Raw genomic sequence first — 72,089 nt, 5'->3', positions numbered from 1 at the left:
AAATATTTTTATGATTATTAATATATTTTATTATTATTACTTTTGAATATTTAATTATTTGCATCATTTAATTATATTTAACATTTGTTTAATTGATTAAAATATTTTTAAAAATCATTATTTAAAAACATATAAAGTACTTATAATAATTTATAAGAATTTTATTGACATAATTTTTATATTAGATATTATGCAATTAATTTCAAATTCAATATTTTAGTTAGGTATCTTTTTAAATTTAAAAAATTTAAAGATTAAAAATATATTTTTTAATTAGAAAAGATTAAAATGTATATATTACATTTTGAAGTGTATATATTACATTATATAAAAAGAAAAGTGTGAGTGTAAGATTATAATAATTTAACATATTTTTATACATTTTTAGATTACAAAATGTTTATTATTTCCTTAAAATTGCATGATTTTGTAAATTAAATATTGATAGGTAGGAGATAATTTCCATAGCAAGTCAAATTGTGATATTGCTATCAAGATTTAACTGTGTGATTTTGAGTCAAACTCATTGACCCATGTTAAATATTGATATGTATATTTTAAATCTTAAATAGTGTATAAATTAATGGTTAGAAGATTATTATTAACTTTTTAACTTTAAAAAATAAATTATAGAAAAAAATTTAAAATGAAATTAATCTATGTTTACTAATTTTAATTAAGTAATTTTAAATTTTAAAATAATACTTCAAACAAAGATGTGTTAAACTAGTTGCACGCTTTTGTTCTTGCAACGAATAATAAAATTATTTTTAAAAAAATATATTCTTATATGAACAAATTAGATTATTAGTAATTTTCAATTTAAATAACATAATATTTACTAAAGTCTTTTAAATAGATTAATAAATATTATTTATTTAAATATTATTTATCAAATATGAAAAAATAATAATCATTATAAAAAACTCATCAAAAAATCTATTATGAAAAGTTAATAAGAGAAATAAATAATAATAATATGAAAAAATAATGTCTCTAATAAAGAAAAAACTAAACTATTACAGAAAATTAATTTAAATAATTTAAAAACTAAAACCTAAATTAGTTTTAAAAGTTAAAGTTAAATAAATGGTAATGTGGAGATCACAAGTAATTATTTTTTAAATAAATAGGAATAGAAAAATAATAGTTAAAAGTGAAGATTTAAAATATAATCTTGTGTGAACAAATTAGATTATTAATAATTTTTAATTTAAATAACGTAATCTTTACTAAAATCTTTTAAATAGATTAATAAGTATTATTTATTTAAATTCAATTTATCAAATATGAAAAAAAATCATTTAAAAAACCCCATCAAAAAATCTATTATGAAAAATTAATAAGAGAAATATAAAATATATATATATATATATATATATATATATATATATATGAAAAAATAACGTCTCTAACAAATATTCTATTGACTAAATAAATTATACAAATTAAAAAATAATATTTAAAGAAAAAACTAAACTAATATTTAAAAAAATTAAAATAATTTAAAAAATAAAATCTAAATCAATTTTAAAAAGTAGAAGTTAAATAAATAGAGATCACAACATGAGCTAATGTGGAGATCACAAGTAATTATTTTTTAATATAAATAGAAAAATAAAAACAATAGTTAAAAGTGGAGATAACAACTAATAAATATCAAAACAAGAGTTAAAAGTGGAGTGAGATAAAAATTAGTCGGAAAATAATTAACAAGAAGGATATACAATTTTTTGGCCAAACTTTTCCAGCCAACTAACAACTTTTCCGTCGACAAAGTTCCCACAAATAGGTTAATCAGATAAATTAAATAATTAGTCTTGTAAATCATGCACAAATGACAACTTTTCTTGAAAGATTTATATTTCTAATAATTCTTTCAAAAAAAATTGCACATATCTTTTATATAACTTTAATACTTCAAATTATAGTATACTTAAAATATATCTAATAATCTTATAAATTTTGTCGAACAATGATATGTCTATTTTTTTAATTTAAAGGTGGAGGAGATGGAGAAGAGGAGGGGAGAGGCAAGGGAGAGGAAGATGAAGATGAAGAAGATGAAGAAGGGGAGGAGGACAGGGATGAGGAGGACTAGGAGGAGGAGAAAGAGATAATGAAGATGAGGATGAGGATGAGACGAGGAGGAGAAGACGAAAAAGAAGGATAAGGGGAAGCAAGGGATGGTGGATGAGGACAAGGACAAGGAGCAAAGAAGATGAAGAAAAAGTAGCCTCGATAGTTGATTCTACTTTAGTAAATTAGTTGAGATCATATCAAAACAATCTTAGAAGTCTCTCCAACAAGTTCATCGCAAACGATTGAGACATAATATAGGGTGTTAGGTGAACAAACCACTTTATTCAACATGTGCAAATTCATTGTAGGGCCCATTTGTCGTTGCACCAAAAGCCATGACTGTTAGTGAACATGGAACACCACATAATTAACCACCTGTGGGCAGGGGAGAGCGTCGCATCACCCAACAATCTCCCCCTCGACGCGCATACCAGGTGCTTACGCAGGTCGGGAAGGCACCGGAGAGATTTGAACCCATGACCAAGCCAAAACCAGGCTCTGATACCAATTGTAGGGCCCATTTTCCGTTGCACCAAAAGCCATGACTTTTAGTGAACATGGAACACCACATAATTAACCACCTGTGGGCAGGGGAGTGTGTCGCATCACCCAAGAAGATCAAACTCATAAAACCATTCCTAATCCAAATTAAATGCCCAATATTAAATGTGGGGTCAGTGGGTTAGGTAGCACATGGTTTATGTAATACCACTTAGTGGTTTTGTGGGACTTGCTACTATATAAGCAGCCACAAGGGTAGTTGTTGTAGTAAGAGAGTAAGAGTGACAAGGAGAAGACAAAAGGCAAGAGTCGAGCGGGACAAGGCTTGACAGGTTAGCCAAGGGAGCATTTGTGAAGGTTGGAAGCATGGCATGGGATGTGTGGATTCATGCTTGTTCACATAGTTTGCTCGGTTGTGGCTATGGCCATGAAGGCTTCCATGGTTGTATGGCAATGGTATTTTTGTTGAATAATACATGGTGATGGATGCTTTTGGAGGCTGGGTTTTTTCCCTCAATGAGGGTTTCCCAGGGTATATCTTGTGTCACAATGTTGTGGGTATGTTGTCTATTCTCTTGCATGTGGATTTTAATTTTGTGTTTATTTTAGATCTATTATGGGTTATGTGGAAACGGTTATATTCTTTATTGCCAAGTTTCCTTACAAATGGTATCAGAGCTATGGTTTTATTATTGTAACCCTAGATTTGAACCCGTGACCAAGCCAAAACCAGGCTCTAATACCAATTGTAGGGCCCATTTGTCATTGCACCAAAAGCCATGACTTTTAGTGAACATGGAACACCACATAATTAACCACCTGTGGGCAAGGGAGCATGTCGCATCACCCAACATTCGTGAAATTAAAATGAGAGAAATCATGTAAAAAATACCATATTACACGTGGATTATTGGAGAAATATTTTGATTTACTTTGTGAATTAAAATATAATAAGTATTAGAGAATGAAAATATTTTCACTATTCAAACATGTAGTCCACTATTTTCGAATGATGCAATATATTTTCCTGTTAGTGTAATCTTCACTTAGATAGAGAGAAATAAAGAAAGAGAGAAACGCACATTCCTATTTTTCGTTTAATTGTTTTTGGCTAAAATAATCTAATACTAAATATATTTAACTATTGGCTAAAACATTGCACATCTTTTGGGTTCAACTTCTAATTTATTTTGTCATTGATTGGTTGGGTTTTCAACTTTCTCATTCAACTATTGATATTATATAATGAGATCTTTATTTATAGGTGTGATGTCCCCATTAAAATGGGATTTAATAATAAATAATAAAATATATCAAATATTATTATAACATAATATAATATATATCAAATACAATGTCATATATTATAGTAATATAGATATTTGATCGTATCGTAATATAAATATAAACTTTATATATTATCATAATACGCATATTATTTATATTTAATATATGAATTTTTCAATATGTTATTAAATATATTATAATACATATTAGGATATACACCAAACATCTAAATAAAAATACAAACAAGGTCATCTATTTATTTGCATTACTGAAAAGGTGTGACTCATGGATGTGTAGAGGCTATCGCCTCCTTAGGAAATATAAATATAACTATTGATTCAAATTCAACAAAGGGGGCATTGAACATCAAAAATCAATAGTTTAGAAAGGATAAATATGCACACAATTAATATTCAAAAGGGAATAGGAAAATATTAGCATAGAACATATAGTAAGAAAGAAATCACCTATTTCTAAAGTTGTCCTAAAATACATACATCACTGTTATATTTATGTATCATTTGTAAGATCACTTTGAACCCAAGATGCTCATGTGTAAGAAACCCGTGGTTATTAAGAAAGTAAGTCTCTCACTTTGCAATCTGAGAAAAATCAAAATGATTCAATCTCAATACGAGAAATCTATAAAGAATCCTCAAATGGTATGTCCTTCCATTTTACCAAATAATCCTAATATTATTTTTCCTTAGTACTCCTTCCAACTCTACTGTCCAAAATCCGATCAATCTTATCCATTTGTCTCTTTGAATATTAATGCTTCACATTTGAATCATCCTCAAGCTCATGATACTCATAAAAATTTGCAATCTTGAATATAGGTCACATATCAATATCCTTTAGTAACTCCACTTCAAAAAGCATTTCTAGAATCAAACGTCTTCAATATCGTACAAGATCCAATTTTTCTCATCTTTCACTTACAATGAGTTCCCATTATCAATCTCTCTTTCTTCAAATGAAACATAACTTCATCTCCTACTACAAAATCCTTGTCTCCTAGCTCTATCAACTGTCTCCATATACTTGTGATTGCAATGCTCCAAATGATATTTAACCTCCGCATGCAATGACTTCATAAGATTTGCATATCCTTCTTTTGATGCACTCATTTTCTCCTCGTGACTAAAATCTCTTAACTTTGTTTGGTTCATTCATGTGACCACTTCCAATGGTGTTCTTCTTGTGCTCTTATTCACCGAATTGTTATATTAAAACTCTACCTATGCCAAAACTAAATCTTAGTTACCTAGTTTATCTCCAACCAAACACCTTGGTAAATTATCACAACCTCTATTTTTTCATCAGTCTATGGGTGAAAAGTAGAACTAAACTTCAAATCACTATTTAACTTCTTCCAAAGTGTCCTCTGAAATTAACCAAAAAATTACTATCCCTATCAAAAACTATACCCTTTGGTGACTCGTGCAATCTTACAATTTCTCTAAAGAATAACTCAATAGCATGCATAGCTTTTGATGTTTTCCCACAAGGAATGAAATGTGACATCTTAGAGAATCTATCCACCACCACAAATATACAATTATTTCCTCTTTTTCTCTTCAGATATCCCAAAAAAAATTCCATCCTAATGTACTTCCAAGGTCTACTAGATAACGCCAAAGGTGTATATAATTCAGTATTCTAACTCACTCCCTCAACAACTTGACAAACTCTACAATTATGAACAAATTTCTAAACATCCTTCTAAATTTGTGGCCAAAAGTATCTCAATGATCAAACGCATTGACTTGTCAATACTGAAATGTCCTACAAGCCCTCCACTATGCTTTTCCTTAATCAGATTATCCCTCATTGATCCTCTAGGTATACACAACTAAATTTCTTTAAACAACAAGTCTTCCGGAATAAAATAATCCATCCACTAGCTCCCATCAACTACAACACATTCCTTACAAGCTTCCAAGGTTCGAAAAAAATAGGATTTGTCTCATACAAAGTTTTGAAGTCATCAAACCCAAGCACTTCCACTCTCAACTCTGTCAAAAAAATTCTTCTCCTACTCAATGCATCAACAACCTTGTTTGACTATCCTCATCTATGTTTTGACACAAAAGTAAAATTTTGCAAGTACTTAACCCACTTCATGTGTCTCTAACTCAACTTAGTCTGACTACTCAAATACTGTAAAGATTTATTATTAATGTACAACACAAATTCCTTTGGCATCAAGTAATGTCTCAATTTATTCAAAGATTGAACTATGGCATAGAATTCTTGATCATAAACTAAATGTCATCTCTTGGCCTTATCACTGTAAAAAGAAACAAGTCTACCTTGCCCCAATTGCATTTCCACTTGTATCATAGTCAACTTGAAATGCCTTACTGAAATCCAGTAAAGCCAATACTAGATGTTCACTAACTTTCTACTTTAGCAATTGAAAACTCTTGTCTGCTCCATGTATCTACTTGAGATTTATTTCAATCTCCTCTCATAGTTTTTGTCATAGGGTTACAAATTGAGCTGAAATTCCTAATAAACATTTGGCAGAAACTAGCTAATTCATGAAAAGATCTGACTTTCTCAACATACTCTGGTGTAGACCATTCTAAAATTTCTTTAACTTTGTCGAGATCCATCTTCAATTCTCCATTTGAGATCACAAAACCAAGATATACTATCTCCTCTTTCATGAATGTACACTTCTCGATATTAATCAACTTTTCTTCCTTCAATCTCTACAATACTTGTCTTATATGCAATAAATGTTATCTTTCCTCTTACTAAATATACCCAAGAATTTATTTAATACTTCATCAATCAACATCATGAAAGTATTAGGTGCATTAGTTGAACCAAAGGGCATAACCAACCACTCATACGAACCCTCATTAATCTTGAAAGTAGTCTTCCACTCATCTCCTTCTCTAATTCTAATATGATGATATCCACTCTTCAAACCAATTTTTGTAGAGTACTTTGTTCAACTCAAGCAATCCATTATGTCATACATCCTCGATAAGTGAAATCTATATTTCACTATGATCTTATTAATACACATTCTCCATTCCCATTCTTCTTAGGTCCTAAAATTGCAGGTATTGCACAAGGACTCAAATTTCTCTAATCAAACCTTTCTCCAATAACTCTTGCACTTGTCTATTTACTTCTCCATTCTCTATCGGTGTCATTCTATTTGGTGCCTTATTCAAGAAAATAGCTTTCGAAATTAAATCCATGCAATGACTAATACTCCTAATAGACGGTAATCCATCAATACCTTGTCTGAAATGATCTCCTCAAATTTTTTCAACAAATACTTATCTTCAGCAGTTGTTCATCCACTATTCCCACACCAAGGTTCCTAGGAATCAAAGCATGACGTATACTTTCTTCTTCAAACCATCCAACAATTTTCTTCCTTCGACCAAAAAAAACCTTACATTAGTACAATTCACACTTTTTCAATCCTCCACCAAAGGTAACATGATTTTCTTCATCCCATTAGCCACAATGGTGTATTTATTTAATCTACCATCATGCATCACTTGTCTATCATACTTCCACTATCTACCCAACAATACATGGCAACAATCCACTGGCATAATAACAAAAAGAATTTCATTGTGATAAGATCTAATCTTCAATTTCACAAGATATTATTCAATTACCATAATCGTATGATCATCCTTGAATCAAGCAATCTAATAAGGCTTTAAATGCTTCATTCCTAGCAACAGCAACTTGGTAACCAACTCCTCTTATGCTAAATTATCTGAACTTTCATTGTCAATGATAACTTTGCAACATTTTTCTCCAACTTTACATATGGTCTTAAACATGTTTTTACTCATCACCAATTCTGGATCAGGATCTTCATTACATAGGAATCTTCTAAATCAAGGTTTCCTCATCCTCTAGTTTATTCAAATTAGATTCCTCCTTTATCAATCCATTCATGCTACTGCTATCGAACTTCTTACTTGAATTCACATTAGTACATTCAAATGTTTTCTAACCATCTTCACATTCGAAAAAATTTCCTTTAAACCAATTTATACCTTCTCTCTTGCGACCATTACTTATTGGGGAACTTCCACCTCTTCCTCGGTATGAACTTTCTTCTTTCTACTCAGTTTACCCTTGTTCTAATTGGAGTAAGATCTACCACCCTTTATAAATGCTCTACCTCTGCCTCCTCGAGATCTTCCATCTCTTCTTCTTTGTCTCTACTCATGTCATTTATTCAACTTTTTATTTACTTTTAGAGGAAACTGATAAGCTTCCTCAATACTATCCATCTTGAGCAAACTGAATTCATCTTGAATAGAAGTCCTCAAGTCATTCAAGTACCTTGCAACCCTTTCAACTTCATCATTCATATGTCGAGATCACATATCCAACCTATAGAATGCTTTAATATATTCCTTCATGATAGATTCCTTTTGTCTCAAATTTTGCAATTTTTTCAACAAGCTAGCCTAGAAATCACCCAGTAAGAATTTACCTTTTAAGTTACTCACCATCTTATCCCAAGAATTGATCTTTTCCTTCCCTCTTCTATGCTTGTCTATCAACAAATGTTCCCATAAAGATGCATGTCCTTTCAACTTAGTGCTAGCAATCTTCACTTGTTTGTCTATATTAGTGCTTCATACTCAAAATATTTCTCTATCTCAGTTATCCAATCAAGCAATTCATCAGCATCAAATTTTCCTTCATAACCCGATAAATTTAAATTTGGTTTGGCATTCACTCTAGTTATAGATCTCAAGAGTCTTTCATCACCTTGTTCCAATTTAGGCTCATTTCCATCTACAACTACTACTTTAGCTTCATCGTCACTTACATCTTCAATAGGTCTTCCTCTGCTTTGGGCAGTCTACACAACTTCTAACTTGGCTGAAATTTGTCTCAACATATCCATCATAGCTAGATTTACTTCTCTCCTTACTTGAACCATTTTGCTACCCTCTGTAGTTGTAAGCTAGATCTCAACTCTACCACCCTACAACAAAATCAACCTAGGGTTTCACAACAACAGGTTCGACAATCAGTCCACAAGGAACTCAATACAACAACAAATCTTCTTTCTAACCCACCTTGTGCAAACCGCTGGTTGATGCATGTCATATCCTTAGGTATGTCACCCCACAAACAAGTCCATGACTTTGCCAGCTCAGGAATTTGAATCTACAATCCAAGAATCACAATCAACTCTAAACATTGCTTAGTATAACCACAATTGGAGGGACCTCAATGAGATCAGTCCAATTGTGCAACAAGAGTAAACACAGTGATACAAAACAAGGAGAGAGAGAGAGAGAGAGAGAGAGAGAGAGAGAGAGAGAGAGAGAGAGAGAGAGCAACATTCACTTAAAGTCATATTACAATTTGTTGACAACTTATTGGCCTTCGTACTCACCAAGCTACAAAAGGCTTATTTATTTACAATGTTCACCTAGAGGCCTTCAAAGCAATTCTAATGATATTTATCTTAGATCTAACAACTTTTTCTAAATAACTCTTAGATCATTGCTTCTAAAGATACATCAAGTTACAACATATAGGCATCATGACATGCAATTTAATGCAAATTATGTGTGTGTGTGTGTGTGTGTGTGTGTGTGCACGCGCGCGCGCGTTGTGTGTGAGTGTGAGTGTGTGTGTGTGTGTGTGTGTGTGTGTGTGTGTGTGTGTGTGTGTGAGAGAGAGAGAGAGAGAAGAGAGCAATGTTCACTTAAAGTCATATTACAATTTGTTGACAACTTATTTGCCTTCGTACTCACCAAGCTACAAAAGGCTTGTTTATTTACAATGTTCGACCCAGAGGCCTTCAAAGCAATTCTAATGATATTTATCTTAGATCTAACAACTTTTTCTAAATAACTCTTAGATCACTGCTTCTAAAGATACATCAAGTTACAATATATAGGCATCATGACATGCAATTCAACACAAGAAAGGATTCCCCAAGAACATGAAACTTGTTGCAACAAATAGGGCATGTTTGAAATCATAAGGAACTTGATTCGAAATTTGTGCAAGGCCCAAAAAACTGAGATTTAGGTCCTTACATGATCCAAGAACATAGACATAAGTACCAACAAGCTTTGCAAGCCATAGATTTTCATTGCAAGATCTGAATTCATCAATAGGTCACAAATTGGCAAGAACACACGACTTGAGGAAAAATAACTCATAATATGAGCAACATTTATCCAAATGACCTACAAACCTACATATATGATTCAAGATAGGTCTAGAATAAGATCATATCATTGCACAAGCCAACTTGATCATATGAAGAATCACCAACTTGATCTCTCAAACTGAAAAACAAGAACAATACTAAAAGGAAATATTTTGGTTGATGCAAGATTGCTCTGAACCCACGATGCTCCTACATCACCTTGGGCATATGAAAGTGACAAAAAAGGCACCTAATAATATCTTCATATTCAATTTTTAGTATAGTCATGGCCCACAAAACTTGAATGATAAAAATATTTTCATACCATATGCCTAAGTATATTATGATTATGTTGTTATTTGACTCCAAGATAGATCTGAATCTCCTTATATTTACTTGTGAGATACTAACAAGACAATTGGTTGTGCATATGCACATATTCCCTACTTGGTGATTGCAAGACCTAAATCAGGATTTACCTTGTTAGAAGGTATTTTAACTAGTAAAAGTTATATCTCTAACTAACTTACAATTCTAATTTTAATGAAATTGTGATTGTAGGGGAAACAAATAAGGCCAATCCTAAAAAGGGGACATCACAAGTGGTATTAGAGCATGTTCCTGCCAGCTTGAAGGTCATTATGATGAATTAGTTTTTTCAAAAGATGGATCTGGTCCTAGTTATACATTCCTATCTCTTGTGGATTTGATACTCCAAAAGATAGATCTAATCCTAGTTTGGTGTTCCTACCTTGTCGAGTAGTTACTCTAAGAGATGATTCTAGTCTTGGTTAGATGCTCCTACTTCTTGTGGATTGGTTACTATGAGAATTAGTTTTGTATCTAGATATATACACGTGTCTACTTCATGTATGCTTCGTGTCTTTATGCATTAATGTGTATGCTTTGTGTCTTCATGCATTAGTGGATATACTTCACATATGCTTTGTGTCTTCATGCATCTAAGTGTATACTTCATGTTTCCATTGTACATGTTCATTGTTTGACTCTATATTCTTAGTAATCTAGAATATGAGATAAACTAGAATACAAATCAATTTGAGTATACGAAACTTCTATTTTTTTGATCAAAACTATTTGGATTCAAATTTGAAAGGTGAGATGATATTAGAGTTGCACAGCAAAAGTCACTCACATTAAATTGTCTTTACTTGAGGACAAGAAAATTTGGGAAGGGAAAAATTTTGTGTCAATGTGTTCGTATGTGTGTACATGTTTTTTTGTGTGTGTGGATGCATGTGTGTGTCTTCCTTTGTGTGTGTATGTGAGTGCATGCATGTGTGTGCATCTGTGCACGTGTATGTCTGCACACATGTTCATGGTGTGTGTGTGTGTGTCTGTCTGTCTGTCTGTCTGTCTGTCTGTGTGTGTGTGTGTGTGTGTGTGTGTGTGTGTGTGTGTGTACATGGTGTACATGCATGCTCTTGTGTATGGGTGTGGGTGTGTGTGTGTGTACATGAGGTCTGAGTGTTGTTGTTTATACATGTGGAGGGTGTGGGTGTCTGTGTGTGGCTCTTGCACCTATGTGCACATGCATGTTTGTATGTGTATGTACACATGCTCATGCACGTATGTGTGCATGTGAGAGTGTATGTGTATGCATGCAAATGGGTGTGTGAGTATGTACATGCATGTGTGTGAGTGCATGTATGGGTGTGTGTATTGCACAAAAATCATCGCGATTTGTAAAATCTTCCAGAGCTATCAGATTTCCATAATCCATCAATAAACAAAATTGATTTCTAGGCATGATTGTGTGAATATTTTTGTCATCAACATTTCGGATCATACTGCATGATCCATCATCAGGATGCTTTCGAATCATAATGCATGATCCATCATCAGGATGCTTTCGGATCATACTGCATGATCCATCATCAGGGTGCAAGAGAGTCAAGGAGAACAAAAAATATGGAAGGCAGATCTAGGAAGGGAGAAAAAAAGGTTGAGGTGATGGGAAGGGGCACCTAGAACTAGGACACGGATAACGAAAAACAAAAGAGAAAAAATATAAGATAAGTGAAAAAAAAAAAAAAAAAAAGACAACACTCAAAAAACATAAGGAAGAAACAAAATGTGAAAATTAATAAACAAGGGGGGAAAAAAATCAGAACAAAAAAAAAACAAATATATATATATATATATATATATACATAATGAAATATTATATCAAAAAAATATATAGTATTATATAATATGTGTGTATATATATATACACATATATCCATCTAATAAATAATATATTTAATTTATATACAAGCACATATATATATATATATATATATATATATATATATATATATATATATATATATATATATATATATATATATATATATATATATACACACACACACACACATATATCATATAATAAATAATATATTATTAAATAATATAGAAGCGCATATATATATATATATATATATATATATATATATGAGAAAATAAAAATATAAATATAAACAAAACATAAAAGAAAGAACTAAAAACAAAAATAGGAAATAAAAATAAAACTATACAAAAATAAAGACTAAAGACAAAAAAGAGTAAAAGGAGAAGAGAAATAAGAGAATTTAAAAATTTTAAAAAAAAGGAACTAAATAAAATAAAATCTACTAAATGAAAAAAGAGAAGGAAAAAGGCATAAAAATAAAAAAATTATATATATATAGGAATAAAATAAAAACCTACTAAATAAGAAAAGAAAAAGAATAAAAGGTAAAAAAATATACAGATATAAATAAATACACTAAAAAAAAAAATCACAAAAAAGGTGAAAGGGAGAGGAGAGATTAAAAAACACAGCGAAAAGAGAGGAGAAGAGCAGGAAAAAAGAAAAGGATCAACAAGCAATGAAAAAACAAAAACTCGAACAAGAGAAAGCAGACAAAGAACACAAACAAGAGGGGGGGGGGGGGGGAGAGGGGGGGGGGGGGGGCGGATCAGGATGAAGAGACCAGAGGAGAGGCACAAGGGAAAGAGAGGGAGAGAAGGGGAAGATAGAGAGAGCGAAGAAGGACGGGGGGGAGTGGACGAGGGAAGAAAGACTAGCCACAACCAAGGTGGATGAGAAGGGCGAAAAGAGGAACAGAGAGACGGGAATAGAAAGCAAGGGAGACGAAAGGAGAGAAGGAAGCTCAAGCTAGGAAGAAAGGCCAAGATGCAGAGGGGGAGGGAGGGAAGACAACAAGGGGTGCCACGAGGTGCTCAAGCTCCAACCATCATCTCGGTTAAGGTTGGACGGGTTGTTATTGATTTCAATAGCCTCCTTGAGTTTCCTCTTGAAAACGTCATCTTCCTTGAAAACGTCATCTTCCTTGAACACGATTAGCATGTCCTCTAAGCAGATGTGTTGCTTGGTGGCAGAGGAGTGCTCTACTAGGGCAGATTTGATAACCCGCTCATGCTTAATGTCTGCAACATGTTCTTTGATCCTGGTGTGGAAAGAACGTCCTGTTTCGCCAATGTAAGAAGTGTCGCATGAGCACTGAATCTTATAGACACCAAATTCCAAGAAAACATCCCTAGTGTCTTTGAGAGGGGGGATGAAATTCTTCAAGGTGGTCAATGGTTTGAAAGCCACACAGACACCATGCTTGGAAAGAATCTTGGCAATTTTGTGGGAGACACCGGCCACAAAAGGAAGAGAGATAAACGAAGAAGAATTTTGGGGAGAGGAAGGGAGAAGGGAGGGGGAGCGAGAGAACGACCTAGCAAGGTTGAAAGCCCGAGATATTTGTTTGTGAGAATAACCATTCCATCTAAAGACTTGGCGAATGTGGGAGAGCTCTTGGTCTAAGTTCTCATCATCACAAATCCGAAAGGCTCTCAGGGCAAGGGTTTTGATAATGTCAGCTTTTTGGCCCAGGTTGTGGTGAGAAGCAGCTTGAAGATATCTATCAGTATGAGTGGCTTTGCGAAAAACTTTGCGACCTAAGGTGCCGTTGGGTTGCTTGATGATCAAGATATCGAGAAAAGGTAAAGTCCCATCAAATTCAACCTCTTTGGTGAAAGAAATACAGGACGCCAAGTTGTTGAGATGCGCATGAAACTCTTCAAGTTTTTCGAGGCCGTGGGGCCAACAAACGTTGGTGTCCTCCACATATCGCTTCCACCATTTAGGTTGAAGGAGGAAAGAGCGCAGAGCAATATCTTCGAAATGCTCCATATATAGGTTGGCAACAAGGGGGCAGAGGGGAGAGCCCATGGCCACGCCATCCACTTGTTCATAAATAACTCCTTGAAAGGAGAAGAAAGTGGATCGAAGGCATAACTCCACCAAAGAGGCAATCTCGGAATTAACCTTGCACTTAATAATATCAATAGCATCAAGGATGGGGACTTTGGTGAAGAGGGAAACAATGTCAAAGCTTACTAAATATCCTCATCTTCACATTTGGCATCCTTGAGGAAATCAACAAAGTGGTTAGAGTCCCTGACAAAGGAGACGACATTACCAACATGAGGGGACAAGGGTTTAGCTAAGAAAGAAGCAAGATTGTGGGTAGGGTAACCCATAGTATCCACAATGGACCTTAATGGAATGTTGGCCTTGTGAATCTTTGGGATACCATAGATACGAGGAGTTAACTCTTTGGAGGGTAAAAGATGCCTCTTGGTTGCCTCGTCAAAAGAGGAGTTGGCAATAGCCACTTTGACTTTCTTCAAGATTTTATTGCAAGGGTTGCGCGGAACAATCCTGTAGCTGCTAGAATCCAAGAGGTGGTCATTCATCTTGGTAATGTAGTCAAATTTGTTCAAGATAACAGTGGCATTGCCTTTATCAGCTCGAAAAATGATGAGGTCATGGTTGTGAATAAGTCTCTTAAAGGCGAGAAACTCAGATCGAGGGATATTGCTCGTAGGTGATTTGGCACGCCTTAAAGCAACAACATAATCCTGCCTCACCACCTCAGCAATATCGAAGGGGAAAGAGTGAACAGCATTCTCAATCTCAACAAGAAAATCTTAACAATCTTGTAGAGTTTCAATTATGGTCATGTAAATAAAAATATAAACTCAACAAGATTGGCAAAAGTACACAGCATGAGTGTGTATGTGTTTGTGCATGAGTGTGCGCGCGCTTGCCTCTGTTTGTGTGCCTCTGTGTCTGCATTCCTTTGTGCACGTGCGCACGTGTGTGTGCGTGTGTGTTTGTGCATGTGTGCGCGTGCATGTGTGTCAACAGGCAAGCGACCGTAAGTGTGTGCATGTGTGCATGCAAGTGTTTGTGGGTGTGTGCATGTGTGTGGGTGTGGGTCTCTCTCTCTCTCTCTCTCACTCTCCTAGGGTTGAGTTAGGGCACCCTATCATAATCTTTCCCCCAACCCATATGTGCAATAGCCATGTGAATGGAATAACATAGAATGATGGAAGAAACAACATAATGATTTCACTAGGTCAATCAAACAAGGTATAGGGCCAAGGGGAACAAAGTCTCTCTCATTGGGACTAGGGCAATGACAAAAAGGGCACCTCATCAAGTCTTCCTTATTTAGTCCTCACTATGGTTATGGCCCATAAAAGTTGTAATGTTGCAAATGTTTTCTTACCATATGCCTAAGTATATTATTATCCTTTTGTTCTTTAAGTACAAGATTAATTTGTGTATTATTTTATTTACTTGCTAACAATATAATCAATTGTATTCATGTACTTGTTCCCTATTTGGTGACTGCAAGATCTTAATCAAGATTTACCTTGTTGAAAAGCATTTTTATTGGTAAAGCTATGTCTCTGGCTGACTTACAATTCTAATGTTAATGAAATTGTAATGTTAGGGCAACAATTAGGACAATCCCAAAAGGGGTACATTACACAAAGTTGAGGAAAGCCGAGTGTATTTGCTCAAGTGGTAGTTATTTATGCACAAAACGCAGAGAAGTTCTCTTTTAATAGACAAGCTTTGATTGAGCAGTCCAACAATTAAATTTAACTTAATTGAAGAGAGATTGAAGGAGATTGACCTACGTCTTTTTTCGAAAAGAGTTACCCATGTTTGAGCTCCAATTGCATGTAACATGTTACAATCAGCATTATGGGTACAAATGAAAATGAGTAACAATACCCATCATAGGTACTAATGCTTTTATCTAGAGTCTACAATTCTGGGATTTTGGCAGATTTTGGACACCATAAACCTCACACCTGGTAGTATTATTGAGGCACTCACATTCTAGTATTATTGAGGCTCTCACATTCTTACAAATCTCTGCTGAACGTGGTGTCGCTACCATGTAAAGTCACTAACAAGGCATTTTTAGTTTATCTGTGCAAAAGCATCATAGTTAATGAATAAACTAAGCATGTGATTAAAGAAAGTAAAATGCAGATTTCATCAAATTTATGGTGTTTAATAACAAGAGTATTAAAATCTCTGGTTACCTTTTTTTCCAATTACCATTCTTAGAAAAATGAAAAATAATTCCTGCCACTACCATCTACCACAACAAATCATGTTAAAGTATTATCATTTAATATCCCCAATATTTGTTTTGAACTTGCTTTAAATTTTCAAAAACTCTAAAGAACCTTTATCAGGGGAGAGGAATATGTAGTTGAGCACCATACAAACCCACAGGAGAGTATCATAATATCAAGTTCATTTCAAATGACATATAGTTAGAGTTCATCCTTTTCCCTTCTAATTTCAATCTTGTATGACCGTGCTTTACTACAAATGCATCTTGTTCCTATCCAAATTGCAATGTATAATATGTTGCTTTAAAAATAACTAATTATTAACCTTGCAAATTTAATCATTAGGAGCTTAAAAAAGTTGAGAGGAGTATTCTATTTGGGAATAGAAAGCCAAATTGAATCTGAACTCCTGACCAATTTGACCACATAAGTAAATAGTAAACATCCCAGAGACTTGTGTGGCTCTATTCATATCCAAAATAAGATGGCATTCCTAAATGGATGTCGGATTTGAACATATTTCATGAGAAATACTCCATGAAAGCAACACTGCTTCCATCTACCATCTAGTGAATCACCTGTACAATGTGTAAATAAATGTAAATGAACAAAGCAACTAGACTCTTCTGATTTTCATTTTCTGTCTTATGGCAGAGCTGCTAATATTGTTTTTTGCGGCCTGTTGGCTGGCAGAGCTGCTAATCTTGCTTTTTGCAGGTTGTTGGCCAGCAGCGCTACTTATCTTTGTTTCTGTAGCCCGTTTCCTGGCATCACCAACCGTATTTTCAGGTTTTGTGAACCAGGTTGAATATAGAAATTGCTTATTACGGCCAACGTGATTGCATATCATGTGCAGTTTCTGTCTCTCTTTCATCCATCGGAGCAATATTTTCAAGTGGGATTTGCTGTTGACGCCATTTACCCCTGCTTCCTGAGTAAATAAAACTTTGATTTATAACAATCACAGAAATTATATCACATTTAAATGATTCGCAATCAAATTGGCCAAATTCATCTACACAGCATGAAATGCATAAAAGATACATATTATAAAGTTACTTGACAAAAGCAACACCTGTCTCAAAAACTTCGGGCATTAACACACTCAATTATGATTGGGAAAAAAAAACCTGGACTTCATCAAGAGTGTATATAGAATGGGCAAGCACATACAATGTGATGTAGCTCTAATTTTAGAGGATCCATTTTTGCACAAGAATTTACATACCATATACCAATGATTATAAGGAATCAAATTATATGAGGAAGGGAGCACTGTGAAGGTTTGAGTGAGGTATCGAAAGCTGTTGAAGTGTTATGAATTGAATGAACTGCATTATAGACCATTAAATGCCAGAAAAGGAAGTATTAGTTCTGTTCTCTCCAAGCTACTAAGTTTTTCCAAACAAATGAGTTGGACTGGGCAGAGACAGGATTTCAAGTTTGTAGGCAGGGATTAACATGCTGAATCTTCTTATTCATTGAAAGAACTTGAATTATGTTTATCTAGATTATGATTTTGATCTGAAACTAGTGAGTGCACTCACGGTTAAAAAATGTAAAAATCACTTTGGAAATACTTTTCATTTGTGCTCTGAGATACAGAGATTGCAGAATTAGTAGAATGTTGAACATGCAGAGATGAAAGAGATTAGTCAAAGATGAGATGAATTGATTGCACAGCAGTACAAGAATCCATAGTGTAAACACACAATAAATAGACAGCAGCAGGGATGCTGAAGAATCTGCATGGTCACCATTTGAAAATCAGAAAGAAATCATGGGCTATGAGTACTAAGGCAGAAACATATTCCTAGGCTGGCAGCAGTGCAACAGTTCCAGCGATTTCATGCCTTGTATACAAGGACTTTATAAAACACGGCAGTTCAGCTAAGGACGACTCCATTGATGTCTACCAGCTACACCACTCATCAAACACCACTATACAGAAACAATTAATGAACCGAAAGAACATTTCGGTGCATTCCCAATCAAGAATGAGTATGCAGAGGTAAAGATAATACTACAGTTATAATGAAGACACTAAGAAATGACTTGTAATGAGTAGTGATAGAGACAAGGAGCTTGATGAAGACAAGAATTGATAATTTGGAGAGGCTCGATAAAAAATTATGAGTAAGCAATTTAATTCTGGAAAGCAACGATAACATCACCAAACTTCTGAAGTCAAAGTTCGATATAAATACCTCAATAAACTTCAATTTGAATCAGAATATGGTGCCATCAGGTCTCTCAAAGTAGACAGGCCGTCAGAGATACTGTCAGAATTTGGACTAGATAAAAATAAGTTTGAGCGACTATCAACTTGAAGTTATAGCACAGCAAACTCATGTGTCTACAGGACAGGAGTGCGGTACAAACAGCAATATGAAGTTCACCACAAGTTTTATACCCTTTTCAATAGCGATATCTTCATCAAATAAGCAAATACGAGCATAAAAATGAACATGTCAAGAAGTTGAAAGATGGGACAGAAAGATCATATGCGAATGCAGACATCCGGAGATATACAGGAGGCACACAGTGATAAAAAATAAATATGCACAGTGCTGAGCATAGTTCAAAGGCAGTATTATAATCACTGAGTAAACATTTGAGAGACAATATATTCAAGCAATGTATTTGTATAAGTCTGAGGGATATCATGTTGTGCAAGCAATCATGTATTATACATAGCGGAGCGGAAAAGTCAATAGTGACATGTCATTTCTAATAATGGTGATATTGAAGGTTGGAAATAAAGACCATAAGCTCATACAATGATGGAGATTCCTGCGCGATGATAATATTATCGCCGACGATTAAAAATTATTACTAGTGCAAACAAAAAGCATCACAGAATCGGCGAGTCAGCAAATGGTTGCTATAATCAGAGGTATAACCTGAGTGAGTATCTGCTAGAGTTAGGCATTGAAGTCATACAACAAGAGATGTAACACCAACTGCAATACAATTGGGAGTCTGCAGTTGTTGAGGGCCTTGAAAGAAAAGAATAAAATCAAAATGATTGCCATTCAAACTATTGTTTAATGTGAAGGCTGCAAGATGAAAGAAAAGAATATAAATGAAAAGGTATGATCAAATTATGTTGACGGGAGATATAAGTATTAATTAAAATTAAGTATGTTGGTTAAGAAGAGACGTGGCTGTTTGAAACGTCACACTATGATTAAATATAAATAAGGAGTTTTTCATTTGTAAAATCTAAAAGCAGAGGAAGAAGCAACCAGAAAGGAAGTTCAGCAGATTAAAGCGAGATAGTAGATGTTTATGTAGTTTTTGGGTAAACTGGATATTGTAATTGAAATACACATTTATTGTACCCATTTTAAAATTAATGCTAGAGTCCTGTTTTTCCTTATTCATCTTGAAAATCAAAGTTCAAAGTATTTTTCAGATTTATCCCCTGTGATTATTAATTTTAAAATTAATTGCCACTAATGGTGAAGAAGCTGATTTCAATATAAGTCTTTGATTATCAGAATTTGCATACAAAATGTTGTCTATGTGAATTTTGTAATTTGTTTTCCAAAAGAAATTCAATTCAATTAGACTAGGGGTTGTGTTGCTAATGGAAGCTTCAGTCTATAAAGCAGTGGATGGTATAAGCATTGTCTCCTATGGTCTGGAGAAAGTTTGACTTTATTTGCCCAAAGCTGGATAAGAGGCTGGTCTGAAGTTTATATTATGAAAGTGGGTTGATGTCTGAGGTCTTGAGGTTCAATATTCTGCCATATCCATAACTCATAAACACTATTGCTTCCATTTTAATAATATTCATTTCACAAGAAAACATATCAAAGCATTCATATAGCTTTTATTTGATCGAGTTTAAGAATTTTGCCAACTTAACAACTCTAAGTCTAAATTCACTATAGAAAAGCTTTAAAACAAGTTATCAAGGTTTGAGTTGAAGGTTTGCCTGCCTAGTTTTAGCGAAGCCTAAAGTCCAAGGGTATTAAATCAGGAGGTTATTCCCATTTGTTGGCCAAAACTGATTGAGCAATCCTATAAGAAAATTGGCAAAGCTCTTGGATTTCCAATCTACGGTTTTGGGAACCAACAAAATGAAGCTATATAAACACACTAATCTTCAATTTTGTTCATTTGAAACTAATCAGCTTAAAGACATGATCTTCTATGATTTAGAAAAAGAGAATAATCTTCCAGCCGTTAAGAACATAAAATTAGGGACATAATCAACCACGTAGAAGATTGAATGATCTTGATTCTCAAGGACCTAACCAATGAATGAATTGGTATAGGATTTGTAATATCCCCTCTATAATTTTAAGATAAAAACACATACAAGAAAATCATACGGATGCAAAGTTGCTCAAGAATTGGATTTTATTTGCAATTTGAAAAGCTGAACACAATATATGATCTGATCAAAGTTTGCACCTTGTCTACAATTGATATTCCGTGTTGGTAAGCGTGCAAGGTAATTATGAGATGTCGGATTGAAGAGCGCTTGTGAAAATGGAGGTGATCATAATCGAAGTAATGTCCCCTATTAGGACTTTACCTGATTTAATCCAAAATTCCCATCTAGGACTTGGATTGCACTTGGGATGGCAATTTCTAACCTTCCCTACTAGAAGAATGCCAATTCCGAATGAATAACATACATCACTATGCATTTAAAAGAAATATTCAAATATCCACATTACATACTTATGTCCCAGTTCCTTATTTCTCTCCTAATCAATAGCCTTAAGAAGGATGGGGATTTACTTGTCATAGGGTGCTTGAGACCAAGGATGGGGATTTACTTGTCATAGGGTGCTTGAGACCAAACTACAAGTAGGCTCTCTCAAGCCTTCAAGACCTAGTCCCTATCCCATCTTATTGTCTAAAATACATTTATTGCTTCATCTTCACCCCTCTAGAGCCCTTAAAGCTCTTTGGTTAAGTTGCGTCAACTACTATTCGTCCCTAAAGCTGGTAGAAACAATGCTCCAATACCATTTGTAATGTCCCTTTTTTTCCAATGTTCTAGTTTTTGCCCTTAAATTACAATTCCAACATTAATCCGTACAACATATCTTTCCTAGTGGGGTTAGGAACATTAACCCAATCATATGATACAACTAATCTAATTAATGGAGTTCCCCAAATTGGGGTTTACCATCTCATAACCAATCATAGCTTAGTCCAGTTGGAACCTTGAGAGGGAACCAGTAAACTGCCCAAACTAACTAAAGCCCAAGAGTGTGTCACATTCATTTTATGGAAAACTTGGCACATCCCACAAGTGGAATGAACATCCAACTATGACAGTGCCCCCCTTGAATATCCCACAAGTAGTAGGAATGTCCAACTATGACAACTTCCCCCCTCGAAGCAACTAAATCACCTCTCAACCCACAAAAGGCAAGAATGTTTAACTATGACCAATTGTATCCTTTTGGCATGGGGCACTTAGTTCAAGGGAGCTAGTAAATCGCATCTCCATATCATATATCCTCCAAAACATGTGATGGATTACAGAATAAACACACTCCCATACATAAACACATAACTTAAGTATTAACCCTCTTACGTTCAATAACTATTGATTCATATAATAGAATTGAATGAATATAGGCAGGTCAAATGCCTCATTATCCATTATTGCATGTAGGCAGATTGAATGCATTATTATCTTTTATTGCACATAAGCAGTGCATCATTACCAATTTATGATTGCAATGTCAACAGCTATGTAATATGTTAAGTCTAATCAGAGTCTTTTCTTATCCATGTCCCTAATCACTGCAAACTTGTAAGTTTTTATTTTCCCTGCTTCCAAGGGTGGGGTTTCTTGGTCACTAATATTTACATATTTATTGTTTCCTAAAGCTGTTGTCCGTATTACGATGCTAGATAGCTTCTATTATTAGTTAATGGTTATCTATTTGTAATCTATTGTAAATATTAGAATGTATTTATTGACCTCTCGGTCTCTATTAATATTAAGCAAATATTTAACAATTACTTCCTAATAATGATTGTTTCCTAAGTAAACATCATCTCATTCTTTTGTATATATTGACCTCTTGGTCCCAGTTAATATTAAGAAAATATTTACCAATTACTTTCTAATATGGTATCGATGCATTGTTGAATTTTTTTTCAAAAAATCATAATTTCTTGTTGACATTATTCTGCCTCTATTTTCGAAATTATATTTTTCATATTATATCTGCTTCATGATACCTAGTTTCAGCTAGGGTTTTGATACAAAGCCTGCAAATCGCGGACTGGTAAATCGGGATTTCCTGCATCCATTTTCGAGAAATTTCTCTGCAAATTGCAACTGGAAAAATCGCAATTTTTGTGTTCTTTTGCGTGGTTTTTTGTGGACACGTCTTCTGCCCTCTTTCTGTGATTTCTAGACGTGATTCAAAGCTTCAAATCGTGGCAATTGTCTGCAAATCATGACTAGGAGGGCTCGGTTTGACTGAAAGTCGCATCTTATATGAGCTCTTTTTTGCTTGTGCCTGATATCTTTCCATTTCATCTACTCGCATCTGCACTCAGCGCACCATTTTTTTCCATGCTTGAGGTTTTTTGCAGCCTTGGATCGCCATTGCTAGAGGAGTCTAGGATTTTCCAACCTTCTACTATTTACTCACACCTCAAATCCAGCCCAGAAAACACACTTTTTCTACACTTCCGCCATTAATTTTAAGCTTTTTTTCAGCCCAGGACATTTATGTTCAAAACCCCAATTATTGGGCTCAAAAAATAATTCTGATTTCAGATTCATGGTGGGTTTTTCGAGAGCCCAATTGAGTTGTCGTTAGTTTTTTCTAGGTGCCTTGATTTCTGTTTCCCGATTTTCGAGCCAACAAATATGGAAACCGACATATTCTTTATAAGTTTATCAAGCTCTCTTCTAGGTACAGCTTAAATTTTTTTGGGTCTTCTATTTTTTTGCCTTGAAGTACATGCCTTCACAATTTTCATGCTTTTTCATTGAAAAATGTGCTATGGCATCTCTAACTAATATTTTGCTCAAGAGCAATTCAAAATTCAATGGTCAAAATTAAGGCACTTGGAAGCAACGAATAATAGCAATTTTTGACTATCAAAATACTGATCAGATTGTACTAGGTGTTACACAGCATCCAACTGATCAGGATACATGGGATCTGAATAATCGAAAGGCGATGATGCTTCTCAAATTATCTATAGTTGATGATCAACTCTCTAAGATTTCATCCAACAAGACAATTGTTGAGATATGGGCGCATCTCAAGAATCTTCACGAGACTTCTGACAAAAGCAAAGCTTTCTTTCTAAAGAACATTGTTTTCTATTATCATGGATGAGCGAGCATCGCTCCAAGCTCACTTGAATAGGATTCAGGAAATCCGTGATCAATTGTTTGTTGCCATTGGTCGCAAGATGGAGGAAGAGGACATCATGGTCATCACTCTCTGGACTTTACCCAAGTCCTAAAAGCATTTTATCGAGACTCTTAACATCACTTCTTCTAGTGTTGATCTGAAATTCACAGATCTCTGCACACTTCTGCTTCAGCAAGATCGGTGGAAACAACAATTAAATAGCAATTCCACCTCCACCTCCACAGAGCAAGCCTTTGCTGCTAAATCCTTTTAGAAGGATAAAGGCAAGTCTCAACAAAAGCCCTCTGCTCCAGCTTCAGAAGGCTCCCCGAAGAAGAACATTCAATGCAACTATTGCCATAAGTTTGGTCACATGAAGGTTGAATGTCAAAAACACTTAGTTGCTCAATCTAAGCAATTAGGTTTGCAGCCCAAAGTGAACAATGCACAGCACACTGAGCAGACAGAATCTGTCTTTTACCCCTTCATGGCTAAAAGACCTACAAATCATGTGAACTCGTCTCCCCGGTATATTGAATCAGGTGCCTCTCATCATTTCACCCACCACAGAGACTGGTTTACTGACTACCACTCTTATTCAAATTTTGTTATTTTTGGTGGCAAATAACAGTACACCATTGTCGACAAAGGCAACATTCAGATTCAATCTGCTAGGAGGAATCTCATTTTTCTCGATGAGTACCACGTTCTAGGGATGGAACTAAATCTACTCTCAATCAGCTAGTCGCTACGACACTCTATAGTTAGATTCACCTTCAATTCGCATCAGTGTACCATCACTAATAAGGCAACTCAGTCTATTGTTGCAGTGGATCTTAAGGATTGTGGTCTTTTCTGACTTACTAATTCTGGTGATTCTCAAGACTTAGCTATAGCTGCTTGGCGGTCTTCTATTAGCACGATTTGGCATCAACGATATGGGCACTTAAATGTGCATTATCTCTCTCAGCTTACTTGGGAAGAGCTTGTCCTCGGTTTGCCAAAGATTCTAACTCAACAGCTTGGAGTTTGTGATGCATGCCAGGTTGCGAAGCAACATCGCACACCTTTCACTAGTGGTGATTCATGGCGAGCTTCTCAGGTACCTTAGCTTGTTTATGTTGATATCTGCGGCCCTATGGCCAGTCCTTCTGTTCTTGGATCTAGGTATTTTTTGTTGTTTGCTGATGATTTCAGTAGAAAAATGTCGATATATTTTCTTCAAAAGAAATCAGATGCCTTTCCAATATTTCAAAAGTTTAAACCTTTAGTTGAAAATAAGTTTGGGAAATCTATTATTACTCTTAGGTCAGATGATGGTGGAGGTGTTTTTGTTCTCATGAATTCTCTAGCTTCTTGGATACTCATGGCATCAAACGCTAGTTAACCACAATAGAACAGTGTAGTTGAATTTCGAAACAGAACAATCACTAAGATGGCTCGCTCCATGCTCGAACACAAACATGTTCCGAAAAAGTTCCAGGCAGAAGCAATTAACACTGCAATATCTTTTAAACCCGTCTCCCACATTGGTAATCAAAGGTAAGACTCTAGAAGAGGCCTAGTTAGGTCGCAAGCCCAAAATCAGTCACCTAAAAGTTTTTGGCTCTCTTGCTTTTGTTTGGTTCCCTAATGCATCACACACCAAGTTGGATGCCAAGAGACAAAAACTTATGCTTGTTGGATATAGTAGTCTTCACAAAACCTACCGCTTGATCGACACTAAGACATCTCGTCCCCTGTATAGTTGTGATGTAGTTTTTGATTAGCAACGAGGACCTTTTATGCCTATTTCTCCTGTTCCTGATCCAGTAGATCAACCTATGAAGGCTCGTGATTTGGGAGTTAGCCTTCCATTAGGTCCACCTAATGGGAGGACTCCAGTAACTCCTGCAGCTCCAGTTATACTAGTAATCCTTGTACAAACACCTCCAGCTTCTCCTGCAGGCTCACCAAGATTTCTAGATGCTTCACCTAAGCTTGATCTAGATTCTTCTTATGAGGAACCTGAACATAGAGCATCTCCTAATATTAATGTTGGTCATTCTCCTCTTCGGCCTAAGTGGTGGGCTAAGACACTTGCTGATCTTCGTGATGATGAGTTCATTGATGGGAGAACAACTCGGAAAAAGAGCAAACCTACAGAATCAGTTAATTTTACTCTTATGGCCAACATTCACAGTGTGTTTGAACCGCAAACATATTTCGAGACTAAAGAAATTTCAAAGTGGGAACAAGCCATGACATCTAAAAACTAGAGCCTACTGAAGAATAACACCTAGGTCCTTTCTGATCTTCCACCAAGGAAGAAACCCATTGGCTACAAATGCGTTTACAAAATCAAATACAAATTTGATGGTACTTTGAATAAGTACAAAGCTCATTTAGTTGCAAAAGGCTTCTCTCAGCGTCAGGGCATTAATTATGAGACCTTTGCTCCTACTACAAAGATGAGCACAATAAGATTAGTCCTAGCCATGGCAGTATAGTTTGGCTGGAAAGTCCATCAGATGGACGTCAAGAGTACTTTCCTAAATGGTGATCTCCACGAAGAGTTTTACATAACACAGCCCCCTAGTTTCAAGGTTGCTGGTAAAGAACATCAAGTTCTCTAGTCAATGAAAGCTCTTTATGGCTTGAAGTAGGCCTCTCGGGCATGGTACATGAAAATTGATAAGTACCTCAATGATCAAGGCTTCCAGACGAGTTCTTCACACTCAAATTTGTACATCAAGACTACTGACAGTGACATCATCCTTCTGGTTATTTATGTGGATGATTTAATCATCCCTGGCAGTTTGGCCTTTTTGATTCAGAGAATCAAACAAAATTTATGCCAATCTTTTGATATGATTGACCCTAGGCTCATGCATTATTGCCTAGGTGTTGAGGTTTGGCAATAGTCTTCTAGTATATTCATCTCTCAGTCCAAATATGTCAAGGCTCTATTAGACAAATTTCATATGTAGGATTGCAAGCCTGCATCTACGCCCTTGGAGAAAGGTCTCAAGTTATCAACCAAGTATATTTCTCCTCCTGTTGATGATACTACATACAGGCAACTAGTAGGCAAACTCAGCCACCTCTCTGCTACTAGGCCTGATATTAGCTTAGCAATCAGCTACATCTCCTGCTTTATGACAGCTCCCAAGGCTGATCATTTGATGACAGCAAAGTGTGTGCTTCGTTATGTGAAGGGCACTGCAGATTATGGACTTCTTTACTCTCGGAGTTCTAATCCTAGACTCAGTGGGTTCACAAATTCAGATTGGGCAAGCTTTGTGGACGATAAGAAGTCAACTTCAGGATGTGTTCAGTTTGGGATTAGGTGTCGTCACATGGACCTATAAGGAGTAGGCAGTGTCTCTCTCCTCTACAAAGGTTGAATATAGAGGGGCAGTCAAGGTAGGCTGTGAAGCTATTTGGCTTTGTTGGATGCTTGGGGATATGCAGATGTCACCAGCAGGACCGACCACTTTGTTTGTTGATAATGAAGGCGTTATCAAATTAGTACAGAATCCAGTCTTTCATGAACGAACCAAACATGTGAATGTTCACTATCACTACATACGACACTTGGTTGAAGACATGATAATAGATTTCCAATATGTTCCTACAACGGATCAGATTGCAGACATTCTCACCAAGCCTCTTGGTCCTGATAAGTTTGTCAAATTCAGAGGATAGCTTGGTATTGTGGATAGATAAACCATTAAGGGAGGGTTACGATAATAGATAGCTTCTATTATTAGTTAATGGTTATCTATTTGTACTCTATTGTAAATATTAGAATATTTCTAGTATTTAATTAGGTTGTAGATAATTGTTAGTTTTCTATTAGCTAGAATATAGGGTTCCCATTTTTTATGATCGTTTCCTAAGGAAACATCATCTCATTCTTTTGTATATATTGACTCTCGGCCTCTATTAATATTAAGCAAATATTTACCAATTACTTCGTAATAGTCTGTAACTCGCTGCCCTAAGGATCTATTTATGCTAGAAATCACTTTTTAGATCTGCTCATAAATCTGAAATTGTTGAAGTTTGGTAACTACAGAAGATATCTGTGTACCTGTGATTGCATCAGCATTATATTTGAGATGCTGCTGCATTATCTACTCCTTTAATACAATGAGGTTGCAAAGAGTCGTTATTTATGAATGGTCTTTCATATGAGGAGCCATGTCTTTTGAAGATCATGAAGAGTCTTCAGCATTGGCTAATGAAGAGACTATGCGTGGATATTGAAGAATCAAGACAATGAAAGGTCTCCACTTTGTAACAGCAAGATTATGAAGGGTCAAGGCAATTTTATATATTCTTCAAGAGGAGTTCATATGAAAACAAATTGACATCTTGTGCTTCTGCATATTACTGCAGTTTTAACCTTGTGTTTGGGCATACTGTATTTCAGACTTCTAATTATTCAATAAAAAGTGATTTTATTTTGTGGTTGGATATTTCCCCTCAAGTTGGAGGGTTTTCATAGGATAAATTGTTGTGTCTTAGTGTTCATTATTACTTCTGTTCTAACGTTGTTGTTTATCTTTATTTCTGGGCAAAAAATTAACATGGTATCAAAGCAGGTATAAGCAACATCAGGATCAGAATGACAGTAGTAGTTATTACTCAAGAGAGTGGTAATTGTTTTCGTTATTTAGTTCAAGATGCATCTATTGTTGCATGGATACCTGTGTATTTCATTTATAGGGTCTTTCTTTCTGCAAACCTATGATGGTTTCACCAGCATAAATACTGTGACCTTACCAGTGTGCTTGTTGTAGCATTTGGTTCCCTGTTGTATTGATGGGGCATTTTTGTAACAGAATATGTTGCTACCATAATCACTAGAATTTATGTTTGCAAATTCTATTAGCAGAGTATACTGGCAAGCATGGGTGCTGCAATTTGTTGTGATCATTCTATGATATACTCATTATTTTCTTGATGACAACCTCTTTTTCTGAGTATTGTGGGTAATGCTAGAGAGAAATATGATTCTGTTCGATATGCATGTGATCTAGCAATGAGTAGCATCAATGTTGTATGTGTTGGTCAAGGATCATGATGACGTGTTATTGTTTAGTTACAAGCATCTGCGATTGTATGACTTGTTGGATGCCCCTGGTTATGTGATTTTGTAAGACATTATTGGATAAGACATGGACGCTTGTTGCTGTAGCAATCAGGTCCGCTGCACTATAAGGGATATGACAATCAAAATCTGAAAGGGTTTTGCTAAATTGATTAACAATAAAGAGATGAGTATTTTTTTGTTATACCTTTGAATATTGATTATGAATTTTATGTAGTTAATTCATACAATAACATAGGAAAGAGTGAATCATGTATGCTTCTAGCATAAACCTGTATATTTCTTTTTAGGACATAAGTTGAGTCTCTCTCAAATGCTTCCAGGAGGAATTGTGAAGCAACAGGATGATGAGAGATTACATAAGGAATTCAAGGAAAGCTTGATAACTTGAAGAGGGAGGACTTATTTTAGGGCTCAATAAAATTCAAAGGAAGCTTGTATAGCAGAGGGAAAGTGTCAAGTCCTTCGAAGAGGATCAATAAGCTATATAGCAGTGGGACTGCAAAAGCTCCTTGTTTGGTCAAACTTTAGAGTTAATTAATTTATTGTGATAATCAAAACTGTGAGTATGTTGTCCCTGTTAAAGAGGGAGTCTCAGCTGAGAGGGGGTCTCAACATTTAAATGGCTTTTTATGTGCTTTAATGAGTTCTTCTCTGTGAGGGAGAAGTTCGAGGTGCAATCCCTTGTTAAGGAGTTCTTCTCTATAAGGGAGAAGTTTGAGGTGCAATCCCTTGTTAATGAGTTTTTTTTTGTGAGGGAGAAGTTTGAGGTGCAATTCCTTGTTAAGAGATTCTTCTCTACGAGAGAAGTTTGAGGTGAAAGCTCTTGTCTCTCTAGGAGTAGCCATGGTGGATCCACCCTCTAGGAGAAGCCATGGTGGTAGTCATGTGTGAGACTCCATGGATTGGCTCGTGTAATTCACCCTCTGGGAGTAGCTGTGGTGAACGTCATATTGAGATGACGATATCAGGTGATAAAGTTTTGTTGTTCACACCCATGGGTTCAGCCATTGTGTTTGTTATGATGACACAAAATTTGCAAATGATATCTCCTTTGCTAAGGGGGAGTGTTAAAGTTTGCTAGCCACAGGAGATACTTGCGCACTTATGATTACATCAGCACTATATTGAGATGCTTTCTGCTGCATTATCTAAACCTTTAATATGATGAAGCTGCAAACAGTCTATATTTATGAACAATCTTTCATATGAAGAGCCACGTCTTTTGAAATTCATGAAGAGTCTTCAGTGTTGGCTAATGAAGAGACCATGTGTAGATATTGAAGAGTCGAGACAATGAAGAGATCTTCAGTTTGTACCAGCAAGATAATGAAGGATCAAGGTAATTTTATATATTCTTCAGGAGTTCATATGAAAGCATATTGAAATCTTACGCTTCTGAATATGACTGCATTTTGAGCCTTGTATTTGGGCATATTGCATTTCAGACTTCTGATTATGTAATAAAAACTGATTTTATTGTGGCTGGGTTTTTCCCATCAAGTTAGAGGGTTTTCCCAGGATAAGTTGTTGTGTCTTAGTGTTCATTATTGCTTCTGTTCTGATGTTATTGCTGTTTATCTTTATTTCTGGGCAACACATTAACAGAAATAACTAATAAGTCTGCTAAAATGCCTGAAGCTATCTTGCTCACAATGTCTGAAATTGTCTGTTCTTCAGAAATAATCTTCAAAAAGATACTCATATAAACTCCTCGGATATGCTCTTAATGTCTTCTTAATTCTGCTTTGAATGGAAATGATTCGATGGACTGACTGATGCAGATGACCCCAAAAGAACCCATCTTCATACCAACCATGACAACTTTTTAGACTTAATGGTGAATAGGAGTTCTATAAGTAATCAATTAGTAGTAAGAATTCTGTCTGCAGTTTTTTATTTAAGACTGAGTATTCAGCTTCAATAAAGCAAATAAGTTTCCCAGTTGCACTGTCAGTTGTCACAGCAAAATAAAGAAGTTATTCAGTTAATGCCCATATTATGGGTTCAGTTAGAAGTTAACTGCAGCCATTTACGGATTTGATTTCCATTGATTGCGGATCAATCAAAATGGGGGTATATAAAGTGGTCAAGGCAAAGGAGATGACTTTTTTGGGCAATATGAGCAAGCAAACTTCAACTAAGCTTCACGAAGATTGACACTGGTACAGCAACATGGAAGCTTGAAGATGAACCCCTTCAAGTTTACAACTATTTACGGCCTCAGGGCCAATAATCCTCTAGTGTGAAATGCTAGGAGTAAAATGCAGAATGTCCAGGACCAGCAGGGTAATCTCTTTATGTTCTCTTGCATATCCTGATGATGGATCACATAGTGTGATCCGAAACATTGATAACAAAAACTAAACACAATCTAATCCAGAAGAAAAGAGTAGCATCATATGGATTGTGGAAATCTAATACCATTGATCTTTATAATCTGTTCCCCGCTAAGGACATTCCAGGATTCAGATCTGTATGCTAGGTATTCTAGTGAGTTTTAAATTAGGGGAAAAATAGGTTTAGAAGGGGCCCAAAACCGTTTGAAAACATATTTTTACAGGGATCTGGAACCCACTCAGACGATAAGCTGCAATAGATAAAACATTAATAAATCAGCAGCCCAAAACCAGAGAATAGACAGCAGCTAAAAAACATAAGTCATACGAAGCTCCAACTACACAAAGACACGACACTTCAGGCCTAAGCTCGCATCAAAGAACAAATATCCCAAGAAAGCTGATCCACGGGGTTTTGATAGGCTCCCCAAACCTTAACATTGGATTTTAAGTGATTAACATGGCTCCCAAGACCATTATCGAAAACTGCCTCAAAAGATTGATCATCAAAAAGCCAGCAGAAATAAAGAGGTTTTGAAAGGCTCCCCAAAACAACTTAAGTTGGTTTTAACATGAACCCCAAAACCATCAACACAGTAAGCCTCAAAAGATTGATAATCAAAAAGCAGCTATAAGAAGCCACCAGTCCTTCCACAACTCTCCAGAGCAACTCTTCTCCACCTCAATAACTAAAAATCCCACCTCCATAGGATCAGCAGAGAAGGGAACAAATAGACAGAGAACCATAAAGGCATTCAACCCTGCTTCCAAGAAATCACAACAAAGAGTGGCCCATAAGCAGCTCCAAATCTCCACATATCTGAAGCCATTATCCGCCTCTATTGGAAAGGCCATAACCTCAATAAGACAAACGATATAGGAAAAAGGAGGAAGAATGGGCCACATCCCTGTAGTGACAACACAGAGAAGCCCCACCTCAATTGGGGCAGGTTCCACCTCAATAGGAAAATTACAGAAGTGAATACAAATACAAGCAACACAGCCCACTTAAGAATATAGCAATGAAGAACATCGACTCCACCAGGGCCAAACAAAGCCCTAACACCATATTTTCCCATTTGAATGTGTATTATATTAGATTATTTGTTTCCATTTGAATGTGTTATCATACAGACAACAGAACATTTCTGTTGTTATCATTTTCTGGGTTGATTTCTGTACACATTTAGCGTAGGACATCACACATTTTGTGCTACTTTGTAGTTTGTAGCTTGAAATTTGTATTTTCATTTGGGGGGTCGAACTTCAAAATCAAGCTATTGTAATGCACAATGCTTTGTGCACTGTAATTGACATCTCAAAATTAATGAAAAAAGTACATATTTCAAAATTTATTACGAAGGCTTTTAACAGTAAGAAACATCAGTTATTCCTCTCTTTTTTCTTTCTGCATTTTTTGGAGTTTGCAATATTTTCTCTGTTTTTCTCTGATTTTGTCCAAGGAAATTAACACACCTGTTTTTTGCTTCACAGAATTATTTTCTACCATGGATATTCAAGGCTTTCTTTGTGCATTATGATGTCCCTGTTCCAATTTAGATTTTAATAATAAATAAATATGAAATATTAGAATCATAATAAATAAGTAATAATCACAAGAGAAAGATTTAATAAATAAATAATGCACTGTAATATCATATGATTATAATCAAATAAATAAATAATCAATAGCAATAATCAATAATTGTTAATAAAACAATAGGCCTCACCTTGAAGATAGTAATTCACCGAAACAAATATACAACACATAATATTCCTTTAACAAAATAGTGACCTTTGCATTGAAGGAGTTGAAGTTTATCAATGTCAATGCTCGTAGTTTAGTATTCAAGGGATGGGTGCGAACCAAATATTTCAAAACAACAACCTGCATTCAACATCTCTACATCTCATAGATGATTAAGGACAAGCGATGAAATTATGAATAGCATTCAAACAAATGAATTTATAAGTCAACAGACCAATCACACACTATAAGTTCAAAATTAGCAACAATAATGCCATTTATAGGAATTGTGACTAATGAGACAATGTTCCTTATCGAGTGGGATGATTAAAAAATTAATACCATTATAGTATGTTCTACATATCCCCAATACCTAATAGAGATATAACCAACAAAGATAGCATGGTCATCGTTGATCAATATTAAGTCATTCATCAAACGGGCTTGTTTGCAATTAAATGATTGTGCCTAATATTAATCCCAATCAATAATGTTTGCAACGAAGTTGACAAAGCACCACAACTGTACTGATGATCTATGATAGCATAGTGCTGACCGACGATTGAAGATAATAATTGTCGTTACCAACTTGCATGTTAACTAAAGCATGAAGGGTGATGGAAAGATACATCTCATCCATGTGAAGAGTTGTAATCCTTTGAAATCACCATCGGAGGAATATAAGAAAGAGATAATGCTTTCATTAAAGGAAATTAACAGGTATATCTTTTATTCAAATAGAGTTTAAAGAATATATTTGGTGTTTATCACAAGGAAGAGAAATGAATAGAAATAAGTTAGATTTAATGCAGGCAAATATTATGTGACAGAAAATTATCATGCTGTAACTTATCTATGAAATAATACTGATCCACAAAATATGATTGGGAATAAGAGAACCATATATATACAATATTTATGTGTTGGTAATAGGTAAATCAGAAATATATATATATATATATATATATATATATATATATATATATATATATATTGACACTCAGACCTACTACTATTTCACTAAGAAGGGAAGTAAAAGTGTTAGCAAAGAGGGGCTTGTAAAAATCCAAGCAATGGATCTTTGTCCCAAGATAGGGTAGGGATCAGCAACCCTAAGCCCCTTGTTGCCAAAGTCCCAAGAAATGCCTAAGGGCTTGGATCTGTAAACTTTGAGGAAATCCATTGCAAGTTGTTATCTAGACAACTTGGGTAACACTGACTTCTTCCATCATTGAGCTAGAATAGTAATAAGGTAAGAATGAAAGATAATTATTTGAACAGATTACTTGAATTTAATGGAATGAATGTCTATTCCTATCACAGGACATTACAAACCAAACCCTAATTGGGAAATTTATAAAAAGTTCAGTAAGGTCCAACTAGGGGACATAACAAGTGCTATCAGAGCTATGATCCTGTCGTCCTGCACGGTAAGAGATTAAATGAGAAAAAATTATAATGAAATAAAAAATAATTTAGCAATGTGTATGCTTCATATCTTCATGCATTAATGTGTTAGCTTCACATCTACTTCGTGTCTTCATGTATTCATGCATATATCTTCAAGTATGTACTCTCAATGTGATTCTACTTGATTTATCTAGAATAATAAAATGATCCAAGTGAGGCAGAGTAAATCCTCACAAGATAGGTGAATTCCAAGATGGGTAAGGATATGCGTTTCCAATGCATTCAAGAAAAATCCCAAAATGGATATGAAAATGTATTCCTAATGCCTTGAGGAAAACTACTTGCAGATTAGTGTCAAGCACCCTGTGACATGGAAATTCCCATCCTACTCAAGGTTGGCATGTTTAAGAGAGAAGGAACTGGGCTTACAATGTGTTAACTAACATAATTTACTATGAAATATTCATGGTTTCTTAAAATAAAATCAATGTAAATGCATAGTAATGAGTAATAAACTATGGAACATTGGCAGCCTCTGAGTAGGGGACATCGCAAATGGCATCCGAGAAAGAAAAATATGAGACATACTATCATGCAAACGGGATTTTGACAGACTCAATTGACAACAAGATGGCCTAAGATCATCTCTAGAAAATGAGAGAAAACTTGTCTTAAGTTATCAAATGTCAGTATCAAATAATGAGGAAACATGTAATTGCTTGAGGACAAGCAATTTTTGGAGGCTAGGGCTGTGACGTCCCTGTTCCACTGTAGGTTTAAATAATAAATAAATATGAAATATTATAATCATATTACATAAATAATAATCACAAAAGAAAGATTTAATATATAAATAATACATTATAATATTATATGGTTATAATATAATAAATAAATAAATAATCAGTAATCAATAATTATTAATAAAACGCCAATAGTGGCATGTTGTGATGGTTAAGTTGTTGTGCTGTTATCCTTGCCATCAAGGTTCAAATCTCATGGGGATGAGGTCCCCCGTTTGTGACCTCACTGGTTCATAGCTCCAAGTCAAAGCGTTTACCCCTGAAAAAAATAAAAATTAAAATTAAAAATTATTAATAAAACGATAGGTCTCACCTTGAGGATGGTAATTCACCAAAGCAAATATAAAACACACATAATATTCCTTTAACAAAATAGTGACATGTGCATTGAAGGAGTTGAAGCTTTATCAATATAGATGTCGGTAATTTGGTATTCAAGGGATGGGTGTGAACCAAAATATTTCAAAACAACAACCTGTATTCAACATCTCTACATCTCATAGATAATTGAAAACGAGCGATGAAATAATGAATAGAGTTCAAACAAAAGAATTTATAAGTCAACTGAACAATCACACACTAAGTTCAAAAGTACTAACACCAATGCCATTATTAGGAATTGACTAATTAGACATTGTTCCTTACCAAGTGGGATGATAATAAATTAATAACATTATAGTATGTTCTACATATCCTGATACCTAATTGAGCCCAACAAAGATAACACGGTCAATGTTGATTGATATAGAGATAGAATCAAACAGGCTTTTAAGCGATAAAATGATTGTGATTAATATTATTCCCAATCAATAATGTTTGCAATGAAGCTGACAAAGCACCACAACTATATCAACAATCTATGTTAGCATATCGTTGACAATGATTGAGGATAACAGTAATTGGTGTTATCAACTTGCATATTAACTAAGCACTTGTTAGGAAGAAGAGAGATGGACAAATACATCTCATCCATGTGAAGAGTTGTAATCTCTTGAAATTGCCACCGAAGGAATATAAAAAAGAGATCAGGCTTTCATTGAAGGAAATTAATAGGTGTATCTTTTATTCAAATAGAAGTAACAAAATATATTTGGTGTTCATCACAAGGAAGAGGAAAGCATAGCAATAAGTTATATTTATTGCTGGCAAATATTATGTGACAGCAAATTAGCATCATGTAACTTATCTACGAAATAACTAATCCACAAAATATAATTGGTAACAAGAGAATCATATAAATTTTTAAATATATTGTTAATGGTGAAATCAGAAACATATATAATAATGAATCAGGAATATATATTAACTAATATACACAACATTTATATATATGATAACAATATATATATTGACAATTTGTCCTATTACTATTTGGCTAAGAAGGGATGACTTAATGTAACATCCAGTTTTTCAGAGTCTAATTTAACATTCAACATACTCAAAGAATACAGTTATAAATTCGATTTCATAGGAAGGCAGTTACATCATTCATGTTCATGTGAAGAAGATTTACTGTTAAAATCAGTAAAACAAAAATTTCTTATCCAATTACTTGAAATACCATTAAATGAAATAACTTCAGGAATTGAAATCACATACCTTGGAAAACTGAGACTGAAAAATCATCTAAGTATGCTTCTGCAACCACCTGAGTTAGTCCACCAATACTCTAACAATTTCTCAAATCGACTGCTATCTCAAAAATCAATTGATGAATACCACTAAATACCAATATAACTTAAATTAGGGCATCACATATCATCTTACCAATTAGGGCATCAATTACCATTGGTTTATTTAGGGCTTCTGGTAATGCTTTACCACTTAGGGCTTCCGCATCCACGGATTCAATTTAGGGCTTCCGCGACAACGGATTTTATCTAGAGTTTCTGCGACGACGGATTCAATTTAGGGCTTCCGCAACCACGGATTCAACTGGGGTTTTCGATACCACAGATTCAATTAGGGCTTCCAGTACCACCATATCAATTAAGGTTCTAGCTGTCACGCAATCAATTAGGGCTTCGGATTTCTTTTCCTTCCGATTGCTTATCTATGACAATTTCTCAAGATTAGATAATTACTTATATTCAATATTCATTTATATGAAGTAAAATGATGATAACAATGAAATACCTCAATTTAATCTTACCTTCTCATAAACAAAAATGATAATACCTGTTTCCGATAAACAATTGATTTCATGGCTTATCTCTGTTTGACGCATATCTTGAGAGAGGTGAAACATTGCCAGGGGCTTTACCACCCAACCTCGGACCACAATATCCCCACATGATCTCTAATGAGAAAGGCCCTCCCTATCCGGAATTGACAGGGATCATATTACCATCCACTGGGCATCATGATATATATAACATGCCATGGAACTTGGCAGCAGGAGATCACCATAACAGGAAACTTGCATGAGCTATATAGATTATTAGATCATTAACAATTATTCATCTATTAACAACTACTGATATCTACCTTATTTTTCTTGTATCAGATTCATCTACATCTTTTCACCATCAACAGATCTTCAGATCAGTGATTCTTGATGCTTATCTTCAGTGTATTGTATGCTTCTGCGTGGGGTAAACTTCAACTGGTTCTGGAATCCGTGGCTTAGAAGCATGCAAGGATGGCTTCATGCAATGTCGGGTGAATGAGTTCGTGCGTATCCGATTCTGCAGACAAGACTTTTTGTTCTTTCCCGCACGGGTACAGAAGACATAAACTGAGAGATACTGAAACGGAAGTAAGAAGTGACAGGTTTTCTCCCAAAACGATAAGGCAGCATAAATAAAGATATCAATCGGTTGTTCGTCTCCTGCCGTTACAAGATTGTATTATGCATGAAACTCCCCATCGGTTAGAAAGTAAGATACGTTGGAACAATGATAAGAAGATATACGTTAATATTTTATTATTATTTTGGTTAATTTATAATTAAGTATATACATAGTGGCACTATGCAATATTTGATTGTAAGTTAATCAAAGTAATAATATAATATTAAATGATATCGTAGTTTAGAAATTTAAAGGTAAGTTTTTTTTTCTTTATTATTTAATTTTACAATTTTATATTATTTATAGCTCATGTAACTTTTCCACTTTAAACCTTAATTGTCAAGCTTAACAACCCTGCCATGACGTCTTTTGATCAACCTGACCTTCCTGATAACTAGGTCACATGATAGTCCTAATGCCGAATAACCTCATTTCATAATGCTTGCCCCTCTTTCTTGAGTCTTTATCCTGTAACCTTCAAAACAATCATTCTCGCGAAAACATCAATTTCATAATTCATAATTTACTTAATAATATCATTAAGAATTTCACCATAAATAATAACTGGTTGATCAATGGTTAAAACTATTTTCGTTTCATATGAACATAATGATTATAAAACAGTATTCATTTTGCTTAAAACATAACGGCTAAATTCTAAATCCGTTTCACATGAATATAACGACTAACAACTAAATCCATTTCACATGAATATAACGACTAACAACTAAATCCATTTCACATGAACACAACGGTTATAAACTACTTGATCATGAAAATCTTATTTTTGGTTCAACGGCTATATTTCAAGCTAGGTCAAAAATTGGGATGTAACACTTAAAGTGTTTCCAAAGAGGGGCTTGCATAAATCCAAGCATGGATCTTTGTCCCAAGATAGGGTAGGGATCAGTGACCCTAAGCATCTTGCGAGCAAAGTCCGAAGAAAGGCTAAGGGCTTTGATATGTAAACTTTTAGGGAATCCATTGCAAGTTGGTATCTAGGCAACTTGGATAACACTGACTCCTTTCGTCATTGAGCTAGAGTAGTAATAAGGTAAGCATGAATGATAATAATTTGAACAAATAAATCTAATAGAATGAATGACTTTTCCTATCAAGGGACGTTACAATCCAAACCCTAATTGGGAAATTTAAGATAAATTAAGGTCCCAATAGAAGACATTACATGCATAAGCTGGAATGTTGATCGTTGTGAATCAATGCTTGGTGACTAACTCGTCAATGTACTACATAATCAATTACTTAAAGTGATTATGAAGGTCTTTCCTAGAAGCATGTATTTGTCCATGATTGCTATAGCTTGAGTTATAACTTTTCACTAAAGTCCAATAAATTCGATTCATAAACCTTGTATTTTCCATGTACCTTCACTTGAACCACTTCATCACATGAAAACCAAAAACTAATATTTAATATTGAAATTGTTAAAAGATCGAATAAACGGAGAAAACGGAATTATTATTATTGCATTAACATGAACTCTTAAATAAAGCATACAAAAGCTAATCATAGCATAAACAAAAAGCAAGGTTGTTTCAATAAAGACAATGTCTATAAATAGAAATAAAATAACAACTTAACAAGAAAAGCCTAAATGACTATTAACTAGAACTAACTAAATATAGTGAGATACTAAAAATATTGTAATACCCTCTCTTAATGATCATTCTATCAACTACACTACAGAAGACAATACTAGTCTTCTAGTTGTTAGTTTTGGTGATCTCTGATAGATAAAACTATTACAATAAATATGGAAACAATGGATACTCTTACTTGTATAACAGTAGTGCAGAGTTGTTCTTCAAATAATGGTGATCTTCAAATTGCTTAGATGCAGAATCTCCTTCTCTGTATATTGCTGATAATATAGACAATAGACTGAATATAAAAATGATCCTACAAATTAGATTGCAAAGAAAGAATTCTAGAAAGTATTTTGTAATGTTTAATATGCAGATCGTTGGGTCTGTGATGCCATAGATAGATGACATTCCCATCGATCTGCATTTGACTTATATAGATATGCAAAGGGTATGCCCCATAGAGTCATAACTGGCCACGTAGGGTCAAGCCTCTATGGAGGCATAACTAACTAATAATTAGTTTAGACTATATGACACCCGATGGCAATTAATCCAAACATATAAAGACATCCACCAATAATCTAAAGGTAATCCTACCGATAATATATATTAAGACAAGCATTCAATCATATATATATATATATATATATATATAGGAGGCATAACTAACTAATAATTAGTTTAGACTATATGACACCCGATGGCAATTAATCCAAACATATAAAGACATCCGCCAATAATTTGAAGGTAATCCTACCGATTATATATATTAAGACAAGCATGCAATCATATATATATATATATATGTAATTAACATTAGTAAATATTATTGGAAGAACCTGTTACAGATTTGAATATGTCTTTAATAAAAAGAATGTTAATAACATCATTACTTCAATTGATGCTAAACATTAACACTCCCTCTTAGCAAGGGAGAAGTAATACACCTTTAGATTTCAGAATAGAACATCTGAACTCTTTATCTGATCTTAACACCCTGAAACAATGACTAGTCAAATAATTTAAAATCAACATGTTATGAACACTATCATAACATATATTATGATCTCTAATTGTTTGAAACAATATCTAGAGAAATCATAATGAATATGTTATCTATGATCTCTAATTGCCCGAAGCAATATCTAGAGATGTCCATGATAACATAATAAATTCATTACCCATGATCTCTAATTGTCTGAAACAATATCTAGAGATGTCCATGGTAACATAATGCGTTCGTTATCTATGATCTCTAATTGCCCGAAGCAATATCTAGAGATGTCCATGATAACAGGCCTATCATTTGCAAGATCGTCACCTTACGAACAATTACCTTCTGAATAAATGTCCATGACAGACCGTCACCTTTCATTACATATCTGATGTGCCTAAACAACAATAGAAGCATAAACTCACATGAATTGAAAATTTAAATTCAATATTCAATATTACAAATTAATCATACCAAGTTTTTCTCTGAAATATTTCAACTTCACTTTAGCAAAAGGCTTAGTAAAGATATCAGATGTTTGCTCATTAGTACTGATGTACTCCAATTGAATGATTCCTCGATTCACCATATCTCGAATGTAGTGGTAAGGAATTTCAATATGTTTGGAGTGATTGTGGAAAACCGGATTGGTTGAAAGCTTGATGCAACTTTGATTATCACAATGAATCACAATGGGCTTCAAAGGTCTTTTGAACAAATCTGCTAACAACTTTCATAACCATACCACTTCTCTAGCACCCAAGGAAGATGCAATGTATTATGCTTTGGTGAAACTTAATGCAACTAAAGTCTATTTTCTGCTGAACCAAGAAACCATACCAAATCCTGAACAGAAGCAACAACCAAAAGTGCTCTTACGTTCAGTAGGACTCCCTGCCCAATCGGAATCAGAATATTCATGAAGTTCGATGTTGACTTTATCATATTTGATTCCCATGCCAATAGCACCCTTTAGATCTCTCAAAATGTATTTAGCTGCATGTAGATGTATCTTCTTTGGTGCACACATAAACTGACTCTATGTCAAGACAAGCATTCACCAAATACATTAAGGATCCAATAATCTGCCTGTAGTAAGTAGAATCTGTAGGTTCTAATTTGATCATATCATCCTTCAACTTGTGTAGATTGACTTCCATAGGAGTAGTAGCTAGTTTACATTCCATCATTCCTAATTTTGTTAAAATGTCGACTGTATATTTTCATTGATTCAAAAGAATGTAGTTATCCTGTTGCTAGACTTCTAATCCAAGAAAGTAGTGAAGTAGACCTAAGTCTTTCATTTCAAACTCTGTTGTGAGTTCTTGTTCGCATTTCTTTATGAGATGTTCTTCACCTGTTATTAACAAATCATCAACATATAACACAAGAATAATCATATCATCACCATCTATTTTGAAGTATAAGTTAGGATCAGCCTCATTTTTAGAATATCCTAACTTCATTAGATAGTTGTCTATCCTTTCGTACCACACTCTGGGAGCTTGTTTGAGACCATAAAGAGCTTTCTTTAATTTACAAATGTGAGTTTTGTTGTCATGAGTGTTGAATCCTTCTAGTTGCTCGATATAAACTTCTTCAATTTTGCCATTTAGGAATGTTGTTTTGACATCCATTTGATGAACCTTCCATCCCTTGGATGCTGCAATAGCCAAGATGGTTCTAACTTAAGTGTATCTAGCAACTGGTGCAAATGTTTCTTCATAATCTGTAGTGCCTCTCCCATTTGACTTCTGTAAGTCATCCTGATGAATGCAAACTTGCTGATCTTTTGTTGAGATGGGATCATGATTGTGACCCTGAGTGGTCTACACCGTCGAAGTGTTTGGATTTATGTTTTTGTATCAGTTGCTTTGATTATGCTTTTGACTAATTTATGAGATTATGATGTGATTTATGGTTCACTGAGGTTTCTGCCAGTGGTTACCAAGATCGATGTGGTATCATGAGGTTGTTCTGTGATTACCCTGAGATGTGTGTAGAGATTGCACTATGTTCTATTACCATGCTACACTGGACTACGTTCCTGTAGCAGTGATTTGTCATGTTTATGACTGTGTTCACTTATGTGTTTTAAGTGCTTTTTTAATGCAGAGTAATCAATCTTTATTAAATGCTTAAGTAATTAAATGGGTTGTTCTTGTTGGATTCTTTGGTTATATGTTGCGGACATTTACCTTGTTATATATTTTATTAGAGAGATATTTGTTACTCATGTTATGTTTACATTTGAGATGACCTGAGGGTTAGATGTTACTCTTTGATTCCAGTATCATAGATATTAGAGTACTATGTTGTTCAGTTGATCATATTGCATGATGATGCCATTTTGAGATGACAATGTGTTTTATGATGATATCTGGTTATCTGGTATTTGGACATACCTTTGATTATGTTATGTGATGGATTTAATGCTATGGTTATTTACTTCATTCCTGCGTTGATATGCTTTATGCAAACGTGAGTGATGTAAATAGATTATTTTAGTATAATTAAATAAATGGTTAAATTAGGTGATTTAATGCATTTATTGCTTCGGCTATGTTATTATATGCAATTGCATTTGATCGTGTTGTTTAATGTGCAAGATTTATATCCCTGGCAGTGGCACATGGAGTTAGTGATTCAGCCATTCATATTTTACCAATGTTGTCCTTATATGGTCGACGTATCCTTAATTAAATGTTTAATTTAAACCTTTCGATGATTATTAAATCCGAAACTCATTTGCATTATGTGATTAGACCAGTAAGCGTGTCTATACATTTAGAGGTTCGCATTGTCGTGAAAGTTGTTTAAGTGATTTCTGTGTTTTTGGGTTTTCGGGCTTTTTAATTGATTTATTTTAATTTCTGGCAGCTTTGCCATAGATGAATTCTTATTTATAGGAATAGCCTATTTTCATTTGGGTCGATTCGGGGTTTAACTAGATTGGCTGGTTAAATGCCCTAATCGATTATTCACTCGAAAAGTGAATAAATATCCAAGAGGAATTCAATTCCTCACTTCTCAATTTTGAATTAGAAAGTTGGAGAGTAAAACCCAAAATCCTCTTCATGGAGATTTACTGTTTTGTTGATTGTGGGAGCTACGGGCATGGTATCGTCGTGAGGTTGGGCTCGTTGGATCCAGCTCGGGGAAACCTTGGATTGCCGCGATTTTCAGCCACTTCTGCGAGCGTTTTATTTTCTGGTTCAGTTTTCCATTTTGCCCTTTTAGCTATGAGGTAGGGCTTTCCCGTTTTATTGTTTCGGCTCCGTTTCTGCTTCTGTTTTTGGTAGCCGTTTGTTTGGAGGCTGAGAACTAGTGTTCCTCTCCGTTTTTGTATGCTAGTTCTACCCGGTTGGGCGGGTACAAACATTTCCTTGTTTTTCGAGAGGAGGGTTTGGGATTTTGCACCGTTATGCTGGCCGTTTTTGCATACGGTGTCCGATTCCATTTATTTTTAGATTTTTGGGGTTTTTTAACCCAAAGGCCAAATGGGTTTTAATTTTGAAATTTTAAAAAAATTTAGAGTTTTTGCCTCGTTTTGCGTGCCACCCTGTTTTCTCAAGTTTTCTTGGCACAATGTGGGTCGTGGACCTTGATAATCCGTTTGGATATCAGTAGGACCACTTCTGCACTTTTTTGTTGCATTGGGATGCATGTTGCATCCATACTCCCAACATTGTGATCGGTTGAGTGATTTTATACCTGTTGTTTTTGTTTCTTTTAGACCTTTGCTTTGTTTCTTGGATGCTAGGATTCGTGTAGAATCCATACTCTCGAATTGAGGTTGGTTGAGTAAGTTCATGACTTTTGGTCTTGTTACATCATTGGGATTCGTGTAAAATCCATACTCTCGGATTGAGGCCAGTTGAGTGATTTTATGACGTATGGTTTTATTGGCTTTGGGATTCGTGTAGAATCCATCCTCTTGAGTTGCTTTCGGTTGGGTGTTTTGTTTTGCATTGTGTTCTCATTTCTGTCCTTGTGTTATGATCTTCGTGATGGTGGTGTGCCACACACGAGTACGTGCGCGTACGTTTGTCGGAGGACTTGCGGATCTCGACCTTCCATGTCTTTTCTAGAAGTTATGATCATTGGGGTTGGGCTGGGAGTATGCATGCCCACGGGCACTTATCGCAGGAGGAGCATGGGTAGGGTAGGGTAGCATATGGAGGGGGCTTCTATCTCGCAGCCCGGCGATCATGACGCCATGGGTATGGCTGAGAGGAGCTTGATAAAGTGATAACTAAAGAAAATGTGTGAATGGTAATAAAACTTAAGATAATAAAACTTCGTGCGATGGTTCCAAGGGAGTACCTCAAGAGGGAAGTACCTTCGGAGAGTTCCACACGTGATCCGAGCTTCGGCTTTTCGATACCAAGCGACTCTCCATGATGTTAGCCCCTACTTAGTAGCCTTTTGAGTGTCTGACCAGGACCTGTACTCCTTGCATTGTTTTAGGTTCTTGGTTACAGCCATCATACTGTCTAGCGTGAGTGTTAGCCATGGATGTTCTTTTGTGTGTTTTTGGTTGGATAATTATCTCCATCAACACGGCGAGTGTGGACCTATGGGTGCCACGTGGTTGGGAGGCGTAGCTACCTTCACCACTACTAGGGACCGGTGTACAGAGACAGTCTTGTCCTAGTGCGACCGTTGCTAGATGTGTTCACTTGATACTTCGAGTTCCGCAGTATGCTTTCTTGTGATTTATGCTTTCATTGGGATGCTTGTATATCATGTTTAGATGATGTTAGTTTATTTGACACATTCCCATATTATAATGTTTAGCATATGATTAGATGATATTAATTGATTTAGTAGTATATATGTTGATTACTGTTGTGTAGCATGTGATAGATGATGTTATCTACTGTAGGATTATCTTATGTGTTATCACTAGCATGTTAGATTTTCTTATGCTTATATTGTTGCATGTTTTAGTAGTGACGTCCCTATTACGACAGTACTGACAATTTGGTCGGTGGCTTGGGATGTTACGCGCGGGGGATGGCTAGGACCCACAATGGTCTTATGATGCTATTGACGGTTGGGAGGAACCACGTACTTAGTTTGTTTGTTCAGTTTATTGCGATGTTGCTTTTGTTCTCTTCGATGTTTATTTCAGTATGTTCTTTGCTGTTGTAGTTTAGATGGATAGATGTTTTTCGTTCTGTGTTGTTCTTTCACTCGAGTGTTCATGCCTCGAGATGTGGATCCGGTACTCCCAGGTGTGGAGGTTCTTTGGTCTGTTTTTCCCCTTTCTGAGTTCTGGTAGTGTCTTGGTTTTCTATGGGCGACATTTGTTCAGCAATGTGCAACATTTAAAAAGTATCGCACGCCCATACAAACTGTATCGTACGACACTATAAAGTATCGCACACCTTCTTGAGAAATGTCGTGCGACATATCGCACGCCTTTTTGAGAAGTATCGCGCGACACTTTCCAGTATCGCACGCCTCTTAAAGAAATGTCGTACGACACTGAAAGAGTGTCGCATGCCTTAAGGAGAAGTGTCACCCTCCCATAGTAAAAAGTGTCGCACGGTTTTTTGTGAAAAACCTGTACGGACCGACAATGGACACTTTTCTTCATGATCCGATCTTTTTGAGAGTTGTTTTGGATACCCTTTTGGGCGTTCTTCGACCCTATGTTGTTGCATTTTGTATTCTGTCGATTTCTCTTGAAATCCAATTTTCGTGTTTCTGTTTTAGTCTCTTGGGGTTTAAAATATATCGTTTAAGTATCGTCAATTTATACTTAAGATATATTTTAATATATACGACAAATCTTTTGAGATAGGTTTTAGACCTCTCGGAGATAAGTTAAAGATTCTAGGAAATTTCAGGGCTTCAGAAATCCAAACTTAGCCAATTTTCAGGGCTTCAGGATTTCAAACTTAGCCAAATTTCAGGATTCTGCATTTTACCCCAGCTTGGTGCTTTGTTGATGAGTGGTCTTTTCTTGAGCCCTCATCTTGTGGTGGTTGTTGGCTTTTGTTTGGGTGTGTCAGTTTGGTTGTGGCGTTTGGAAATTCGTTGGTTGCCAAGATTGTGGTGAAGTCTTCCGTTGCGATCTTTGTGATCCCTGTATGATGTTGTCATGTGCATTCATACTTGTTAAAAAAAAAAATACCTTGGCTTGATTTGAATCCTTGTTTCCAAGGATCTCCGAGCGGGGCATTACATAATCAATGCCTTCTTTATGTGAGAAACCCCATGCTACAAACCTAGCTTTGTACTTTTCAATGTTGCCATCAGATGCATGCTTAATTTTAAACAGCCATTTTGAAGAAACAACTTATTTGTTTTTAGGTCTTGGTACAACATCCCAAACATCATTTTTTAGTATAGAGTTATATTCTTCAATCATTGCTTCTTTTCTAGACTGATTTGAAAGTGTTTCTTTAACATTAGAAGGTTTAGTGTTTATAAGTTCAATTAAAAATGCAACATAACATAATTGATTTCTCATTCTTTTGCTTTCTTGAATCACTTCATTAGGTTCAACTTGATTTTCTTCTATCATTTTCCTAGCCCAAAGTGGCCTCTTTTTATTGTTGACATTTTCAGAATCTTCATGATTAAACATAGTGGAAGCGGATGGTTCAATATCATTCTCCCTCTCAATTTCTGCTTGGTGATTTTCATCTACTTCAAGAATAGATTCAATAATTGATTCATCATTGTTTCTAAAAATATTTTAGACAATATCTTCTTCAAATTTTACATATCTGCTAATCTCAATTGTTCTTTGACCTGGAATGAAGACCCTATATCCTTTTATTGTTTCATTGTATCCAATAAGTATCCCGTTCTTTCTAGATGGTTCTAGTTATGTTCTTTTCTCTTTAGGAATGTGGATATAAATAAGACATCCAAATATTCTTAGATAACTTAGATCATGTTTAATGCCCGTAAATACTTCTTCTGGAGTTGTGCTCTCTAATACTGAGTGTGGACATTTGTTTTGAATGTAGACTGCAGTGTTAGATGCTTCAGCCCAGAAGGAAGTATGAAAGTTTTGATCGTGCATCATTGCTCTAGCTGATTCAACAATTGATTTATTTTTACGTTCAACAACTCCATTTTGTTGAGGATTATATGGTACAGAAAACTCCCTCTTAATCCCAACTATATATTCACCTCCATTGTCTGACCTTAGAATTTTTATTTTCTGTCCTGATTGATTTTCAACTAGGGCTTTGAACTCTTTGAATTTTGATAAAACTTCAGCTAATTCTTTCTGTTTTAGAAAGTAGATCCAAGTTCTTCTAGAGTAATCATCAATAAAAATTACATAAAAGAAGCACCCGTTAAGAGAAGGTACAGACATAGGACCGCAAAAATCAGTGTGGATCAATTCAAGAATGGATTTTGATTTGTGAACACTTTTAGGAAATGATTGCTTAATATTTTTGCCTAAAGCACATCCTTTGCAAATATTTAAGTGATCAGTTTTGAGACTAAGTAAATCTTTTGCAATTTTTCCTATGGATGATAATGCAAGATAGTGAAGGTGACCTAGCCTCCTATGCCAAATTTCGGTGGAATTTGAAATTTCATGACTAAGAGCTAGGTTTTGATTATTACAAAGTTTATACAGACTTCCATCTCTTAATCCGATGGAAATGGCTTTCTTGATATTAGAGTTCTTTGGCCAAGATAGAACTTTGTCCTCTTGGAAAGTGATTCTGAATCATTGATCAGCAAGACCAGAAATAGAGACTAGGTTTCTTTTTATTCCTGATACATATAAAACATTTTTGAGTTGTAAAGTAATTCTTGAATTTAGACAAATTGAACAAGAACCAATGCCTTTGATAGGATGAGTAGGGTTATCTCCAATGGTGACTTCTTCTGAGGATTGTTCAGAGAAAGTTTCAAATTTGTCTTTAAAACCGGTGATGTGACGAGATGCTCCACTGTCTATGATCCAAGTGTTGTCGCTTGAGTTTAATTCACTTGAAAGGGCTAAGTAAAAAGCATAGTTTTCTCTTTCTTCTTTTTCTACTTCCTCTCCTTTGATTTCTGCTAAGCCTGCTTGAATTCTCTTCTTTCTAGGGCAGAAGTTATGGGAGTGACCAATTTTATCACATTTGAAACATCTAACTTTGGACCAATCACGTTGCTTATATGATTTGTTAGACTCCCTTTTGTTATGTTTGAATTTTCTTTTCTTGTTTAAATTTACATGGAGTGCTTGAATGTCTCCCTCTTGATTTGTACTTAGTCCTCTTGAGACTAATCTCGATTCTTCTTGTGTGCATTCATTCTTTAATAAATCAAATTTAGGGAGTTCGGGTCAAGAGCTTAAACTTCGAATAAATGTTTCCCATGATAGAGGAAGACCTCTTAGTGCTATCATGTTGAGTTCTTTGTTATCAACTCGATTTTCCATTGTTACAAGTTAATCTTTTAATTCAGAAATCCTTAGAAAGTAGGATGTAATAGATTCTCCATTTTTCATCTATATATATAGTAGATCTTGTTTTAGAATTAATAATCTACTAGTGTTGTTGATTTCAAATGTATCTCTTATAGTGGAGAACATTTCAAATGCAGTTTTGAGACTGGAAATGGATGGAAGAATATGATCTTTTACAAAATCTATTATAATTTTCATTGCTTTATTATTATGTCTTTTCCATGTTATTTTCTCTAGTTCATTTTTAGGCATGGCATATATTTGTTTCAATATATTCCTCTAATTCCATTTCCCTTAATATTATCAAGACTCTAATTTTCCATTATGAGATGCACCCTCAAGCCTATCTTCGAATCTCACATGATTCACCATTTTGATTTAATAATATAATTTAGCTTTTGAAAATCTGAGACTTTAGATTTTAATTCTGAGTAATCGCTTTTCTTATCAGAATGGCTCTGATACCATGTTAGTTTTAGTGATCTCTGATAGATAAAACTACTACAATAAATATGGGAACAATGGATAATCTTACTTGCATAACAGTAGTGCAGAGTTGTTCTTCAAATAATGGTGGTCTTCGAATTGCTTAGATGCTGAATCTCCTCTGTATATTGCTGATAATATAGACAGCAGACTGAATATAAAAATGATCCTACAAATTAGATTGCCGAGAAAGGATTCTGGAAAGTATTTTATAATGTTTAATAAGCAGATCACTGGGTTTGTGATGCCGTAGATAGACGACATTCCCATCGATCTGCATTTGACTTATATAGCTATGCAAAGGGTGTGCCCCGTAGAGTCATAACTCTACATGGCCAAAGGCATAACTAACTAATAGTTAGTTTAGACTATATGACACCCAATGGCAATTAATCCAAACGTATAAAGACATCCGCCAATAATCTGAAGGTAATCCTGTCGATAATATATATTAAGACAAGCATTCAATCATATATATATACATATACATATACATGTATGTATGTATGTATGTATGTAATTAACATTAGTAAATATTATTGGAAGAACCTGTTACAGATTTGAATGTCTTTAATAAACAGAATGTTTATAACATCATTACTTCTACTGATGCTAAACATTAACACTAGTTACGAATACTTCAAAACATTTTGTTGTTGTTGAGACCCTCCTTGGATCTGCAGAATGTCAATGACCAACTGTGGCCATTAAGAAATGGAGAAGGTGATCCCCTTCTTCAGAACGATTTGTCAGTGTGTGAGTAAAGCATGCCACAGACTCTTCCACTGAACCTCCCAAAATCGGCAAAAATGCCAACCAAAAATCATCACAGAATCATCCAACTAATGTTGAATAACAAAATAGTCTGAGATGCGTTAAGAATAGCTATGGAACCCTCCAAACTAGTGCAGATGAGTTGACTCTTAGATAAATAAATTAATGAAATATTAAATATATAAATTAATAAATGGAATTATTATACAGTCGTAATAACAACTCCCTTTGAGTGACCTTGTCTATTTTGAGGTGGTTATTTCTCTGGGCCAAACAAGAGTTGGCCCAAGGAAATTACCGCCACAAAATATGCGCATGTTCTTAGAGGCTAAGGGAGAGAAAAAAATTCACTACCACTTGCATTAAACAAATGATAGGGGAACTCAAACACAAACCTAAGGGACTCAATCACAGGTAGGATGAAATCCCTGCCAACCTCTTTGCTCAGTCAAAAAGACAAATGGGGCAAAGGTTTTGAGTCTAGGAGATGGGTATTTGATTTTAGAGCTTCACATCATACGGAATCATCGCAGGGCATGTTCTCTTTTTTTAAGCTTTGTTCATCACCACTCATCCTAATGGCTAACAAGTAACAACACATTCATGCATGTTTATGGAAAATAATCTATTGATACAGAGAAAGGATCATTTAATGATATTCTTTGTGTGCCACCATTGTCAAGCAATATCCTCTATATCTATCAGATCACACATGATGGAGAAAGAAGAGTAGATTCACACGAAACTTTACGGTTATTTGGAATTTGCATAAAAAAGATATTAGTGCAATTAGGGAGGTACATCATCAATCTCGAGAATACACCTTCTTGCATTTTGCTCCTATTGGTCCTTCAATTGATGCACACATCCACGTATCTAGTGTGGACACCTTTTAAGAGATATTATATGGTTATTTGAATCTTGGAGTTCTTTCATCAACTTAGATTCTAGAAATATGTTTGGCTAGTTTTTAAGAGATACAATATGGTTATTTGAATCTTGGAATTCTTCCATCAACTAAGATTCCAGAAATATGTTTTGCAATAAACTAGCATTGTTACATCAATGGCTTCTAAAGATTCGATGCAACAAGACATTCACCATTTTCCAAATACAACTACTTGGGATAAATATTAGACAAACGTTGTAGGTTTGTTTTATGAGTCCTGTCTTACAGATTTGGAAGATAAGATTAAGGATATTCATCTTCTTTTTTATATTAGCTCTTATGGAGTTGCCTCGTCTTCTTAGGATGTGATGAGGGCACTCTCAGACCCTCTTTTTTTCCCTCCATGTGATCACTTGTTGAGATTTGGCATTAGCTTGGAAATCCTTGAACGTTATTTGGAGAAGTTTTCATCTTTGGATCATGTTCTAATCTTTTTTCACAGGGTTTGAGATGGTTACCTTCATCAGTATGGCCTAGAACACTTAACTTGTTGATGGCACCTTCTAGAACCAACATGGCAACACTTGAGAAAAGTTCAGAGACATCCTGTTAAATTTTAAACCAGAAATATGAAAACCATCAGATCACACAAAAAAACATGAATACAAAGACACAAAGATTACCCTGGTAAAACCCTCCTCAAAGGAGAAAAACCCAGCAACAAAGATCTCACTTTTATTGAATAATAATAATAACAGTTTGGTTTTACAATCCTCACAACAAAACTGAAGCTCCGAAATAAGCAAATATGAACCCTTATATAGTTAGACAAAATCAGAAATGTCTGACACAGTAAAGACGTAGAAAATAGCTCTGCGAGAAATCAGAAGTATTGATAACATGCAACTCCCTGTAAACAAAAAAATCTCATACGATGCTCTTCACCACTTGAACAACAAAACAAGCATTCTATCAAAGTAGAAATAACCCAACGAAGAACGTAAAGAGGATGACTCTTCATTGTTCATGACAATGAAGAGTCTGTCATCATTAACAAGCGGCAAGGAGATGAAAGCTAACAACTACTCCAGCGACGCCACTCCAATAGGTGCCAACACACGAACCATCACAAAGGCTTTAGGTAACACCTTGTGACATGAGGCTCACAGCAGGATAAGAAAACTCCGAATGGCAGTGTTGAAGAGCCGATAGAAGAGAAAATGATCAGACAATTACCACTGAACTTTGCTCACCACATTTTTGTCATCAGTACAAATACAATGACCATAGAGTATGAACAGCATAATAAAATTGAGTGATACAACTGCAGGAAAGAACAATTCCTCCTGAAACTATACAACAGCATACAAGCACTTGGTACAAATCATCAACACATTCCATATCTTAAACTTTATTTCCTTGTTCTTTCAAGAATGGCAAGACAGCATGTATACATTATTGGTTGTGTTTCTTTCTAATCGGACAAATGTTGTTCAACAAGATTGAATGATCTTTAGCATTCAATGGCAGGCATCTAAGAATACTACAAGAGATTATACTTTAAGGGGGGCTTGAATGGTCTCTCCTCTCTCTTATAGGTGGCCTTTGTTCTCACATGGGGTTTTGTCCTTATTCTCTAATAAGCATCTTGTGGTTTCTCTCTTTAGGGGAGGAGTTTTTCCTAGTACTTTTTCTCATTTTCTCTATTTGTGAGAGATTGTTTTGTAAATGGGTAGTAACATGGTCTCATAGTTACAACCCGTCGTTGTATCTTTAAAAGTTTTCTCATTCTCCCTTAGTTGCACTTAAATGGGTGTTAAAGTCAACAAATTATATTACCTGACTGATTTACCTTCTAGGTCCTACTGGCACTAGTTTACATAAGGTATTCGTAGCTAGTTTACATAAGGTATTCTTAGGGCATTATCACTTTGTCTCAAGTCACAAGATTAAGACATATTATAAGCTTATATTGTCCTATGTTTCACCTTGACCTATAGGAACAAGGGACTCTTATTGTAATCATAATATTAATATATTATGTTGAATCACATTTACATACACATGTTGTGCTTATGCACTCTCGTGTTTGATCTTTCTTGTGCTTTCACTGAAGCTCCTAGCTCCTAGATCTTGGGTGGCCATCTCCATAGTGAAATATTGCATGCTATAGGGCATTACATCATAACACTAACGATGACCACACTGAACCTCGTCTCGCTTAACACAACCACATGTGAATCGTGTCCAACAAACATTTCTCAAATTGAAGAAAACCTTTCCTAGACATAGATTTGTGGCCAGACTAGAAATTAAGAGACAACGAATTCTCAATATTCATTCCCCACCAATCAAGATCCTTGTCACTCCAATTAGGAAGCATGCCCCAAAGCCCTACCATAGGTGGTAGCAATTACGTAGTCTTCTTAAATAACTAATAAGTGCTTGTGGTATAACGACAACGAGGATACTTGCAATAGCACTATGCAGATAAAATGTCTTCCCTGTGATAAGATGACTCTTGATCCTACTATAAGGTGCACATGGCAATATTGTGGTGTAATAAGCATATGTCTATTTGAGCATGGCAAGTGAACTTACCAAACATTAACCCCGCCAAAAAAACTATCTAAACTAAACAAGTCAATGAAATTGTTTGGATCTTCAAGTCGTTGAAGTGAAAGCTAAGCGAGAACACTTACAAAAGTATGACCCAATCCCAACTCCATCTCACAACAATAAGATGACAAATACCCCCAACAGGAACATGACGAGGTTGTGGTATAATGAATACATGGTAAATTCTAATGTTAAATATCATCCATGGCATGTGGTCTAATTATCATGAACTGAATACAGGCACATTCGAGTATGCCCTGAATTTAAAAAGGGCACATTTTTTAGAATGAGCCATGTTTGCGTAAGAATGTAACCCCAGCTAACCTCGCCCAAAACTCACCAAGCAAAAAGCATGAGAAATATCTGAATACACTTAAATACAACCCATTGTTGTGAAGCTCATCTAGTTTAATGCAAGTTAATCTCTGACCCTCATCCAGCACAAATACTCCTCTCGAAGGGCACAAATTATCAAAGTTTGATAAGAAATATTGTTAAAGCAAAATATCAACTGTAACAAAAAAACTACAAAATTAGATTCATACACTAAACCTGAATATGTGGATTTGACAAATGATCTAAAATGTAGTTTACTAAATATCATTTGTAAAAAATTGGGAAAGAGTTCAAATCGCTGCTAAGTATTAAGAAATGAATGTGGGTGTCTATAAATACTGAAGAAAAAAAATGTGAATGAGCAGAAAAATAAACGGAATCAAAGAAAAAACATATATTGTAATATCCATAACCAAAAATAAATAAAATGGATGTGCGTCGTCAAATGTACTTGGACACGCCAGGCGTTCGCTATGCTAAGAGGGTCATGCTCATTGTATCTTTAAATGTTTTCTCATTCTCGCTAAGTTGCACTTAAATGAGTGTCAATGTTAACAAATTATATTACCTGACTGGTTTACCTTCTAGGTCCTATTCGCACTAGTTTACATAAGGTATTCTTAGGGCATTATCACTTTATGTCTCAAGTCACAAGATTAAGACATATTATAAGCTTATATTGTCCTGTGTTTCACCTTCACCTATAGGAACAAGGGACTCTTATTGCAATCCAAATATATTATGTTGAATCACATTTAGATACACATGTTGTGCTTTTGCACTTTCATGTTTGATCTTTCTTGTGCTTTCACTGAAGCTCCTAGATCTTGGTAGGTCATCTCCATAGTGAAATATTGCATGGTATACAGCATTACATCATACCACTAATGATGATCATACTGAACCTTGTCTCATTTAACACAACCACATGTGAATCGTGTCCAATAGACATTTTTCAAAATGAAGGAAACCTTTCATAGACATAGATTTGTGGCCAAACTAGAAATTAAGGGACAAGGAATTCTCAACATTCCTTCCTCGCCAATCAAGCTCCTTGTCACTCCAATAAGGGAACATACCCCAAAGCCCTACTATAGGTGGTGGCAATTACCTAGTCTTCTTAAATAACTAATAAGTGCTTGCAGTCTAATGACAACGAGGATACTTGTAACAGCACTATGCAGATAAAATGTCTTCCCTGTGATAAGATGACTCTTGATCCTATTGTAAGGTGCACATGTCAATATTGTGGTGTAATAATCATATGTCTGTTTGAGCATGGCAAGTGAATTCACCAAACATTAACCCCGCAAAAAAAACTATCTAAACTAAACAAGTCGATGAAATTATTTGTATCTTCAAGTCACTGTAGTGAAAGCTAAGCGAGAACACTTACAAAAGTATGACCCAAGCCCAACTCCCTCTCATGGCATTAAGGTGAGAGATAACCCCAACAGGTAAATGGCGAGTTTGTGGTATAAGGAATACAGGGTAAGCTCTAATGTGGCATTTGTTTAATTGGGAACATATGAGTAAAGAGATGTCCCATATCAACAATGGCATGCGGTCCGATTATCATGTAATGCATACAGGCACATTCGAGCATGCCCCGAATTTATAAGGACACATTGTTTAGAATGAATCATGTTTGCGTAACAATGTAACCCTAGCTAACCTCGCCAAAACTCACCGAGCAAGAAGCATGAGAAATATCTGAACACGCTTAAATACAACCCATTGTTGTGAAGCTCGTCTAGTTTAATGCAAGTCAATCCCTGACCCTCATCCAGCACAAATACTCCTCCCGGAGGGCACAAATTAAACATGTTTGCTAAGAAATACTGTTAAAGCAGAAAAAACTACAACATTAGATTCATACACTAAACCCTGATATGTGGATTTGACGAATGATCTAAAATGTAGTTTACAAAATATCATTTGTCAAAAAGTGGGAAAGAGTTAGAATCGCTGCTAACTATTAAGAAATGAATGTGAGTGCCTATAAATTCTGAAAAAAAAATGTGAATGAGAAGAAAAATAAACGCAATCAAAGAAAAAACATATATAGTAATATCCATAACCGAAAAAAATGGATGTGTGTCTTCAAACTTACTTGAACACGTTCCCAGGCATTCGCTATGTTAAGAGGGCCATGCTGCTTCACAACACTAAAAATTGATCTGCTCACAGACAATGCTTGCTCGGGAGGGATTTTGGGATTGATAGGTTTTAGCTTTGGCTTGGGTTTCTTCCCGACAAGCCTGACTGCTGTAAAAAACATTTTCGATCTCCTTTCTTTGCTCTCGAACTATTTTGTGCTCTCCTTTGATGTTTAGAGTATGTAGGGACTTCTGTATCAAATCAGTTCGTAAGAAATGGAAACGAAGTTACAAAGGAAGTCCAATATTTTTTGGAAATCAAAGTTGGTCTTGTAATTGTACTATTATTTTGACGGATAAAACTTGTATTTTTGCAATTTTTATTTTTTTATTTTATAACTAGGTATCTCTTAAATAAAGTCTAAAGGTACATTATCCATACAACATTTAGGAGGATATTAGATCATTTTTTGATAATGATTAGCATAGTATTTAGAAATACAATATTATGAGAAACATGAGAGTTCAAAAGCAAAAGGATAAACAATGAGTCGTTAAGCAGCTAATACATTAGTTAATAGAGGTGGTGGAGGATCTCTGGCATCTTTTAGACCTCATACATTAATGGGGTTGGGAGTGTTGCCTGGAATGGATGACCCCTCCACAATAGCAACGTCTTCTTCTTTCTCAATCTCCTTGGCAAGAGAAACGGTCAAAAATAGTTGTGGAAGCCATTTAGATGAACTTGGCCAACTAGAGTTTCCATCGGTATTTGGTCAACCTATGCCACTACCAAATTAGGGACCGACAACTCTCCTATTCCAATTGTAAATAGATGCACCTCATGGCAAAAAAGCAAAAAATCAATGTTTGAAATCTCTTCTATTACTAGACTGGAGGTTAGGGACCTCGAAATGCAAAGTGTGTGAATGACATGCATAGGAGCCACAATCGCATTGCTAACCAAAGGGAAAAGACTAATCACCAAAGGCAAAGGACTCTAGCAACACCCTAGCAACCATACATTGGGCATTTCCCCAATGCTACAAAGGTTCCTACAAGTGAGCCACTTCAAGAACAACTTTGTTAGCTTGCACTTGAGTCTGAAGCATCACATTGTTACAAATACAAGCTTTAGTACATAGAGATGCATCAATATCAAGAGAGTTTTTCAAAAAAAAAAATAGCATTCCAATCTTTCCACAAGATGGAGAGGATTTCCACCCTGAGAGAATCTTGTGCGACCTTAAAGAGAGGCTGAGGGAATCCCTCGACAAAATCATATTTTGAGAAAAGAGATCATGCTAAAAAGGTTGGAAGAAATCATGTATCCATGTCCACAACTATTGGGCTCTTCTACAATACCAAATGAGGTGTACAGTAGTCTCAGTTTCCACACACAACAAGGATATGGCACACCCAGATGCTACAAGTAAGACCCCAATGGCAAGCCTTGGAAAAGAATACACTGAGAAAAATGAGTTAGCTTAGGCTGAACAATAGAAATCCAAATAGTGTGAGATGTACAATGTTAGATGGACTAAGAGGATCTTACGTAGTAGCTAAGATACAAGATTAGTACCCATGCAAATATGGAACAAGCCAATGATAGCCCAACCTAGGCTTCTAGTTATTAAAGGAGGTGTTAGGAGACCACCCCCAATCCTTCCACTAGGATCTAACCAAGGGGATGCCTAACTTGTAAAGCATATTCAAAGGTTGTTTCAACACAACTAGGTTAATTATCTAACAATATGGTCAGTTGAGCTCAAACTAAGCCTACAAATCTTCCCAAGAATGAAAATTCATAGTAGCTCTAGAAAAAGGGTATCAAGGAGTACAAATGTCATGATTATGAAACCATAGAACATGAATTTCGAGCACAAAGCCCAAAAAAGAGCCCTTGCACCTAAATGAGAGATGACCACCATATACTGTGATGGTTAAAAGAAAGGTCATATCTAAAACCAACCCCATCTCAGTGGAGCCAAGGCTTAATTACTTCATGGGCCTACCAAATGCTTTTTTGCAAGAAAGATGCCTTGAATATGGATGGTATACTTCATTAAGAAGAAGAATTTGAAAACAAGCCAATGATAACCTGGGCTTCTAGTTATTAAAGGAGGTGTTGGGAGACCACCCCCAATCCTTCCACCATGATCTAAACAAGGGGGTGCCTAACATGTAAGGCATATTCAAAGGTTGTTTCAACACAACTAGGTCAATTATCTGACAATATGGTCAATTGAGCTCAAACTAAGCCTACAAATCTTCCCAAGAATGAAAATTCGCAGTAGCTCTGGAAAAAAGGTATCAAGGAGTACAAATGTCATGATTATGAAACCATAGAACATGAATTTCAAGCACAAAGCCCAAAAAAGAGCCCTTTCACCTAAATGAGAGGTGACCACCATGTATTATGATAGTTAAAAGAAAGGTCATATCTAAAACCAACCCCATCTCAGTGGAACCAAGGCTTAATTGCTTCATGTGCCTACCAAATGCTTTTTTGCAACAAAGATGCCTTGAATATGGATGGTATACTTCATTAAGAAGAAGAATTTGAAATCAATCCCATTCTAAGCTAGCTTATGTACCAGATAACCTGGAGAAATGTAATTCCTAAGAAGATTTTTTCAAGACGCTAATTGGTCTCTATTACGGATGATTAGTTGGTGTAGATAACTCAATACACTCTCCTAATGGAGTAGCTAACTCTTCATCCTAAAAACTCAACTCATTTAGTTGTCAATTAGGAATGTATCTACTTAGATAGGATAATAAAAAGATGAAATGATGGAATTGTGGTTGCTGGATCTAGGTTTGTGGTTTTCATGATTTGATGACCTACTCAAGGAAAGAAATGAGAAGAGTTGGATATTGTGACTGTAGCTATTGTGGTGGAGAAGGAAAAAGAGTAGAAGCTATCAAAGCATAGAAGCTATTGGTATAGTTAAGTATTTACTATTTACACTTTACTTAAGTTTACTTAGGATCATGCATTTTCACATTAGTTGTCATGTAGACACATAGAAATTTACATTTCATTTCCACACATGTTATCTCGCACCTCTATTTGAATGATACACCTTTGTATTCTTATCCTCTCATTGTCACGCGTACTTTCATGCATAATGGAGGATAATCCACCTTTGGTGGGCATGTGCTTAGTTGTTGTACTTGTCACTTGTATAACTCCCAGTTATCTTGCTTTGCCTATATATTCAGGCACTTTGACATGCATTATAAAAATGAAGTTGAATATCATTGGGCATTCCACATTATATATTTTATCATTATTAACACAATTAATTGATCATTGCTTTCCTATCTCTCTTGTGTTATATCTTGAGCTTCTAGATCTTGGCATTTCGTTCTTGCCTTAAGCAAATTCTTACATGGTATTAGAACCAAAGGAGCATTTCACTACATAGCTATTGGAGAGAATTTTGCTTCATTTTGGAGGGCCACAGTTCATATCCAAGACATCAGTAGTTATGGGGAGCATTCAAAGAAAGATCAAACCTCACCATTGCATCTAGATGGCCATTCTGGTGAATTTAGACTATAAACTTGGCTATATTAGGCAAAATTCAAATTCGAGGCAAAAAAAGTTGCAAATCAAAATTCCAAGGCCTAATTTGCAAATTGATTGATCGTCATTTGCCTATCTCTCTTGTGCTATCTTTTGAGCTTCTAGATCTTGGGATTTCATTCTTACCTTGTGCAAATTCTTACAATAGCAATAAGTGGGTTTCAATCATAGTTAAGAACAGAGGATAGTTAATGGTATGTAATTGTGTTATGGGGGTTTAAAGGATCTAATATAGCAAGTCAATGCAAACTACATATCATTTTTTTTTGTTACTTTCTTACCATTGTAATAGTTAATATCCCTTAAAAGGGTGACCTTAATTGGTCTATTGTGAAACCTCTAACAGGGTAGCATTCTTAGAATAGAGCATTGTAATACTTTAACAAGGCTACTCCTAACAGGATAAAGACTCTAACAAGTCTAGAGGAAAATCCTTTAACAAGGTACAACCAACAGTATTTTGTAGCCCTTAATCAAGTAGACTCCTTATAGAGTGTATTTCAAAAGAGTACAAATATTTGTGAGCACCGATCTCACACCGTGGTTTTCAACCAAATTGGGTTTCCACAAGATAAATAATAGAGTTACTATTATGAATATTTTACTGTTATGGATGAATATTTAATGCACACTTAACTAATAACATTGTTATATGCATAACTATATCTTATTAGTAACAATGATAAAGTTGTTAAGTTGTTTAAATTGGTGATTATTGATTCACTCCCCTCTCAATAATCAATCATATATCTACAATTGGTATTAAAGCTCAAGTCCCTGATTTGGAATCTTAACTTCTTAAGAAAAAGATCTAAATATGTATATGAAGGATGCACCAAGGTTTAACATGTATGGAGATGATTTTGGAACGTGGGCAAGTAGAATGAAACTACACTTATCAGGACTTTCAAAAAGCGATGAGGATTACCTTACCGCATAATATGTGGAGCCAACTAGTCCACTTGATAAGGCATAGAAAAAGGAAAAGGTGGTCCATGAAACTATAATGATAGCTATGGATAATGCTTTGAAGAATTGTATGTTGATATTCAAAATCTACTGACAACTAAGAAAATATGGGACAAACTACTAGAAGTGCATGGGGGAGATGAACATGTTCTAGAAGAAAAAGTAAAAGGACTAGAAGGAAATATGGATGCTATGAAGATGCATGATCATGAGACCATTACCTAGCATGTGACAAGAATCAAAGAGATCATTGCAACTATTAAAGCAATAAGAGGAATAGTTGAAGAAAGTGAAGTTGTAAGTAAAATGTTGAGAACCTTACCTAACAGATGTGCAATTAAAATTTATGTTATTTAAGAGTTAAGGAAAATAAATAAAATTAATATTATTGTTGATTCTCTTATTGGTAAACTAATAATGTTTAAGCTAAGTAATTACGATAATAGTCAACTAGCTAGTGAGATTGCTTTTCAATCTTTAGTAAGTGATGGACAGCACAAAAAAGGGAAATTTGTTGATAATTTTGAGTATGAAGGCCTAGTAGCCAAAGAGAGAGAGAAAATTTTGGAAGAGTTGGAAGCTTTGATCATGAAAAGGTTTCCTATAGGAAAAGGTATATATAAAGGAAAATAACCTATTGCATGTTCGAATTGTATTCATATTGGTAATTTTGCACACAAGTTCCCCAACAAACCAAGGAAGGAGTAAAATGAAGACAAGGTGAAAAAATACAAAAGGTACAAAAACTTTGGACTAAAAGGCAACAAAGTGTGTTATATAGTCAAGGATGAAGAGAATGAATATGATACAGATGGAAATAACAATGATGAGGAAATAGTCTTTGTTGTTGCAAAAGAAGAGTCTACTACTAACAAAGATGTTATCGAAGAAGAGAAGTCATTAATTTCAAGCATGAACAAAAATAATAATTAGGTCATTCACAGTGGTTACTCTCACCATATGGTTGGAGAGAAGGATACATTCTTGACAATGGAGTAGTGTGATGGAGGTTCAATCAAGTTGGGAAATAGATCACCTTGTGTAATCAAAGGAAAAGGTACAAACAATCTAACTGATGACATTACTCGTGATGAAGTTCATTGGGAAGATGGTTTGTAGTTTAATCTTTTAAGTGTTTCTCAAATGAATAACAAAGGTTTTTAATTTGAGTTTAGCAATGGAAAGTGTAAAATATCAAAAAATAGGGGAAAATTGGTCACTACCAATGAACAAATAAAAGGCAACATTTTCAAGTTGAACACGACATTGAATCATTATCTAATTGCTAAAATATAGGAAATTTAGTTATGGAATAAGAGGTTGTGTCATGTAAACTTTGACAGTATAGAGAAAGTGAGTAAAAAGAAGAGTATAAGAGGAATGTCGATAGTGAACAAAACATAAAATGTTGTATGCAAGGAGTGTTAATCTGGAATGATGACTTGTTCAAGTCTTTCAAGTAAAGAACAGTTAACCCAACATATTTTAGATTTAGTACACATAGATTTTTGTGAACCCATAGGATATGAAAGCTACCGTGGTGACAAATACTTTATATTATTTGTCAATGACTATTAAAGGATGATGTCTATAATATTCTTAAAGGAAAAATCAGAAGCACCTGACATGTTCAAGAAATATAAGGCAAGAGTGGAGACAGAAATAGGAAGAACTTTGAATTGTCTTAGATCAGCTAGAGGAGGTGAATCACATCTAAAGAGATCAATGAATATCATGAGGAAAATGGAATTAAAAGATGTCTAACAACACTAAGAACACCCTAGTGGAATGGTATTATAGAAAGAATAAATAGATCCATAGTAGAATGCACAAGAACACTATTAAGTCTGAATAAAGTATCACAAAAGTACTAGAGAGAAGCCTCAAATACAACAATCTATACATGTAATCGAGTAAAGCTCATAAAAAAGAGTGAAAAAGACACCCTATAAAATTTTATATGGACAAATACCTAATCTTAGCTATTTCAAAATATTTGGAAGCAATTTCTACATTAAGAAGGATGGGATAAGTTGAAATCTTGACAATTAAAGTAAAGAAGGAATATTTATAGGATATTCAACTAGAAGCAAAGCATACAAGTATTTTAATTTAAAGGTCAATAAGATAGTTAAAAGCTCTAATGTGAAGATAGATGAGTTCTCTGAACAGAATGAAGAAAATAGTAGGAATAAGCCTGAAGAATATAATAAAGGATATATTTTGAACCTAAGAAGATAGAGGTTCAACATTTGACTATATGAACTGATAACACTCAACCAAGAACAAAATGTCATCTAATAACACCACAATAGGGACAACTGAATGAGGAGCAAAATCAGAATATGAAATTTGTCACACCAAGATGTATACGAATCAATCATAGCCTATCAGACAAAAATGGAGACAAATATGAAGGAGTATTGATTAGAAGTTGATCAAGAGAAAGGAATAAAACATGTCTAATATCAGAGATAAAACCCAAGATAGTTAACAATGCATTAAGAGATGAAGACTGGAAACATGTAGTGAAGGAAGATCTAGAACAAATTGAGAGGAATAATATTTTGTCATTAGTTCCCAGGCCTAAAGACAAAAATGTTATAGGAACAAAGAGGGTTTTTAGAAACAAGTCCAATGAAAATGAAATCATAAGAAACAAAGATTGATTAGTCTGCAAGGGTTATACACATGAGGAAGGATGGGATTATAGAGAAATATTTGTACCAATTGCTAGATTGGAAGGAATTATACTACTACTAGCATTTGCAGCTTACAAAGGTTTTAAAGTTTACCAAATGGATGCAGAGTCAAAAGCTATAAATAGAATACTAGAAGAGGAAGTACATATTTAATAACTTTAAGGTTTTTTTTTTTAACAAGGAAAACATTTACAAGTTACACAGCACATTAATGGTCCTAATCGATACTAAGAAGGAGGAATGAATCAATACTATTTGTAAAACTAGTTATTTTCTTCACTATTTCAACTACGCTTGTTGTAACCCACTTCACTCTTAGAAACAAGATAAAAATAGTAAGATAGAAACATATTAACTCACACAAAAAAGCATTCATCAAGTTGACACAAGTGTTTTATGTGTGGAAGTCCTCGATGAGAGGATAAAAACTACGGTGGGGATAATATTGTTGGAAATGAAGATTGTAACAGAGAAGGGAAGGGTGAATTAGTTACAACAAAAATAATTCCTTGTCCCTAGATGTCAAATCAAACTTTTCATTAATAATGCATTACTGTTTGACTTAGTTATATCTAAGCTAATATTGAAATTTGGTTACAAAGCAATCTTATATTGAATATTAAACTATTTTAACATTTACTGACTTAGTTGCAGAAACATAAAGCATTGAGAGAATAACACGAACACATATGACACCAATATTTAATGTGGAAACCTAATTTGGGAAAAACCACATTGCAACTGGTCATAATAACTTTCACTCTTTTGAAGTAACCCATGTTAGGAGCCAACCTTGTTGAAGGTTACTAAATATACTGTTAAGTATGACCTTGTTAGAGGATTTAGATCACCTTGTTAGGAGTGGCCTAGTTAGAGGTCTTCAAACACTTAAATCTTGAAATGTCACCTTGTTAGAGGATTTACAATATGATTGTTAAGTCAACTTTGTTAAGAGATTTCTATACTACTACAATGGTTAGAAGGTAACAAGAATTTGACCTGATTTATGAAGCAATTATCTTTGCAGATTCAGATCTCTTTTCTAGCTTAATCTCTAGATCCTTATTGATCAGATGTTCTTCTTAGATTATTTTTCACACTTTCTTGCTCTGCCTTTTCCTTCACTCACATATCCATCTTTTTCATATTTCACTTGTGCACCTTATCCTCGCAACTTGACCTTTCTTATGTATCATAAGTTAAGATAAGTTGGCTTGAATATCCTTCCAAATAACCAATAAACATCCAATAGTCAACCTCGATCAATTAAATATTAGACAATTGCATTTTGTAGTCACTCGGTCAATATTAAGATTAAACGCTTGGTTAACACTGTGAGTCCTTTAATGCCTAACCACTTAATCAATATTGCAAGCAAGATATCCTTCATTAAACAACTACTTAGTTAACACTAAAAGTGTTGGAAATATAAGGTAGGAAAGGTTACTGAGAGGGGAGGGGTGAATCAGGAACCTATAAAACTTTAACTCACTTCACCAATTAATCCTTCATATAACATTATGATCTAATTGCATGCATGAAAGAATGAAAGAAATAAAACATTCATAACACTTTGACACAAGATATGGTGACCCATAAACCTTCTAAATAGAGAGTAAAACTAGGGTGAGGATGATACCCACAAGCTTTCGTACTGCAGTGTAAAGTTAACTTCTTAAGGCTTATAATTAACCACTTCTGGTGATCTACCTATTAGGAGTAATAAGGACTGTGAGGTCCACCTTGTTAAAGGATTTACGAACATACAATGAAGTATGCACTTAGTTAAGAGATTTAGCAAAAGACTATTAAGTCTACCCAGTTAAAGGATTTACCTAATACACCTGTTAGGATGAACTAGTGGTAGATCTCTGATCCACAACTTTGATTTGTTGAATAAGATTCCTTGTATTGCAATGATCACCTAATTGTGATAGATGAATCTTTGTTTTCCCCTATACCAGGTGTAGCCTTCTTTAATTCACACTCACGTACTTCATAATCTTCTTCAATGACATGTTTTTATATGATACAATGCATTACATATATACCAATCCAAATAAAGACTTAGTGGAGTCGGCTACAATACCAATTTCATCATAATTCACAAAGTCGTCCCAACTGTTATAACTCGGGTTCAAAAGACAAACTTGGTGATGTTCTGATACATGACAAACACTGTTAACACTCAACAATCTTTGGCACTTGGACAAACTTGAAGCTCGGTCCATACTAATCACTTCCAAGTAGCTCAAACTTGGTCAGCACTGTGTGACTCGGTGAACATTGAAAAACTCGGTAGCTGTTGAATCACTCAGTTGACACTGCATGACTCGGTCAACACTAGATTCATATTGTTAACACCATGAGCTCAGTAGATACAATTGAACTTGGTTAACATACCAGAGATCAATTAACACTACAATCTTCTTCACTTCTACTGAATAGCTCAATAACCTCTACTACACTCAGTTTGCACTGTACATAGTCTTTGAAGCTCGGTAAACACTCTGTGGCTTGGAAAACACAATAAATTGACTCAGGTGCTTGGGAGCAACTGAAACACTAGGTTAACACTAGAGGATGAATGATAAGCTTGGCAACAATTGTAGAGCTCAGTAGCAATGTAACTATTTGATTAAGTGTTGAGTCACTGATAGAAAAATTTACCTTAATGTCAACAATCTTCACCTTTGACATTAGTGACAAAAACACTTATCAAATAAAAAATAGCTAAATACTCAGAATTACAAGTAAAAACCTTCTTTATCACCATATTGTGTCTTCAACTCAGTTTTGGCTTATTGTAGCTGTAGCTCAGTAACATACTTTGTTTTTCTGATTTTCAAATTTTCTTTTGTAAAGATATTTTTTGCTTATCTATACAAATATTTTCATAATACTATACTACTCCCCCATAAATATAACTCTCCTATATACATCTGGAGTATAGTATACTTCTCCTCCTTTTACAATATCTTCTCCCTCTTTATGTAATAATACAATATACAATATCTTCTCCCTCTTTATGTAATAATACAATATACAATATCTTCTCCCCCTTTCTGACATAAATGCCAAAGGTGTATAATATCTATATGTTAGTACCAAAATGTGACAAGAAATTAGAATGTGTAGAAGTTGAGAAAATCAACTTCACAGATCCTCAAGAACACTTTCATGCAAATATCCTACAATGAAGAGAAACCAGAAAATGAAAAAAGCAGAGCTTACAAGTTCTCAAGAATGTGAGAGCGAAAACATATTCTAAGTTATGAAAACAAAATACAAAAGTTCAACCTTTTAAGGTGAACGAAACCCTAAAGGAGAGAAAACTAGGTTTGCACATTATAGTTAATATAAAATATTAATTATATGCACCTAAGAGAGCTAAAGCAACTAGAGTAATAAATAACTTACTCTAACACCCCCCTTAAGCGAAGCTTAGGAGGAAGCTAACCTAGAAAAGCTATGAAAGCAGGAAAATGGGTCCCGACAACAAGCTCTGATACCATGTAGAAGTTGAGAAAACCAACTTCACATATCCTCAAGAACACCTGCATGCAAATATCCTGCAATGAAGAGAAACCAAAAAATAGAAAAAGCAGAGCTTAGAAGTTCTCAAGAATGTGAGAGAGAAAATGTATTCTAAGTTATGAAAAAAAAATACAAAAGTTCAACCTTTTAAGGTGAACGAAACCCTAAAGGAAAGAAAACTAGGTTTGCACATTATAATTAATATAAAATATTAATTATATGCACCTAAGAGAGTTAAATCAACTAGTGGCATGTTGTGATGGTTAAGTTATTGAGTTGTTGTCCTTGCCATCAAGGTTCAAATATAATGGGGATGAGGTCCCCCGTTTGTGGCCTCACTGGTTCATAGCTCCAGGTCAAAGCGTTTACCCCTCTAAAAAAAAAAAAAACAACTAGAGTAATAAATAACTTACTCTAACCGAATGTACCTTCAAGATTAGTACCATAGTCTTGTCTTGATTCTCTTGTAATACCTTACTTGCATGCAAGGCTATCTAAACTTCTACTCACAGTTCCATCATATCGTCAGCTATAGAGAAGTTATTGTCATGGATGAGAGTCTTTGCATGTGTAATGTGTTTATGCAATGCATCCATGTTTGGAAGAATTATGCCCTGAATTTTTGCAAGTGTGGCCCCGATTCTGGCTTCTTTGTTCAATAATTTTGCCTGCAGATTTGTTAGCTATCTAATCTTTGTGAAGTGTGCATAACTATAACTTGGGTCAAGTAATAGCTAGTGTGCACTTGCCTTCGTATCTTCATCTATCTTGGACAATTTATCCTTGATTTCCTTTGTGAAGATAGATGTGTCACTCAATTTGATAAACAATGAAATAACATTATTTACAGATGTTTCCAATTAACAAGAATAATAGATAACTCTACTTGATCTATTGCAATTTTCTGTGCAACTTACTCCAACACTCTATTCTCAAATTTTTTTTCAGCTCTTTGTAGTAGTTTTTCTTGTCCATTCAGATCTTCATTATATTCGTGGACAATTTCAACTAATTGATTCAAAATAGGTTATTTTCCATCAACCTCAATATTCAAAGCATCAACAAATATATTTTTATGTCCTTAGGGATTTGAGTTTGTTTCTTCTTTTCTTCTCTAAATTTTTTTTGCTTAGCCCTTTTCTTTAATATTTCTCCCAAGGTATCCATTTGATTAGGAGTGAGGATAGAGATATCCCAATTTGGAATAATAATGTCCTCACCTAGATCAATTGCTTCCTCTTTCCCCTTTTCTTTTGAAATTATAGATGAACCAATTTATTTACCCTTATTTAGAACTTTAGTGCTCGATTGAGACTAATTCTCAACAGTCATTGCACTAGCTATGGATACACTCATAATATAAATAATTATAGAAATAGGTGGAATAGCAAAAAATGTAGAAATAGTACTGACAATTAGAATACCTTGGTGTTTCTTTATCAAGCCTGATGATGGAGAAACTTGTTGCTCGGTAGATGAAATGCTCGACACTTCAATCAATGTGACACTCGACAAAACATATCCAGAGCTTGGTTGGGTGCTTGGTGTGGTAGTAGTATCCACAACCAACTTGGTAGAAGCTTTCTTAGAGCTTGATTACACTAAGGCTTTTCTCAAAGAGTGAGGAAATGAAGCCATGACTACTATTACAATTTTCTCTGCATTTGTTTCCTCAATGCTTTGTATCTCTGGAAAGCTTCCTCTAGTAACTTCCTTTTCTTCATCCTCATCATCAAGATTGACATCATCTATCTCATCATCTTTTATTTCTACTTCTTCTTCCTCATCTTCCTCATCTTTGTCATCAACATGCACAACAAAATCACTGGGTTGATGCAACTGATAGATGTTTTTCCATGTAGTAGTAGTTGTCTTCACCACATATTCAATATCTTTAAGCAATATCATACACGTGTTTAACTTGAGAGTGAACTTCCTCTCATTTTGCTTCAAGGATTCCTTTACTTCCTTCTCACTAAGACTTGACATGAGTTGCTTCAAAGTTTATTCAAAGATGTCCTTGATAGTCTTCTTTACATTTTCACATCTAGGTTTTATTGCCTTTCATAAGTTCATTAGGAATTTACTATGAAAGTTCATCTAGTAAATACTTCTATTTGCCCAATTTAGTCACAAGAGTATCCTCAATCTGTCTTTTCTCTTCTTCATTCCTTGCCTCATACTTGAGAAACTTAAAACATGTCATGCCAATTCCTTCTTCCATCCTCTTCAATATTTCTTAGAGTGTAGGTGTAGATCTTTTGAAGATAATCTATTTAGCTTCATCTTCACCTAACTTCAACTTCCTTTTGGATTTGGCTGCCCTTCTTGTAAATACAACAAGGGAGGATTTGGCAGGTCTAGTTATAATGACCTTCCCCTTCTTCTTGGGAGGCTCTTCCTTCTCAAATTCAAATTCCTCTGCTTCATCCTCTTCATCATCGCCTTTGCCTTCTGTCAACATGAGAGGAGAACTTGTTTGCTTTGTGTTTTTCATTAACTTTTCTACCCTCTTCCTTCCTTTGTTCACTACTTGAGGTAGCTTGATTCTTTCCTTTGCTTCATCATATGTTCTAAAATAGGTGGCTTTGGGATCCAAAAGCTTATTAACAAAGCTTTAATGATATCCTTAGTGTCATAAATGTTAACCTCATACTCTAGAGGTTTGACTCATTCCACTCCAGGTTTGACTGCTTGAATATAAACTTTGTCACAGTCAACCATGAAACAAATATCTTGCTCATAGTCTTCCACAAGCTTCCTAGGTATCCTAAACCTATTTTGCATCTTTTCTTTGAATTTTTCAAAAAAATTATCCATGATGTTGTCAAAATTCCCATCAATTTCTGCTATATATTCATTTATTTGATATAAAAATGGAACATCTTTCCTTCGTACTACAAAACCTTTGGAAGGGGAAAACTCTTGAACAAAGAAGAATAGACATGTTAAAAGGGAACCAAATTTACATGGGTTGTTCTTTGAAACTCTAATGCTCTCCATGTTCTTATTGAATTGGTTCAACAACAAATCAGCAAGGTCAAAGGATAGATTATTATTTACCACCTTGTATGCAAGATCAACAGCTTCACATGACACGGTGTTCAACCGACTTGAGCTGTATATTTTGTGAGCAATCACATGTATGTCAAACTTCATCTCCATGTTTGTTATGCCATGTATGTCAAACTTCATCTCCATGTTTGTTATGCCATGTATGTCAAACTTCATCTCCATGTTTGTTATGCCATTCAACTTCATGTCTCTTCTGTCCCACTCGATAAGAGTTCGCTTAGCCAATTCATCCCAAGCTGGGGTCTTGGTGGTCTTTGTTTTATTTAACATTGATAGTCCAGTGATTCTGTGAACCATTTTCTTTGTAATATGAATGGGTTGGTCCAACCATAATTTTGTTGGAAATATGAGGTAGGCGAGGTTACTAGGGGGGTGAATTAGGAATCAATAAAAATTCAACTTATATCATCAATTAATCCTTCGTATAATATTTTGATCTAATTGCATGCATGAAAAACTGAAAGCATTAAAACATTCATAACACTTTTACACAATATATGGTGACCTAGATACCTTCCAAATAGAAAGTAAAGCTGGGGTGGGGATGATACCCACAAGCTTTGGTACTATAGTGTAAAGTTAGTTGGTTAAGGCTTACAATTGATCACTTTTGATGATCTGCCTTGTTAGGAGCAATAAGGACTACTGGGTCCACCTTGTGAAAGGATTTACAAAATATACAATGAATTATTCACCCGGTAAAGAGATTTGCAAAAGACTATTAAGCCTACCTTGTGAAAGGATTTAGTTGATACACCTATTAGGATGAACCAATGACTGATCTTTGATCTACAACTCTGATTTGTTGGTTGAGATTCCTTTGAAACGTAAAGATCACCTTTTTGTGATAGATAAATCTTTGTCATCCCTTGTACTAATTGTAGCCTTCTTAATTCACACTTTTTCTCATAGGCTTGCTTTTTTAAAACATTCTCATATTTGGATGTGATATAATACATTACATATACACCAATCCAAAATACAATTCAACAAAGTCAATTACAATGTAAGTTTCCATCAAGATCACAAAGTCAGCCCAACTACTGACACTTGGGTTCCAAAGACAAACTCGGTGAGGTTCTAATACTTGGCAACCATTGTCAACATTCGACATTGCCATGCTCTTGGTAGATGTAGAAGCTCGGTTCATACTAATCACTTCCAAGTAGTATGAACTCAGTGAACACTAGTGACTCAGTGAACACTGTGAAACTTGACATATAAACTAAATCATTTGGTTGACACTACATGGCTTGGTCAACACTAACACTGTGAGGTCAATATAAACTAAATCACTTGGTTGACACTCCTTGACTCGGTAAACACTAGATTCACATCATTGACACTGTTGACTTAGTAGACACCGGAGAAAATAGTTGACACTATGCAACTTGGTTAGTATTGTGAAGCTCAGTTTGCACTGTCATTGATGAACTCAGTAGATATTGCTCGTCATGAACTGAATGTAGATTCTAAAACTCGATAGCAACTATTCAACTTGATAGTAAATAGATTGCTTAGTTAACACTGTAGACTACAAGATAAGCTCGGTAGATGTTAACCAATTGACTAAGTGTGAGTCATTAATAAAAAAAAATTGACCATAATGTCAACAATCTCCCCCTTTGGAATTACTGACAAAAACACTTATCAATCCAAAATTGAATACTAAAAAATTTCAGATCAAAACATTTATTTTATCTCCATCCTATGTCTTCAACTCAGTAACATACTCTATTTTAAAAAAATTTCAAAATTGCTTTTGTAAGGAATGTTTTCTGATTATCTCAACATGTATATGTATAATATTATGTTTCTCCTTTATAGATATATACACACATTATAATTTTCTACACACACACACACATATATATATACTTCTCTTATCTTCTCCCCCTTTTTGACATAAATGCCAAAGGTGTATACTACGTGGT

The 72,089-nt window shown here is 34.9% G+C and overlaps 2 protein-coding genes and 1 long non-coding RNA gene across 3 annotated transcripts; all 3 read right to left on the bottom strand.

The window, feature by feature from the left end:
- Positions 1-13,211: 13,211 nt before the first annotated feature.
- Positions 13,212-14,276, bottom strand: LOC149554502 (uncharacterized). The gene has a single exon (XM_089828902.1). The coding sequence runs from the start codon at positions 14,274-14,276 to the stop codon at positions 13,212-13,214; it is 1,065 nt and encodes a 354-aa protein (XP_089685028.1).
- A 2,509-nt stretch (positions 14,277-16,785) lies between these two features.
- Positions 16,786-56,604, bottom strand: LOC149554500 (uncharacterized). The gene is made up of 2 exons (XM_089828549.1): positions 56,292-56,604; positions 16,786-17,420 (listed from the first exon to the last, which is right to left on the bottom strand). Exons 1-2 carry the CDS (start codon positions 56,457-56,459, stop codon positions 17,106-17,108), a joined length of 483 nt encoding a protein of 160 aa, XP_089684675.1. The 5' UTR covers positions 56,460-56,604; the 3' UTR covers positions 16,786-17,105.
- On the bottom strand, positions 32,355-33,978 carry LOC149554501 (uncharacterized). The gene is made up of 2 exons (XR_016364379.1): positions 33,015-33,978; positions 32,355-32,830 (listed from the first exon to the last, which is right to left on the bottom strand). It is a non-coding gene; the product is annotated as an uncharacterized LOC149554501 (long non-coding RNA).
- Positions 56,605-72,089: the final 15,485 nt, after the last annotated feature.

This window comes from Cupressus sempervirens, chromosome 5 (assembly GCF_028749045.1).
Source record: "Cupressus sempervirens isolate cs-2001-9-10 chromosome 5, ASM2874904v1, whole genome shotgun sequence".
Lineage (NCBI taxonomy): Eukaryota > Viridiplantae > Streptophyta > Pinopsida > Cupressales > Cupressaceae > Cupressus > Cupressus sempervirens.
This window is presented reverse-complemented; position numbering and strand designations above follow the sequence as displayed.

Excerpts from the sequence above, each read along its gene's own strand:
- LOC149554502 (XM_089828902.1), bottom strand. The coding sequence starts at position 14,276 with ATGGGCTCTCCCCTCTGCCCCCTTGTTGCCAACCTATATATGGAGCAT.
- LOC149554500 (XM_089828549.1), bottom strand. The coding sequence starts at position 56,459 with ATGTTTTTTACAGCAGTCAGGCTTGTCGGGAAGAAACCCAAGCCAAAG. Across the intron at positions 17,421-56,291 it reads ATGCCTGGGAACGTGTTCAA|GAAGCAGGGGTAAATGGCGT; the intron begins GTAAGTTTGAAG and ends TTATTTACTCAG.